We start from the raw sequence: 72,089 nt of genomic DNA on the forward strand, positions 1-72,089 counted from the left end.
ACCACGAGTTTATTTAAAAAGTATTGCTTTTACTAAGATCTCAGCAAGCGCCACTGCCGTGATTCAACAAAACTACGTGAGGGCTGCTTTGACTGTCATTGTTGAAGTGGAGGCAGCTGGCATGACTGCAGTAAAACAGAGGCAGTCGCCATGGCAGCTGGTCTGGCACCCTCTGGCATCCGGTCAGGGACTCCACAGAGTGCAAGCTTGTTTTTAAATAATTAATTTTATTTTCTGTGAGTAACAATTCACAGTAAGCATTCATGATCTATAATAAACCGACTGTTTGTAGAATGTCTTTTCATCATCCTTTCAGGAGGAGACAGGGATTGTCCCCTCTTGTTTTGCCTGTATTGAACATTACTTCATAACTGGTGACACGGGGTCAAAATATGCCCAAATGCGGGCTGTGTTTATGAGAAACTTATACTAAATATTTGGGCTACTTTTCTCCCAGAACCCACGTGAACTTATGCTCTCGGAAGCCGTAGCCGTAGCTGGGCCGGGCTGGCTGCAGTGCAGTGTAAGTGGCTTTCTGTAGCACAACCGCACCGCAGCTGCACCACGTTCAGTGTTAGCCCGGCGTTACTGCTCGTCTGGGACCCTAAGGCACCCTCCGGTGGCGGGAATACCATTTCTAGTTGATACTGCCACAAATTGAGCTTGCTGTCTGTCAGATTCTGAGGACCGACCACATGAAAAACAAAACTGAGTTAATTTAATCATATGTGTGCCACAAAACAGGCAAAACGCCACTCGATTGCTGTCCATCTTGGGTTACCCTGAGCGCTCCCGTTATCACTTCAGGGTCACCCTTTCCGTAAGATTTTGTGATTTCTTAATGTGTTTCATATGTTGTTAAAGTGTTTTCTGAAATGTAAATGTGTTTTCCAAAATTGAAATGTGTTCTCAAATGTAAATTAGTTTTTCTTTTCAATTGAAAATTTGTTTACTCACATGTAAATTTGTCACAGGCTTTGTAAAAATGTTTCAGATAATGTGTGGTTTTCACCTCCCGGCTACCGTAGTAAACTTGACTTTGCATCCACACATGAGAAAACCTGATCACGTAATTTGAACATGATACCACAGTAGGAGAACTCTTTCATAGGAAGGAGGATTCTCTACAAGGATGAAATTAAGCAAATGCAGAGCTGACACAGAAATAACAACGTAGGTTTGCTTCAACAATTGAAGGAAATAGTCATTGATTTCTGGAGGTCACGACCCAAGCACACATTACACCAGAAGATAGTAAGTAGATCTGAGAGGGTCATTGGAGTGTCTGCTACAGGGTGAGAACTGCTACAAGTCTAACTTAACAGAAGGTTTGTGCATTGACCCTCTAATAAGCTAAGACAGTAAAAGTCAGGAGGCAGAGAGCATGCCTTGTAGAAATGTCTGGCAGCATTACCAACACTAGTAGGAATTTGTTAGTGGTGGGAGTGTGGGTCGGTACGAGGCTCTGTGATTGTGTCTTACATTACCCAAAGCATACAAACGTAACAGCTAAACCGTGTTTGAATCAGTTGATATGTGATGGAACCCATATATATTGTATGTTCTTCCCACTCAATGTTGCAAAGAGTATGAAAAACCACAGACTCATTGTGCCCTAAGAGTTAATTTAGACTATGTCAGCTGACTTCAAGATAAAAGACTCCGGCTTTTAGATGTTATGCTGTTGAGGATGATGTCATGCTTGTTTGACAAGATAGGTTTTTGTTTCCTTCTGTTGACACCATGCCTAAGAGTGATAATAAAAGACAGAAGGATCGCATTACCTGCTTTTCCATTGAAACAGGAAACTGATTTAATCTGAAGATCATGGAATGAAGGGCAACTTGTTTTAGAGAGAAAACAGAGACAGATACCTCTCATCATTCCCTCTGAGCTCTGTTAACAGTCAGCTATCCAGGTGGCTGGACCTATTCCAAGACAGCCAACCACACAAGCACGGCAGCTGTTTCTGTTACTATTTTCAAAGTCTTACTGCAGGCTAAGGTTAATGTACAGCACAGGAAAAAGATGAATAATAATTCTAATCATCATAATAACTTTATTGCTCACAGAGAAAATGTGGGTATCAAGTCGCAACAAAAATGTAACTACAGGTAACTACAGATTCAGGCATCCCTACATATAGCTGCCAACTTCAAACTGTGGCATAAGCAATGATCTTATGCAGAGTCAGCATTCATAGGGTGACAGTAAGCAGTGCAAAATTGAAACCCTGAACTTTTATTTGCACAGTTTTTCCATTTCTTGTAACTAGTCTGCTGTTGCCTTTTATTAACTGATTTACATGCATGTTTTGTACATTTGTTTAAAATGATCTTACCTAGTTGCACATTAGTTTTAATCTAAGCATGCTTAGCGCTATATTTTTCTCATGTTGCAAATCTGCCCTTACTGCACTGTCTTTTATTCTTACTTTCTGTCTTTATATTTTTATGCTTGTGTGAATTTGGATGCTTCCATTTGCCTTTCACTTTGCTGCTGGTACACATGAATATTCCCACTGGGGGACAATATCAAATATTTATTTTCTATTCTATCGTATTCTATTGTATTCTATTATATTCTATTCTAATTCCAATTCTAATTCTAGTTCTAATTCTGTTTTTCTAATTCTGACATTTCCATGTCTGCACAGATAAATATCTGTTTTAACCATGTTTCCACCTGAATATTTGTCAGATTGATTTTCTTAATGATGAGTTCTAGCAGATGTGTCTTTGCTACATATAAAGTAGGTAAGGACACACTCCTGTAAACATTTCCTCATAGCAAATACTTGACTAACAACTGTCCAACCAGTTTTCTGAGATTCATTTTATAATGACAGCTGACCAAAGAATCTTGTGCATTTTGTGGCAGAATGTCTTTCAGTTCTGAGGAAGTTGTGACTTTGTTGCCAGCAGGAGCTTTGCTTCCTTTTTGTCTGGACTATAAATGCTGAAGAGTCAAAGTCATGAACTGGAGATGAATCGTTCACCTTCTAAAGGTAAGTTGTGTTATTTTTGACAACTGCATTGTGGAAAAACTAGATTAGTAGACATTGTTAATGCCAAAGTACTTTGACCCTTCAAAAAAACATTGTTTTGATTCACTGGAAAACAAATAATTGAAATTAATGTTCACAGGAATACATTTACAGAAACAACTAATCAGTGATGAAATATTGTTTATGACATGCACAGTGGTGTCTTCAGTAGATGTTTTATAATAAGTATCAGTTTCTGCTTAAATCAATAAAGACCAAGCATAAAGAAATGCAACAATAATTTTTACATTAGGAAAACTAAAATAACAGTACAACAATTTTTATCTTCTTAACAAACCCAACCAATAAAATTAGCCGGGTTAACATTAATTTCAACCTTAAATTATAGATGGTTTGATTTATTGGTTAATTTGACTCTGGTTTCTGTTGCCTTTTATTAAAAGATTGTTTTTTTTCTTTCTTAAAAAATAATATTTTGGAATATCATCTAAAACAGGTTGTTTATAAGCGGATCTGGACTACATCTGATCAAGTTTACTTTTGTTTAACAGTGAGATTTGTTGCGTGTAAACATATCTTCTCTTTTTTATTTATTTGCCGCACTGATTTTCTCATTTATTTATATAGTTTTAAAACATGAATCTACAGAATTTACAGATATCAATATCTTGACAGATTTCAGCTAAATACTTAACCTGCATGTTATTAATACAAAAGGTCTACTAAAGGTCATGTTTCTAACAGAAAAAAAAAAAAAACACAAAAAGTTGCATTTGTTGTTTTATCTTACAATGAACTAATTTCTTAAACCACCTTAAATAAAATAATTTGTTATAAAAATCATACAAGTATTAATGTATTAATAACATTGATAATATTAAATATCCATTTAAATACTTTTTTTTCCTGTGTATTAAATCTCTTTCCCTAAAGAAAAACAAACCAAGAAACATGTAAAATTATGACTTATAGATGTTTGACCTGTAAAGAAATCTGTAGCCATCGTTGTATGTGTAAGAATGATGAAGTCTGAGGTTATACAATTTGTTAGCCCATCATAGTTGAGCTCCATTCTATGAGAAGCATAAAGATGTAACTTGAAAAAACAAAGTCCAATTTTTGGTTGAATAAGAACAGAAATACCCAAATGGAGATCCTTACAGTAATGCTCTGAAATGATTTGATCATTTAAAGCCTAAAGACGTAAAATTGGAATGAAGTTGATAAATATCTTCTCTTTGCCCTATTTACAGATGGATACAAGTCTTAAAGAGTTCTTAGTGTCTATCGTTGAAAGCCTACCCGTCTCCTCAGGTAAATGTCTGCGGGGTTTGACAGTTTTAATGGTTTAGCCCCTCTCTTGTAAGAAACATTTAACTTTAGCCATTACAGGGGTTGGACAATGAAACTGAAACACCAGCCTGGTAGCCAGTCTTCATTGATTGCACATTGCACCAGTAAGAGCAGAGTGTGAAGGTTCAATTAGCAGGGTAAGAGCACAGTTTTGCTCAAAATATTGAAATGCTCACAACATTATGGGTGACATACCAGAGTTCAAAAGAGGACAAATTGTTGGTGCACGTCTTGCTGGCACATCTGTGACCAAGACAGCAAGTCTTTGTGATGTATCAAGAGCCACGGTATCCAGGGTAATGTCAGAATACCACCAAGAAGGACGAACCACATCCAACAGGATTAACTGTGGACGCAAGAGGAAGCTGTCTGAAAGGGATGTTCAGGTGCTAACCCAGATTGTATCCAAAAAACATAAAACCACGGCTGCCCAAATCACGGCAGAATTATAGGTGCACCTCAACTCTCCTGTTTCCACCAGAACTGTCCGTCGGGAGCTCCACAGGGTCAATATACACGGCCGGGCTGCTATAACCAAACCTTTGGTCACTCATGTCAATGCCAAACGTCGGTTTCAATGGTGCAAGGAGCGCAAATCTTGGGCTGTGGACAATGTGAAACATGTATTGTTCTCTGATGAGTCCACCTTTACTCTTGTCCCCACATCCGGGAGAGTTATGGTGTGGAGAAGCCCCAAAGAAGCGTACCACCCAGACTGTTGCATGCCCAGAGTGAAGCATGGGGTGGATCAGTGATGGTTTGGGCTGCTATATCATGGCATTCCCTTGGCCCAATACTTGTGCTAGATGGGCGCGTCACTGCCAAGGACTACTGAACCATTCTTGAGGACCATGTGCATCCAATGGTTCAAACATTGTATCCTGAAGGCGGTGCCGTGTATCAGGATGACAATGCACCAATACACACAACAAGACTGGTGAAAGATTGGTTTGATGAACATGAAAGTGAAGTTGAACATCTCCCATGGCCTGCACAGTCACCAGATCTAAATATTATTGAGTCACTTTGGGGTGTTTTGGAGGAGCGAGTCAGGAAATGTTTTCCTCCACCAGTATCACGTAGTGACCTGGCCACTATCCTGCAAGAAGAATGGCTTAAAATCCCTCTGACCACGGTGCATGACTTGTATATGTCATTCCCAAGATGAATTGACGCTGTATTGGCCACAAAAGGAGGCCCTACACCATACTAATAAATTATTGTGGTCTAAAACCAGGTGTTTCAGTTTCATTGTCCAACCCCTGTATGTGTTCATTTAGAGCCTCCCCTATAACCACATCACAAAATCTTATTTGACTTAAATTCTAAGGACAAGGTTTATTCAAAAGGTCATAGCATTTTGTATGGGAACCAGATAAAATGAGGAGTTCATGTTTTATTACAGCTCAAATGGAAAAACATCAAATTCCAAATGATGTTGCTGGTTTTTCTGCCTTTTTCTGTTTTTAAATATATTAATATGGAGAACATCAACATTTCTTTTGACTAGTAGTTTTAAGGAATGTGGCTAATTGCATCATTTATATTATGTCGGGATGAATACTTGAGGAGTAACATTTAAATGGCAGGCGGTTCTCATTTAACACATGGTGGTGTAATTATTATTTCATTTTGATGGGATTTGGCCATTTTTTTAGGTTTTGAGCATAAAGAAAACACAAAACAGCAGTAGTGTTGGTAACAGAACCTATTTCAGAAGACAACATCTAGAGATATATGAGGTTCTTTCATATGCTCATATGCTATTTTTTTTTTGTACTGTAGTGTTCACTGCATAATTGATATAACTTGTATGTTGAGTAGATGGTGTGACATGCACCTCAATTGAGCAACAATTATTTCCTTTTTGCATTTCAGAAAAGGTTTGGTTTCTCCAACTCCAACACCTGATACTAATAAATGCTAAAACTTAAACAAAAATAAAATTAGCAACACTATCTGCCTCAAGGCTTAACCACCTAATATTTTCTAAAGTGTTTATGTTTATGTCCACTATTTCTGAGAATATTAGGATGATGTCAAGTAGAAATACATTTTTAAGCGGTTTAATTTTGTTAACCCTTCTTAACCACTTCTTGTTTTATCATTTCAGAGAAATCTTTGCCGGAATTCGTCCACGTTCTACTCCAGGATTTGTCTCCTGGTCTTCCTGTGGGATGGGGTGTTACGTTTATATCCATTCTATCAGCCGTCTTTGTGGCGTATAAATGGAACAGAGCCAAAAACAGCAAGTTACAAAGTATTGCAAGAAGTTATATGAAAAAACACTGCCTGGCCAGAAAAAAAAGTTGTGACCTGAATTTAAGAAAGCAAATAGGTACGAGCCTACCATTGGATAATTACTGCATGGGTGATCATGTTTCAGCTGGCAACAAGTTATTTAACCCCAACTGGTGCAATGAGTTGCTTCTCATTTCTTAAATAACCCTGTTGAAAGACACATCCTGTGGTCATGGAAAAGATGTCAGTTTGTTTCAGACGGGTCAAATCATTGGCATGCATTAAGCAGAGAAAAAATCTCAGGAGATTTCAGAAACTACCAAAATTGGGTTAAGAACTGTCCAACGCCTTATTAAAACTGGAAGGATAGTGGGGACTCATCGTTTTTGAGGAAGAAATGTGGCAAACGTGGAAACAAATCCTGAATGATCATAATCGGCGATCACTTAAACGTTTGGTGAAATCAACTCCAGGCTACGTTTAATAGTGAAAGTAAGAGCATTTCAACATGCACAATGCGAAGGGAACTCAAGGGATTGGGACTGAACAGCTGTTAAGAAAACCACTAATCAGTGAGGCTAACTGGAAAAGAAAAATGCTTTAGCTTGCTAGGGAGAATAAAGATTGGACTCTGGAGCGATGGAAGAACGTCATATTGTCTGATGAGTCCAGATTTACCCTGTTCCTGTGATGGACGCATCAGGGTAAGTAGAGAGGCAGGTGAAGTGATGCACCCATCATGCCTAGTGCCTACTGTACAAGCCTGTGGGGGCAGTGCTATGATCTGGGGTTGCTGCAGTTGGTCAGGTCTGGATTCAGCAACAGAGTGTTCAAATAATGAGGTCAGCTGACTACCTGAATATCCTGAGTGACCAGGTTATTCCATCAATGGATTTTTTCTTCCCTGATGGCACGGGCATATTCCAAGATGACAATACCAGGATTCATCAGACTTGAATTGTGAAAGAGTGGTTCAGGGAGCAGGAGACATCATTCTCACACATGGATTGACCACCACAGACTCCAGACTTTAACCCCATTGATAATCTTTGGAATGTGCTGGAGAAGGCTTTGCGCAGCGGTCAGACTCTACCATCAACATTGCAAGATCTTGGTGACAAATTAATGCAACACTGGGTGGACACAAATCTTGTGACATTGCAGAAACTTGTCGAAACAATGTGACAGCGAATGTGTGCCATTGTCAAAGCTAAAGGCGGTCCAACGAAATATTAGCGTGTGTGACCTATTTTATTTTTTTGGTGGCGACTTTTGTTTGGCCAGGCAGTGTATAAAGCACATACCTAAATAAACTATTTGAAAACTTGGAAAACACATTGTTAACTAAATTTATTGACATGAAATTTACGTTTCTGACAGACGTACATAAAGATGATGCAAACTACACCGCAGGAGGCAAAGAAATTGAGAATAACTATGTAAGTGGAAAGAATTTTCATGACCCGTTCTGAAGTCAACATTATAATAAAGGATGTGATTTTGGGACTCTATTGAAATATGAAAAAAAAAGCCAATTTACAACCTCATAGCCTGTTTTTTTATTTATACCTAAACTCTTTGTATTTTTGTATTTTGTTAGGGAGAAAAAAATATACAATTAAAAGCAAAATTAAATGACAGCAAAATTACTACTTCAAAATGGCTCCAATTGACGCTACCTTGCATTAATACAACGTTAAAACCAATATGTTAGACTGTCAGAATTTCAAAGATGATTGTATGTTGCAGATTTTATACAGCGTGTGTGTGTGTGTGTGTGTGTGTGTGTGTGTGTGTGTGTGTGGTTATTATTAGCACCAGGCTAAAGAAAGTGAGCAAGTATCTTAAAGTAGTATCAAGGCTTAGTTTAAAGGGAGGAGCAGATTCTGCACACTGGTTGAAGATATGAAGTCACAGGGGGGTGAGAGGAGGCATTTCGTACCAGCATGTTAGCAACAAAGACTTTGGATTATAGATCATAGATAGGTTATGTAGATTACAGATTATAGTTTGTGATTATTACTTCAGATTCAATTAGATTGGCGTTGACTGGGGTTTGTAATTTTAGGATCCTGGCTCAGCTTGACATTGCATTTATATCGATTTAAAAACCCATTAGAATGTGAAGTTCTGCATAAGAAATTGTTGAAATGTACTTTTATTAAAGTTTTTCTGGTAATAGGTAACCATTAACACCACACAAATTAATTAAAATTATATGACATTTGATTTAAATCTAATTATTTTTTCTAGCATTAAATAAGTTCTTACACGTGCATTTTTAGGACTATAAAGCTTACAATGTGTTGCTGCTTCTGTGTTTTCTTACAGACTAAAGACCAAAGTGTGAATGTCCAGGGGTGCCAGGTTGAAGAGACCATTCAACCTACTGTTACCAAAGACCCAGAAAAAAAACAGGTTTACCTTCGTCATTTATCTTTGTCTATATGTATTCTCTAATAAATATTTATAGATTTTTTTATTTTTTCCAGCTCATCTGCCCATGTAACCTTATGAAAGTTACTTAATTCAGCATTTCACTGGAAACGTTCGCTTTGCACATACAAAGATAGCGCCTGTGAATTAGTGACATTTCTTTTTCATCTCTTTTACTGTATTAAGAATTGTTTGATTTCCCAAACATATTTAAAATATTAAATTAGTTAAGAACAATATATGGTCCCTAAAAAATGTCAAATTTAAGGATGAAACAGCAGAAAATTTAAATGAAAAATTACAGGGTTTTCCCTCAAAAGCTAAAGAAAGATCAATGTGTCCTGTAACAGTGAAATGTACAAATATTTTCATAGCCAAGCAGATTTTGTATTTATTTCTTGATAAAACAGTCAAACTTTAATTGACCCAGAACCTCTTAGCAGCTCTCTCTGCTGATCTCTGAACACTGCTAATATTACTTCATCTGGAAGTATTGCAGTTTATGCATAGGTTATGAACTGATTTATGAGTTATTTTTTTGTTTTCCATTTTTGTCAAAAATTTTAATCACAAAGGGTATATTCATGGAGGAAGCAAAGCTTTAAATCAGGTTTTAAGTTACATTGGAATATAGTGAGACCCAACTAGTGATAATACAGGTTTATTCTCATGAGTAAAATAACACGTTTTATTGTCATTTTGTGTTCTCAGCTGGAAGACCAATTGAAGGAAGGTGATATCTTTCGAGAAAAGATGGAAAATGAACTCAAGGCTGAAATAAGAGATCTGGAGGTAAGAGGAAGGGTTTCATTCGTCATTCATGTCAAAATTAAATGACAATATTACTTCTTAAAAATGGCTCCAATTGACGTTACCTTGCATTAATACAACGTTGAAACCAATATGTTAGACTGTCAGAATTTCAAAGACAATTGTATGTTGCAGATTTTATACAGCGTGTGTGTGTGTGTGTGTGTGTGTTCCTGTCTTGGCATCACAGTGAGAACCATTTTCCCGATTTCACCATCAAATTGAGAACCGTTTGTACCAAAGTGAGGACATTTTGCTGGTCCTCACAACCTATTTTGCTAACGGTTAGGTTTAGGACTAAGGTGTGAATTGAGTTTAGGTTAAGGTTAGGGTTAGGCATGCACTGGTAATGGTAAGGTTTAGAGTTATTGTCAGGGTTAGGGCATAGAAAGGGTTGAAAATGACTGAAAATCAATGGAAGTCAATGGGAGTCAACAGATTGTCCTCACTACATATAGCAAAACAAGAGTGTGTGTGTGTGTGGTTATTATTAGCACCAGGCTAAAGAAAGTGAGCAAGTATCTTTAGGTAGTATCAAGGCTTAATTTAAAGGGAGGAGCAGATTCTGCAGACTGGTTGAAGATATGAAGTCACAGGGGGGTGAGAGGAGGCATTTCGTACCAGCATGTTAGCAACAAAGACTTTGGATTATAGATCATAGATAGTGTGATTATTACTTCATATTCAATTAGATTGGCATCGACTGGGGTTTGTAATTGTAGGATCCTGGCTCAGCTTGACATTGCATTTATATCGATTTAAAAACCCATTACAATGTGAAGTTCTGCATAAGAAATGGTTGAAATTTACTTTTATTAAAGTTTTTCTGGTAATAGTTAAACATTAACACCACACAAATTAATTAAAATTATATGACATTTGATTTAAATCTAATTATTTTTTCTAGCATTAAATAAGTTCTTACACGTGCATTTTTAGGACTATAAAGCTTACAATGTGTTGCTGTTTCTGTGTTTTCTTACAGACTAAAGACCAAAGTATGAATGTCCAGGGGTGCCAGGTTGAAGAGACCATTCAACCTTCTGTTACCAAAGACCCAGAAAAAAAACAGGTTTACATTCGTCATTTATCTTTGTCTATATGTATTCTCTAATAAATATTTATAGATTTTGTTTTATTTTTTCCAGCTCATCTGCCCATGTAACCTTATGAAAGTTACTTAATTCAGCATTTTCACTGGAAATGTTCGCTTTGCACATACAAAGATAGCACCTGTGAATTAGTGACACTTCTTTTTCATCTCTTTTACTGTATTAAGAATTGTTTGATTTCACAAAAATATTTCAAAATATCAAATTAGTTAAGAACAATATTTGGTCCCAAAGTATCTTTAGGTAGTATCTTTAGGTAGTATCAAGGCTTAGTTTAAAGGGAGGAGCAGATTCTGCAGACTGGTTGAAAAATGAAGTCACAGGGGGGTGAGAGGAGGCATTTCGTACCAGCATGTTAGTGTCACCATGACCGGCAGTTTGCTTTTCGTGCGAGGAAAGAGACGAGGCTCAACACAAACAATAAATAATATTAATACACATTACATACATGCAAATCATGAGACTAAATTAATCTACAATCAATCTAGCTAACTTAATCTAACTCTGCAGAGCATTTCCCTTCCTAGTTGATAATGGTATGCTCCACTACACCCAGGAGACACACCTGTCGTGAGACTCAACAATTAACGTGACATTTACCCACATTCCCCCTGTCACAGAAAGATGGCCAGTCCCCCTGCCTGAAAGAATGCATTAACTAAATGTCCCTATAAATGAAATGAACTAAACAAACAGCATTTAGTCTATACACACATATAATATCAATAAATAGTATCAATGAATAACATCAATCATCAATTATAGGGATGGAGCCCCTAATCTCCATCACATTTCCTCCCACTTCACTTAGGACAATAGTTGCTCAATCTTCATACATCCTAGACAACGAATCAGCGACAAGGTTAGACTTTCCTGCCCGGTACTGCACTGTGAAGTCAAAAGGCTGTAATGACAGATACCACCTTGCAATACACATATTAGAGTCTTTCATTTGGTGCAACCATTTCAGCGCCCTATGATCTGTTTCAACGGTAAAATGGCGCCCCAACAAATAGTACCTTAATGACTCCACAGCCCACTTAACTGCAAGGCATTCTTTTTCAACTGTGGAATACCTAGTCTCTCGGTCTTGAAGCTTCCTGCTGAGAAAAGCAATAGGATGCTTCTCCCCATCAATGTCCTGCATCAGCACTGCACCCAGGCCTATTCCAGAGGCATCAGTTTGCAGTAGAAAAGGGCCATCAAAGTCTGGACTGTAAAGAACAGTCACTGGAGATCACAGACTTCAAGTCCTTGAAAGCTTTGTCACATTCCTCAGTCCACTTAACCTTATTTGGCGCAGAGGCCTTTGTTAAATCAGTTAGAACAGCCGCCCTCTCTGCAAAATGGGGAATGAACTTGCTATACCACCCCACTAACCCCACAAAAGCACGGACCTTCCTTTTGGTTGTAGGTATGGGGTATGCCCTAATAGCTTCCACTTTCCCCACTTGAGGTCTAACCTGTCCATCTCCCACCACATAGCCCAAGTACTCTACCTGCCTCTGAGCCAACTTACACTTGTGGGGGTTAATGGTAAGGCCTGCGGATTGGATAAGCTGTAAAACCTGCTGCAAATGATGAACATGCTCCTCCCACGTCTGGCTGAAAATCACCACGTCATCCAAATACGCCGCTGCAAAGTCAGATGCCTCCCTCAGCACCTGGTCCATGAGGCGCTGAAATGTAGCTGGTGCCCCCTGCAGGCCAAAGGGCATCACCTTAAACTGGAACACCCCATTAGGTGTTTTAAACGCAGTCAACTCCTTCGCTTCTGATGCCAGGGCCAGTTGCCAGTAGCACTTACTGAGATCTAGTGTGGTGATAAAGTTACATTTCCCAACTCTCTCCAAAAGTTCATCAATGCAGGGCATTGGATAGGGGTCAAATTTAGAGACACTGTTAAGATATCTAAAATCAATTCAAAATCTTAAAGTGCCATCCTTTTTCGGTACTAGCACTACTGGACTGCACCATTCACTCACTGAGGGCTCAATAATCCCCAGCTCCAACATAAACTGTATCTCATTCTGGAGTTGTGGGACAAGACGCTCTGGAACCCTGTAGAACTTCCTACGAGGTGCAGCGCCATCTCTAAGGTGAACCCGGTGTTGTATCAGGCTGGTAAACCCGGGTTTTTCCTGAAACAACTCTGGATCCAAAAGTGGCATTATGTCCTGCTGCTGAGACGGCTGGAGATGAGAGAGAGAAATTGAGACTGGTACCGAGCTACGGGTTGGAAAGAATAGCTCCTCTTCCTCTTCATCATCCACCACCCGCACAAAAAGTTGGGGCAAAACAGTCTGTGCACGCTCCTCACTCTGCAGTGGATCCTGTTGAGATAACTGTGACGCAGATGACATAAGAAACTGTTGTGGTGATCTGTGATATTGCTTCAGAAGATTAACATGGAAGGTTTGATATTTCTTCTTCCTCTCAGGCATATGCAGTTCATAATTAAGCTTCCCCACACATCGTGTGACCTCATACGGGCCCTGCCATTTCGCAAGAAGCTTATTGTCACAAGTAGGGAGCAACAACAACACCTGCTGTCCAGGACAAAAACCCCTCTCCCTAGCCTTATTATCATACCAGGTTTTTTGTTTAGTTTGAGCAGTCTCAATGTGCTGACGTGCCAACACAGCCATTTGTTCAAGTTTTTCTCTCATTTTGATCACATAGGCCACTACATTCTCACCCGATGGACTTGGGCTCTCCCATTGTTCTTTAAGAAGGTCCAATGGCCCTCTCACCTGTTGTCCGTACAGTAACTCGAATGGAGAAAATCCAGTGGATGCCTGTGGAACTTCTCGATATGCAAAAAGCATATAGGGCAGCCATTTGTCCCAGTCTGTGCCCGTCTCTGACACAAACTTCCTCAGCATGCTCTTCAGTGTTTGATGGAAGCGTTCCACCAGCCCATCTGTCTGGGGATGGTAAGGGGTTGTGTTTATCCCCTTTATTCCTAATAACTGATATACCTGCTTTAACAGTTTTGACCAGAAATTAGTCCCACAATCAGTAAGGATCTCTTTAGGGATGCCTACTCGCGACCACAACTGTAGCAAACAACTAGCTACCTGTTTAGCCTTCACAGATCTCAAAGGAAAAGCGTCAGGGTACCTAGTAGCATAGTCACAGATAACTAGGATGTAGCGGTTACCGGAGGAGCTTTTCTCCAGGGGACCTACCACATCCATTCCTATCCGTTCAAATGGTGTTCCTATGATAGGCAATGGCTGTAAAGGAGCTCTAGAAACACCTTTATTTGTAGTCAACTGACATGTGTGACAAGAAGAGCAGAAGTGTTGTACTTGTGTATACATGCCTGGCCACACAAACCGTCTTGCTATTCTTTGGAGAGATTTCTGAAACCCAAGGTGCCCCACCCAGGGAACTGAATGACCGAGTTCCATCACTTTTCCCCTCCACTGCTGGGGCAAAGCAATGGCTTCCGATTCACCCTTAACCTGATAAAGTACACCATTCCTCACCGCATAAGTTGCATCTTCTAAAGCATTTATTTTCCCCTGCTTCTTCCCCTCAACTTCAGTGACCTTGTCAAACCATGACTTTAGTGTTGGGTCGGATCTCTGATAGGCAGAAACATCTAAGGGAATATCAAAGTCAAACAAAGAGCAGGTTTTCGTCTTTTCACCCACTTCCCTTCTGACCGTACCCCTAAACCTTTCCCATCTCCTCTCAGCTCTGGATTTAAAGGGCTTTCCCCGGCCCACCTCCAGCTCCACATCATAGAATGGTAATTCTTGAAGTGGCTTCCGTGCCTTCTGGGCTCTAGTAGTAACCAAGCTACAGATTGGGGAAAAAGGTTCTGCTTCTGTCCTTGTAGGGACATGTTTCTGCAAAAGTACAGTGTCTTGAGTCCTAACCTGTTGTTCCTCGTGGCTATTAGGGAGATTCAACAATTCAGCTTCTGCGTTTGACACTAAACTAGATAATGTGGGAACATCCAAACCCAAAATGACAGCATGTGGCAGCCTTGGAGCCAATGCTAAAGGTAATAAAAAGGTTTGACCTCCTATAGTTAAATACACCTCAGCTACTGGATACTCCATTTCGTCACCGTGAATACAACTTATTTTTGTTTTAACATCAGTCCAAAGCTCTCGTGGCACCAGGCTAGAAAAAAACCACAGATTTAAAACTTCCTGTATCTAATAAAGCTATTTCACGTTGACCATTTACGAGCACCGGGACCGTGCGAGCAAGTTCCTGAACCAGAGATGGGGAAGATGGTCTTGGAACTGAACACAGAAGAGAGGGCTCACTCCTGGTAGTGGCAGGACATGTATACTGCGTATGACCTATCCTGTTACACTGAAAACACCTTACATCTGGTTTTGAGGGGGAATACTTCTTAGCAGGATTTGGTTTAGCTACAGAAAAAGACTTAGTAGTGGGAAAACTCCTAGTCTGACCCATAGCTCCACCCCTTTCACCCACGTCACACTTATTTCTTTCTATAGGGTAGTGATTACGCCCAAAGTTGGTTCTTCTCACTCCCGTCCTCGCTGACAGGAAAATTTCGGCCAAACTTGCAGCCTGCTCCGCAGACTTTGGAGCTCGTTCGCGGATCCACAAGTCTGGATTCACCATCCTCAGAAACTGCTCCATGATCATTAATTCCGAAATGTCTTTCACTGATGACTTCTCCGGTTTGACCCACTTGTAGAACAAGTCCTTAAGTCGAACATAAAGTTCTTTTGGTGTCTCACCCTGATGCACATCCAGGGATCGAAACCTCCTTCTATAAGTGTCGACCGTGATCTCATATTTGGTCAAGATAGCTTCTTTCACCTTGTCATAAACATGAGAATGTGCAAGATCCATCAGCACATATGCACTACGTGCTTTCCCAGTCAGTAGTGGAACCAAACGAACTGCCCACTCTTCTTTAGGCCACTGACAGACTTTAGCCATCCTTTCAAAAGTTGTTAGAAAAAGCTCCACATCATCATCACAGGTCAGTGGAAGCAGCTTTGGCTCCCTCCGCCCAGCAGGTAGCTGGTAGGTCAGCTCACCTTGTCCGTCGTCATAGCCGTCTCCGTCACGATCATGAGTGTAAGGATCCTCCCCCACTCTATCACCATCATACTGTCGTTCCTCTTTCAATTCCTCCACATGCGCCTGGAGTTGTCGAAATATATGTTGTAAACTCTTCCACCTCATCTCTTGACGCTCTGCTTCCTTCTCACTCTGCTGATCGCGAGCCGTTTGCGACTGCATCAAGGATTTGACAAGACTGGCCAGCTGATCCAGCTTGTCATCAGTGCTAGCCCCGGTAGCAGCCTCCGCCCCACTCGCGGCTGAAGTACTCTCTGGACTTCCCGATTCATTATTTCTTTTTCCTCCTCTTGTCATCATGGCCTTATTCTTCTTCCACGATCCCACTCCTGACACCAACTTGTCACCATGACCGGCAGTTTGCTTTTTGTGCGAGGAAAGAGACGAGGCTCAGGATGCAGTTTGAGATGGCGTTTATTCCAAACTGCCAATCACATGTTCAACACACCTGTAGTGATTACAGAAGCTGGCTTTCTACCTTAAGGTAGTTCCAACTCATACCAGTTGAAGGGGTGACAAAATAAAACAAGAAACAATACACCACAATAATTCACCCCACCGAACACAAACAATAAATAATATTAATACACATTACATACATGCAAATCATGAGACTAAATTAATCTACAATCAATCTAGCTAACTTAATCTAACTCTGCAGAGCATTTCCCTTCCTAGTTTATAATGGTATGCTCCACTACACCCAGGAGACACACCTGTCGTGAGACTCAACAATTAACGTGACATTTACCCACATTCCCCCTGTCACAGAAAAATGGCCAGTCCCCCTGCCTGAAAGAATGCATTAACTAAATGTCCCTATAAATGAAATGAACTAAACAAACAGCATTTAGTCTATACACACATATAATATCAATAAATAGTATCAATGAATAACATCAATAATCAATTATAGGGATGGAGCCCCTAATCTCCATCACAGTTAGCAACAAAGACTTTGGATTATAGATCATAGATAGTGTGATTATTACTTCATATTCAATTAGATTGGCATCGACTGGGGTTTGTAATTGTAGGATCCTGGCTCAGCTTGACATTGCATTTATATCGATTTAAAAACCCATTAGAATGTGAAGTTCTGCATAAGAAATTGTTGAAATTTTTATTAATGTTTTTCTGGTAATAGGTAACCATTAACACCACACAAATTAATTAAAATTATATGACATTTTATTTAAATCTAATTATTTTTTCTAGCATTAAATAAGTTCTTACACGTGCATTTTTAGGACTATAAAGCTTACAATGTGTTGCTGCTTCTGTGTTTTCTTACAGACTAAAGACCAAAGTATGAATGTCCAGGGGTGCCAGGTTGAAGAGACCATTCAACCTTCTGTTACCAAAGACCCAGAAGAAAAACAGGTTTATCTTCGTCATTTATCTTTGTCTATATGTATTCTCTAATAAATATTTATAGATTTTTTTATTTTTTCCAGCTCATCTGCCCATGTAACCTTATGAAAGTTACTTAATTCAGCATTTCACTGGAAACGTTCGCTTTGCACATACAAAGATAGCGCCTGTGAATTAGTGACATTTCTTTTTCATCTCTTTTACTGTATTAAGAATTGTTTGATTTCCCAAACATATTTAAAATATTAAATTAGTTAAGAACAATATTTGGTCCCTAAAAAATGTCAAATTTAAGGATGAAACAGCAGAAAATGTAAATGAAAAATTACAGGGTTTTCCCTCAAAAGCTAAAGAAAGATCAATGTGTCCTGTAACAGTGAAATGTACAAATATTTTCATAGCTAAGCAGATTTTTGCATTTATTTGTGATAAAACAGTCAAACTTTAATTGACCCAGAACCTCTTAGCAGCTCTCTCTGCTGATCTCTGAACACTGCTAATATTACTTCATCTGGAAGTATTGCAGTTTATGCATAGGTTATGAACTGATTTATGAGTTATTTTTTTGTTTTCCATTTTTTTCAAAAATTTAAATCACAAATATTTCAATTCAGTTCATTTATACAGCACCAATTCACAACACATGTCGTCTCAAGGCACTTCACAAAGTCAAGTTCATAAATTTCAGTTAATCCTAACCATTAAACAGTGCAGTCAGATTCAGTTATTTATTCAAATTGGATAAAAAGTTTTTCTATCTAAGGAAACCCACCAGATTGTATCCAGTCAGTGACTTGCAGCATTCCCTCCTCCTGGATGAGCATGTAGAGACAGTGGACAGTCACTGGCGTTGACTTTGCAGCAATCCCTCATACTGAGCATGCATGTAGCGACATTGGAGAGGAAAAACTCCCTTTTAACAGGAAGAAACCTCCAGCAGAAAATAATAAATTAAAATATCCTCAAATTGCCTACCGATCTGCATATTGGTGTATGAATGTTGTTTGCGTTAGTGAGTGCGTCTGCGTGAAGCGCTTTTAGTGGGTAGTATGACTGGAAAAGCACTATATAAGTTCAGTCCATTTACCATTTATCCTAAATTCCTAACAAATTCAGCAAAATAAATGTTCATCACCAGCTAATGTAGCTAGTTACAAGTTTTTCAGTTCTATGAGACACAACGTAAAGGACAAACAAGTTAAACAGTATGAAAATTTCCTCTGTGGGTCACTAGAGGGAGCTATTGATAGTAGCACAGCAACAAAAATCATTGATACAACTCAGTTATGAGGTTTTAATGATCTGTTCTAATAGTTTATTTTCAAATAGGAAAAACTAGACCTGAGATGATTGTTTTGTATTTTTATTGTCATGTTATTTTAGCGGCGAGACAGCGAGCTTTATTGTGCGACTCTGGCAGACAAGAACCAGCAGCTGGAGACTCAGATTGCTGAACTGAAAGAGAGATACAAACAGGAGGTAAGGCACGATAACCAGAAAGCCTCAGTTTCATGCTTTTATATGCTGGGTATTCATGGAATAAGCAAAGCTTTCAATAAGGTTTTAAATCACGTAGGAATATACTGCGACCCAAGTAGTGATAATACAGTATATTGTATGTTTTCACTGAGGCAGTCATTGTCATCTTTTTTTTTTTCCTGTCAAAGAAAATGATTTTGAACAACATTCAAGACTTCCAGAGGATTATTCCTTCACTGAAGCAGACAGTTACCATGGCGAGGATCAACAGAGTAAGTCACACACAAACAGATAAAGCTCATAAGGACTGAAACAATTTATCAGTTTTATTTTATTTATTCTTATATTTATATATGACACAGTGAAAATCACAACAAAATGTTCATTTTGAATTTAAAAGTTAGCAAAAGCAATCTCTCTACAGCTCCAACAGTGATTTGAGCACATTTCTGATACTCTATATAAGGCACATCCACAATAACATTAAATGTTTTTGTTTTTTTTATACAACACAATTTTTTCTCCTGCATTTGGACCTCTCATCCAAATAAACATAATGGTTTGTGTTGAAATTAGATTTTTAATGACTTTCATGCTTTTGTGCATGCTCACCATTTCTTTGAGCGCTGAAGAACAAAAGCTAATTAAAAATAAATATTATGTGATTGAAAAAGTTCCAAAGTACCATTCATGTAAATGCCGAATTCTGACGTTTCTAAGAAAACTTGGTTTTATATCGAACAAGTGCTAAAAATGAACTGGACCATGGCCTGTGAGTATTTTAGCAAAAACTTCACATGGCAAACCTGTTGTTTATCACCACGGGGATCAATAATAATGTATTTCCAGGGGTTACAAACAATTTTCTGCTGTTTTCAAATGTCAAATTGGTCTTAAAATGTGAAACATTATTGGTTTGATTGACAAGACCGAGAGTTTGGATTAAAAAAGGAATTGTTCAATCACAAGATGCAAATAAGAGCTCTAGACAGAAAGATTTGCAGACAGCTTTCTGAAAACTCGCCAAATATGATTTAAATAGTGGTACAATGCTGCAAGAATGTCAGTAAGACTTGTTATGTTGGAATTTTTCCCAATAAGCATTCTTGTGCATTTATATCTGAAATCAGGTTTATTCTCATGAGTAAAATAACATGTTTTATTGTCATTTTGTGTTCTCAGCTGGAAGACCAATTGAAAGAAAGGGACACCCTTCGAGAATCAATGGAAAATGAACTCAAGGCTAAAATAAGAGATCTGGAGGTAAGAGGAAGAGTTTCATTCATCCTTCATGTCTCTTATTAGTTTGAAAACATAAAACCAGCTATAAGTCTTGGTGCAACTGTTTATAGGAAAACGAAGAAGAGTTTTACCTCATTAGCGTGAGGCTTTTTCTTCTTTAAGGCAGTTATCACACAACAAGAACAACTTTTAATTATTCTCCGACCAAAGTGACTACCTGCTCACCTAAATTTGCCACCTCCTGCTCTATTTACTACATGTTATATGCTGTCCACACTGAAACAAGACTGGCTTATAAAAATGTAAACCTGTTACGAGCTTCTGGTTCATGCTTTCGTGCTGATAAAAAGTGATCCCTTGCAATTTTTTTCAGTTTTTTGCTGTCAAACCTATACTGTATCTTTAAGATTTTTCAAAAAATATTTAACACGAGACAAAGACAAAGCAGTTTGCAGATTATGACTACATTTTCCAATGGAAAACTCCTATCCAAACCAGCATGGCTCTATGTAAGAAAGTAACTATCCCCAGTGTTGTCTCACTGGACTCCCAAAGCCTTAGAAAGAGTTTTGTAATATTTTTCACATTGATCAATGTCAGTAACTTTGTATTTAATCTGAATTTCTTTAGATCGGAAAAAGTGTGTTCCTTTTACCTACTTCGTGTAGTAAGGGAGGTTCTTTTAAAATGACTTCTTGATTCTACAGGTCTGGCAGTAATCAGGCCCGGGAGTGGTTAGGGAATTTAACTTGGCTTTCAGATCATGTGGTTTCTAACACTTTACATTTATTCAAGTAATCTATGTTTTTTATTTTAAAATTTGTTTCAGATATGAAGCAGTTAGGTCTGACCAAAAAGACATGATAAAAGAAATTGGCAAACTACTATAAAGCTCAGGTTATTGGGTGTATTTGTTTGGTTTGGATGAAAACATCTTCTGTAAACAAATATTGCAGAAATGTTTATTTGTGTTTTTAGGAAACATTGTTTTGGTCTCCACACAGTCTAAAGGTTGGATATTAATCTTCTTTCTGTTCGCCCCAGGCCAACTATCAAGAGGCTGCCTTAAAAGTGTGGCAGAAAGATGAGGAACTGAAGAAGACCACTGCGAGACTGATGGAAATGACTGAGAAGTACAACAAGCAGCAGAACTTGGTTGGTTCTTTTTCTTCATTTCAACTTGGCGTTAAAAATGTCCCATATAGGAGTATGAGCAGCAGGTACAAATCCTACCATGTTGTCCTGTTTAGATTTACTGAATAGAACGTGATTCTCAAGACTTGGTGCTTGAAACGTAAAGATTGAGAGAAGCTTTCGGATTTGCTGGTCATGTTTTCTTTCTGTGGCTTCAGTCGGATGCTGGAGTCCTGCAGGAGCTGAAGGATGAACAAAAGAAGAGGGAGAATGCAGAAAAAACCCTGCAGGAGCTGGAAACAGAAGTAAAAAGCCAGGAACAAAAGGTTAATAACTTTATATCAGGTTCCTGGCTTATTGCGCAACATTTTTCAGCTTCTTCTTCTCGTTGTCATACAGTGCAAATTCTGTTTATACATATAATTGGTAAAAAAAAATAAAAAGATATCTACATTTCAAGGTCTAATTGATACATCAAATCAATGACTTGGCACCAATCCCTCATACTGAGCATGCTTTCAGTAGACCAGCATAACCCTGTATGAATAGGCTTTGTAGGGTTTAATGGGGTGTGAACTCTATATTAATGGTAGGAATGTTTAAATGTATAAGTCATATGTTAACGGCATTTCTGTTTTTCTATATTATGTCCTCGTAGCTAGCGAGTTTATTAAATAAGGTGGAAAATCTCCATCAGGCGTTGAAAAGGACAGAAAACTCCCAGCAGGTGTTGATGAAGGAGCTGGAGAACCACAAGCAGGTATAGCCTTAATTTCCAGCTTCTGGAAATAAATATGCATAATCTCTAAGTGCCACCTTGACTCAAAATTAAATGTCATCACAATTACACAAAATGCATTATGACCTACAATATTATGAAAAATAATAATACTCATACTGGCTTCTAATTATGTTAAAAGTCGGTCCTCAGTTCTTGTGCTGAAATCGTCCTTCAACATGCATTTCTCTGTCTGTTCGCGGCAGAACAACCAGCAACCTGGAAGATCTCTGGCCATTGAGGAGCTGAAGACCACTCAGCTGAAACAGGATATCCAGATGACACCGATCGGGGATCTCTTCAAAGAGGTAGCACAACATGTTCACACCTGGAAAAACCGGTTTACACCTGTAAACATTTTCCACTCGCTGACCGCCTTTTCTGTAACATACTGAAGAAACAAAGACACACAAACTAAGTGTTTCCTATTTACTCTTACTTCAAAATATTGTACAATATTAGAAAAATATGTGATTTTGTGGAAATATATGTGGCTCATTGACAAGAGTGGTTGTCTTGCAATCCAAGGGTTTTGGGTTCAGTTCCAGCTTCCTCCTGCCATATGTCAATGTGCTCCTGGGCAAGGCTCTTTCATCAAATTGCCTACCAATCTGCACATCTGAGACACAAAATAAAGGACAAATAAGTTTAACAGTATGAACATTTCCTCTGTGGGTCACTAGAGGGAGCTATTGATAGTAGCACAGCAACAAAAATCGTTGATAGAACTCAGTTATGAGGTTTTAATGATCTGTTCTAATAGTTGATTTTCAAATAGGAAAAACTAGACCTGAAATGATTTTTTTGTATTTTTATTGTCATGTTATTTCAGTGGCGAGACTGCAAGCTTTATTGTGCGACTCTGGCAGACAAGAACCAGCAGCTGGAGACTCAGCTTGCTGAACTGAAAGAGAGATACAAACAGGAGGTAAGGCACGATAACCAGAAAGCCTCAGTTTCATGCTTTTATATGCAGGGGTGCTGAATAAAATCTTTTGACGTTGCAGTTTAGAAGAAGAATCAAGGAAGAGCAACAGTGGAGGGAGGAGATTGAGGTAGAGGTGAGGAATCTGAGGATGGAGCTGGAAAAAAAGAATGAGGTTAATTTCTGCTTCACAACATTTCTTCTGGGTTTTTTAGAACATTTACTCAGGATCAAGCACTAATTGCCTCATTTGTAAATGTCCAGTAGTTTTTATTTGACAGACTGCTTCATATCATCTTTCCCTCTTCAGCTATTTATGGTCCAAGCAGAAGCAGAATCTGAAGCCCATGAAGACACAGCTTCAGTGCCAACAGAGAAAGAGGAAATAGCTGAAGCAGAGGTGTCCTAAACCTACATGGTGAAGAGATTTTCTGGACAGATCGAGCTTTTCCAGTTAGCTAATCACAACTCTGCAACTGCCTTTTTGTTTAAAGCTTGGAAAACAGTCAATTGAATCACTTTATTGAATTGATGATGGTGTGATATATTGACTTCTCTTGTGTAAATTCATGTCTAACATGGTTATTAGAGACAGTCTTATATGAGGGGTCAAAGACAAATGAACTTGAAATAAATTGAAGGTGTGAAATACTGAACATGGTAAAATTGAGTGCCCTGAAATCCAACATGTGATTAAGTTCGCCTCTGAGAAAATTCGAATCTGTGAATTTGGACGCCGCCAGGCCGGGACTGCTGCCGTATTCCGATCTACCGGAAGTAACAAAAATTACACTGTGAACGAGATGAATGATAAAACAGTGTTAAAAATGGAGGCGCTGAATGAAAACAGGCCATGTTAAATTTGATAACCTTATTTCTAACATTAATATTTATCATGTTATCCTTTTAATGACCTCCAAATTCACGGATTCTAATTTTCAGAGAGGCGATATTAATTACATGTTGGTTTTTACGGGACTCAATTTGACCATGTTCAGTATTTCACAACTTGAATCCATTTCAAGTTAATTTTTGTTACTTTGACCCTCATAGTCTAAATGATTTTTACACAAATATCTTATATCTAAAACAAGACATGTTTCTCTTTTATAACTTAACTTCAATATAAATAGTTTTCAGTTGTGTTTTATCCCTGACTTATAACTACAAATCTTCCTTTGCACATAAAAATGTAATTCAGATTCTTTGACACTGTGAAAATGTAATACTCCATAACAAGATGTTTGATGTGTTCTTTTAAAACTGTGATTTAGGTTTATTTTTTAAGAAAAGATAGAGGCTTCTTTCTCAGCTGAATTTATGGGGGTGACCTGCAGGTCTGGATCCTGGTCTGTATAGAAACAGAGGAACATGCATATAATCTCTTTCAGTATCTACCGAGGGCTTTGTTGCTTTATTTCTTTTAATATGCTCGAGGCAGGAAGGATCAGACAGTAACAAACGGTAACACATGAAACCTGCAGAAGGTTTTTTACAGATGCTGCTGATGTAAACATGTTTTACCTTTCTGTGGAGATAAATTATTCAAAAAACAAAAATGTCCTTGTGTCATTTTTCATATAATGTGCATTTTGTTCAACTAAATGAGTGTGGATTTTTTAGATAATTATAGAGGTCATTCATAGAGCAACTATTTTCAATTAAAATCTCTAAAAAAACATGATTAATTGATTTAAAGTGACTAAACTGTGACAAGAAAATATATGCCATCCCATTACATGATTTTCATCATTCAAAACTCCACACTGATTTACCCATACTCATCACTCAGGTTTTTTCTTAATAAAATACATTTAATAACTTATATAAGAAAAACATAAAAGTGAAACATAAATGTTCTTTGTTTATTATTAGTTGTTGTTGTTTCCCAGCACTTCTGCTGATCAACCGTCCCGGCAACTCGTTCAACAACTTATACAACACCTTAACCACAAGAATGCTAGGAGTGCGGAAGAAAAATCTTTATTTCATGTTTATCTGTGCAGAACATCTCCAAGCTGTTTTTTTTTCAACCTTGAATGAAAAAAGATTTTTGAATATTTCATAAAACACTTTGCACTTGGTCCAGGGTGTACCCCGCCTCCCGCCCATAGACTGCTGGAGATAGACACCAGCTTCAGAAGAACCTGCTGGTCTGAGCAACCACAGAACTGCAGCTGCATCACATCATGAGTGTGTATGTTGATGTGCAAAAAGAAAGTAACAGATTTAACTTTTCTGCTTAACATTTCAACTTTTCAGTGTGCAGCAAAACTGAATATACATCTTCATTTGCAGCAAAAAAAATAAAAATGTTAGCGTTGCATAAGAAAAAAAATATTTATTTAACTGTTTCAACCAGAGTTTGTATAATAATATAGCAGCAGTGACATTTAGTCGAAGAAATACCTAATTGAGCTGATTAACCACAATTGATGTCATTACCATGACAACAAACTGACCTTTTTGGTTTCTGCTCAGACAGAGCAGCATTACTGAGAAAAGTGGACCATTGATAACGATCACAGGAAGCACAAGGTTTCCAAGAACAGAGCGGTGACTCAGGAAGACCTGCTTCAGATCACATGTACCACTGTTGAGAGACAGCTGCCAGTAAAACAGCTAAGGTTCGTTTAAAGTAGTAACGCCAGACTGCTGCCTGACTTTATTCGGAATTTGTTCTAACATCGGCTCTGATAAAACAAACCATGATCAGAGCGAGGATTTATGAGAAAAACAACAGTTTGATCATATCCATCTCTAAGTCTACACGTTTGATATCGCTGTCAACAACCACAATGTTACAAAATCCAAATACAAAAGACTTTTTGTTTGATGGATGCAAATACATTGAAAAGAGAAGTCATTTTTAAGATTTTATATCATTATTTTAATTATACTAATTAAACTAAATAACTGTCTACACATGGGCTGCACGGTGGGGCAGGGTCTTTCAGCAAGAAGGTCTCGGGTTCAATTCCCAGCCGGGGGTCTTTCTGCATGGAGTTTGCATGTTTTTCCTGAATGCGTACGTTCTCACTGGGTACTCCGGTTTCCTCCCACAGTCCAAAGGCATGCCCGTTAGGTTAATTGGTCTCTCTAAATTGCCTTTAGATGTATGAATGAGTGTGTGCTTGGTTGTTTGTGTGTTGCCCTGTGATGGACTGGCGACCTGTCCAGGGTGGACCCCGCCTCTCGCCCATAGACTGCTGGAGATACGCACCAGCTTCCCCGCGACCCACTATGGAAGAAGCGGTAGAAAATGACTGACTGACTGTTTACACATAGTTTGAATGCTACAAATGCATTCAGTGATAAACTTTTAGGGACACATAAGCAACACATATTGCGAATCCAACTGTCCTACAAGTTATTTATTCAGAGAAACAAGCATGCTATTAGTTGGCTCTATACGAACACACATCCCTTGTTGACAGCAAAATAATGCAGAACTCTAGCTATGCCATCCTGTTCATGCTCTCTCCAAATATATCTTGTAACAAGATTTCCTGCTGATAAAGTTGTTTAAACCTAATGTATTCAGTCCCAGACCTCAATTACTTACACAGGTGAGTCACTTGGTCTTTAGTAAAGATGAAAAGGTTTTTCTGTTTATTAACAAAACAACTAAAATGCTATCAAGAGAAGTACATAGATATGGAATGGTTGAAGTATGTGCATACGATGAGGAAGTAGGAGGGAATAAAACAGCAATGACTGAATGTGAAACAAGTGTACAAACTAATGAAGGGACATATTGATTCCAAGAATAATCACCAATGGAAAAACCTAAACTGTTTAAATGTTCTTTCATTTACAGTTCCTATTCTTTTCTTGTTAAAGTATCTCCACCTCCAAGAACAAGATGAACCATTTTTCCTCTGCATTATAAAATGACTTGTCAATCTGTTACAGTGATGTGGACGGCGGTACAGCTTCTTTCTGTCTCAGATTCAGACCGAGACACTCCAGAATCCATTTCAAAAAGGTGAACGTAGTCACCGTTTTGGGGTTTTACTTCTTACTGTCCACTCAGTCAGGTTTTCCTGCAGCTTGGTAGATTCATTCTGGAAGAACTGGGATCTGCTGGGAAGGACTCTCAGAAAAGCTGATGAAAAACAAAATAAAACACAGAAACATTTAAGTGAAGATTCTATATCTAAATATATTTCCACTGACTAAACTTAATGCCTATTTAAGGCAGAGATTATATCATTTAAAGAAACATCTTTACTGCTTACCAGCAACAGCTCACAGTGTCGTGATCTCCATTGTGCCCCAAAGGCTGAATACTGGCCTGAATGCTGGCTCCACCTCTACCATCACAGCAAGCACAACTTCCTGTTTAAATTGTACAAATTCATGTAGAAATAGAGCTCTACAACTAGGGGTCACAGTCTGAAAACCAAACAACGGAACCTGAAGAGTTTTCCAGTAAAATGATGCGAAAATAGATCTTTTAAAATAATTGTCCATCTGAAGCTGCTAACCTAATCGTTCATTCTTGCAGGTTATTATTTTAAGTCGGGTGTTTGTTGGAAGGGCAAGTCCAAGTCAGGTCTCAAACGTCCACCTGAAATTAGCTTTCTCTCATTGGTCAGATGCTGTCTGCCAGCGACAGTCCATTACTGTTGGTAAGGAAAACAAATCATGTACCATAACGTCATTACGCCTAACCTTATGCAGGAAAATTTAACAGATCAACTTTTTTTCATTAAATGAAATAAAAACTGATATAAACTGGTGTTGATTGTATTAACTTGTAACAATTATTTTGTAACAAGATTTCCTGCTTATAAAGTTGTTTAAACTTAATCTGTCTTTGACCTCAATTACTCTACTTTACAGGTGAGTCACTTTGTTTTTAGTAAAGATGAAAAAGTTTGCTGTTTATTCCTGTCATCTCTGTAGGCTTTATAAGTCTGAACCCTTGCCGAACCCAATCCAGGTCTGAGGACAGGTCTGTATACAACCACAGCAGAGAGTACGGAGGAGCGCCCCCTCTGGAGAAGATCTAAAAAATGCCCGTCATTGGCCAAAAAACAAAAAACACAATAATAAATACAACATCTTAATCAACAATACTAGTTTCCTACATTCTTTGTTGTTTAATTTTATAAAAAGAATTTAGTCTGAGCTTACCTTTCGTTCTGCATGTATGTCTGTTGATTATTCTAGTATACATCAGAACCGAAGAGTCACATTTACCTGCTGAACAGAGCAAGTTTGATTTGGACCAAATTTACAGTTTCAGATTTAAATAAATCGTTGAATTTTCAGTTGATATTTCAAGCTTAACATGGACAGTGTTTATGTTTCACTATATCTACCTCAGAAAAACAGGTAAAAATAAGTCATGTCTGACCTTGGTGGTTTCTGCACAGACAGAGCAGCATCGCTAAGAAAAGGGAAACGCTAGTGACCACCACAGGAAGCACAATGTTTCCATGAAGGGAGCGCAGCAACTCAGGTCCTGTTTCCTGTCCTGTTTTAGAACAGATAAACCACAACTCAGAGTCAACTCAGCACAGTGAGACAGCAAAGACTGGTGGCAGCTTCTCTTTCATTCCCCACTGGAACTAGTCAAGATTCTCAATCAGGCAGGTCATGGCTAATCTAAGTGCTTTAATGTACAGAAAATGTTTCACCCCTTATATAAAAATGGAAAACTGGGGAGAAAACTCTTCATTAAACAAGACAAAAAGTCCGGTTGCCTTTTGTTGAAGCATTTTGGGTTATAAACTGGCTGATTTCGGATGAGCCACGCTTTCCGGTATCAAACAGCCATCAGACATCACCGTGAATAGGTTACCCTTTCCAGATTGTTTACACGATCATCTTACATAATTTCGGTGAAAATTATTACAACAATTACTGTACAGGCAGTCTAAGACATCGTGAATCGGTCTGCTTTAAGCTGCCTGCCGTTTTATATTTGAAGCAGTAGACATGACCATTTATGTGTAGCTCATTATTACTTAAACAAAAATAAAAGGTAAACATCCTCTAAACACACTTCAGCATCATCAAGCAGAATAATCCAGAAAAATAAGCTTTGGATAACAACTGATCTGTTAAAGTGGAGAGGTTTTACATGCACTTCTCTATACTTAAATTATCTAATTCCTTTAGACATTTTAGGTGAAGATGGCATCAGAGGACTTAACCTTGCTGTCCAGATGACATCTGGATACTGGACAGTAACCACTACTTTGTTGACTTAATGGAGTATCATTTGTTCATTTTATTTGTAAGTGAGAAAATGTACAAAATCACTATATATTCAACTAAATATTTCACCCACTACATTGCAGAAGTTGCTTTTATGATTTACTGACCTCTGACACTCAGCCAGCTGTCTGGTGATTCTCCAGCTCCAGATATGTAGCATCTGTAGAGTCCTTCATCGGATTTAGAAACACTGTGTAGAGTTATGTTTCCTGTCCAGCTGCTCCCGATAAAACGCTCATCTTTGTAAAACTTAGTTAGAAGATTTTCAGATACTATTCTCGTTCTACATCGCAGAACCAGATCGTGCCCCTCCATCACAGGAAGTGCAGGACTCTCAAGGATCAACTCACCATCTGAATAATAAAAAATATCTCTATCATCATAGAATAATGATAAGCATAATGCTGTATGCTACATAATAGTTTGTTTATAATCCTCAAAAAATCTGAGGAGTAAGTTCAACAGCGACAAAACCTGCTTTATAAATGCCTGCTATAAGACTTTCTAAATTGAGTATGCTCAAAAAAAAAACATTGCATTATTCTCCTTTAATTTAGGCTGTGCAATATAAGGTTTTATTGTATAATTAATTAAAAGGTAAACAATAATAACCTGTGATTATTGTTGAAAGTACCTACAATAAGTGAGCAAGAGGTTTCCTTCCTAAATGGACAGTTTATCTATGGAAGAAGATGTTAATTTAAATTAAGACACACACTTTTGTTATCATTATTGGTTAACAACATAAATGACAAACCAGAGACGTATAAACTGCCAAATCAACAGGCTTGACCTGATCATGCTCACTGACTTTATAGATTAGTTCAGGACTATTCAATTTTAACATTGATGTATGATTCTGTTATGGTAAAATCAGCCTCAAGGCCAAACTGGAGGCACTCCATTCTTGGTGTACATCACAATTAATACAATGTTTGACATGGTGGGCAGATTCCATGTATCTTACAAGCTCCAATGTCCAGCAATATGTAAATAGCATATACAGGGGTTGGACAATGAAACTGAAACACCTGGTTTTAGACCACAATAATTTATTAGTATGGTGTAGGGCCTCCTTTTGCAGCCAATACAGCATCAATTCGTCTTGGGAATGACATATACAAGTCCTGCACAGTGGTCAGAGGGATTTTAAGCCATTCTTCTTGCAGGATAGTGGCCAGGTCACTACGTGATACTGGTGGAGGAAAACGTTTCCTGACTCGCTCCTCCAAAACACCCCAAAGTGACTCAATAATATTTAGATCTGGTGACTGTGCAGGCCATGGGAGATGTTCAACTTCACTTTCATGTTCATCAAACCAATCTTTCACCAGTCTTGCTGTGTGCATTGGTGCATTGTCATCCTGATACACGGCAAAACCTTCAGGATACAATGTTTGAACCATTGGATGCACATGGTCCTCAAGAATGGTTCGGTAGTCCTTGGCAGTGAGGCGCCCATCTAGCACAAGTATTGGGCCAAGGGACTGCCATGATATGGCAGCCCAAACCATCACTGATCCACCCCCATGCTTCACTGTGGGCATGCAACAGTCTGGATGGTACGCTTCTTTGGGGCTTCTCCACACCGTAACTCTCCCTGATGTGGGGACAACAGTAAAGGTGGATTCATCAGAGAACAATACATGTTTCACATTGTCCACAGCCCAAGATTTGTGCTCCTTGCACCATTGAAACCAACGTTTGGCATTGGCATGAGTGACCAAAGGTTTGGCTATAGCAGCCCAGCCGTGTATATTGACCCTGTGGAGCTCCCGACGGACAGTTCTGGTGGAAACAGGAGAGTTGAGGTGCACATTTAATTCTGCCGTGATTTGGGCAGCTGTGGTTTTATGTTTTTTGGATACAATCTGGGTCAGCACCCGAACATCCCTTTCAGACAGCTTCCTCTTGCGTTCACAGTTAATCCTGTTGGATGTGGTTCGTTCTTCTTGGTGGTATGCTGACATTACCCTGGATACCGTGGCTCTTGATACATCACAAAGACTTGCTGTCTTGGTCACAGATGTGCCAGCAAGACGTGCACCAACAATTTGTCCTCTTTTGAACTCTGGTATGTTACCCATAATGTTGTGTGCATTTCAATATTTTGAGCAAAACTGTGCTCTTACCCTGCTAATTGAACCTTCACACTCTGCTCTTACTGGTGCAATGTGCAATCAATGAAGACTGGCTACCAGGCTGGTCCAATTTAGCCATGAAACCTCCCACAATAAAATGACAGGTGTTTCAGTTTCATTGCCCAGCCCCTGTAGCTATGACTGTACTTCTCTTGTATTTCAATAAATAATACTGACTTTTCAGATTAATTGACAACTAAAAATGCAGATGACCTGAAGACCACTATCAAAGAAACTGGGCTTCCACTACATCTCAGCAGAACCACAGGCGGATCACCTCCATGCCACCTCCATGATGAAGTAATTCATGCAAAAGGAGCCCAACCAAATATTGACTGCATAGAAATGAATTACCTTTTTATTGATATTATGTTTTTCTGGGACATTGAATTTGGAGTTGTCATTATCTGTAAACCAAAATCATCAAAATAACAAGAAATAAAAGCTTGAAATATTTCACTATATGTGTAAAGAATCTGTATAATGAATGGGTTCCACCGTCTTAAATGATTGACAAAATGTTTAACTTTTTCATCGTATTTTAATTGTTTGAGATGTACCTGTAATTACAGCACTGCTGAAGCATACAGTCATGCAGTCTTGCAAAATTCCAAAAAAACGAATAATTGTTTCTGTCACATTGATCTGAATAATTGTGGTGTTGCTGCTCTTCGTGGAAACACAGTGAGAAAATGTAAACTTTCTGGGTTAAGCTGGGTCAGTTGATTATTCAACAATTTTTTGTCCTTTTGTCTTTCTTCCCCAGTGTCTGAGCCAAATGAACAATAGTTGTGTGTCATTATTTAACTTTACCCACCAGCACCCTGTATAGCATTATTTTTAAGTGATTTTTTTAAAGAGAGAAGTCATGAATAATCATATTTCAGATGGACTCACAGTCTTACTGGCGAGACAGATGCCATCCTCAAAACATCATTTTGACAACTACATTAATGTAGTGGAGTTGAACAATCACTAGTAAAATAAATTATTTATGTGTAACAAAGTGAGACTTTCAGTCACTTTCATTAAGTGCCAAACTGTTTTATGAAACCACCTCATGGCTCATTAATGTGAATAACACTGCTCACAGTAGCTTGGTGTATTAGGGATCACTGTTGCATCAGGAAGACAGTGCTGGTAATCACCAGAGCAGAACTTACAAACTTTATCCTGAATGCAAACAGAATTTGAATTTTATGACTTTCTGTCAAATGCAGTCTTTCAATACTGCAGTGAATTACAAGCAGACCAGGGTTGCCAGAATGCCTTTAAATCAATAAGCAGGGGTCTCGTCAGTTAAGTTTTTAAGGTACTGCTCTCAAGCAACATGTCCCCTGATTTTCTCCTTGTTGGTCAAATTACTAAATAAATCCTCATTGTATGAGTTCACATTGAAGTTGGAGACTTTGCTATGGCTACTATCTTTTTGGCTGGCCATTTAACAAATTAGAATCCTTTAAAAAAGCATTCTGAGACAACAGTGTTAAATGAATAGCTTACCAGTGACAGTGATGTTGATGGCGTTGCTGCTCTTTCCAGCCTCAGATTCACACCAGTACACTCCAGTGTCTGCCTCATAAAGATCATTTAGGATGCATTTAGATTCTTTTCTTCCAGTAAAATACGAAGGACAGAGTGCATTTATCTGTTTGGATGTGTTCCTTTTTACTCTCCATGCAGCTGGGTTTGCTTGCTGATCACAGTTCAAACGGAAGGAGACAGATTCGTACTGGAAGAACTGCGATCTGTTCGGAAGGACTTGAAGATAAGCTGCAAAAGGAAACAATTTTGTAATTGAAGAGTTATATTCAAGATGTAGTTTATGAATACTGTCACTGACCAGTTTATATGTACATTTTATCAGAGATTTCATTACTTTTTTACAGCTCAAATAAACTTTTTATTACTTACCAATAACAGCGCACAGTGTTGTGATCTCCATTCTGCATTATGGCTAAATAGTGGTCTGAACACTTCTGCAACACTCTTGTCACTGCGACCACAACTTCCTGTTTAAATGTTAAAACTATATGTACAAATATGCCCCCACAACTCACATGTCACAAGGTGAAATAGACCAAATCTAAAAAAAGCTGATTAAGTCATACAGCCCTGATTGACTTTTTTGCCATTTAGAGATGACAATAAACTATCTAAACACAGTGTAGTCGATATTGTTAAACTGCGTCAAAATTCTGAAGACTGTATGTTGTGATTATGAATATATTATTTTATATTTTATATTAATACTTTAATATTTTATCAAATAATATTTCGGTATGTTAAGGGTTGTCCTGTGAATACCAGCCCAATAAGGCGATGGTATTAGGACAAAATAGAAAGGTGTGAGCCAAGCTCTGACATTATTGAACAGCATAAACTCTGCACACATGGAATGACTTCACACAATTTCTTAAAATTCAAGAATTTATTAACAAAAATAAGTCAACTCAAAGTCAAACATATTTCAATCAACAAACTCTTTACTATGCTAAAACAATCCAACTAAACTACCAAGCAGAATGAAAGAATAATGAAGACTAATGGGCTATGTACAATATAAACAAGTTGATCAAAGATGGTTGAAAATCATGACCAAAAAGAGTGATGCAACATTACCATGCAATGTTTATGTTTGAGAACCAAGGATTAAATTGAAGAATCTGGAAAAGTTAAATTAGTCTTCTAACTACTAATAATAATTTTCTCAATAAAACCAACCTTCTGGATGAACAATACTAAACGGTGTTTAATTAGCTGCCATTATTTATTAAAATAATATAAAATATATATATTATTAAGGAATTAGCTAAATAATATTTAAGGAAATATTATTTTGAATAAGAACCAAATCTTTCTGGATAAATAGGTCTTAATGTTGTTTACTTACAGGTCCTTCTCAAAATATTAGCATATTGTGATAAAGTTCATTATTTTCCATAATGTAATGATGAAAATTTAACATTCATATATTTTAGATTCATTGCACACTAACTGAAATATTTCAGGTCTTTTATTGTCTTAATACGGATGATTTTGGCATACAGCTCATGAAAACCCAAAATTCCTATCTCACAAAATTAGCATATTTTATCCGACCAATAAAAGAAAAGTGTTTTTAATACAAAAAACGTCAACCTTCAAATAATCATGTACAGTTATGCACTCAATACTTGGTCGGGAATCCTTTTGCAGAAATGACTGCTTCAATGCGGCGTGGCATGGAGGCAATCAGCCTGTGGCACTGCTGAGGTCTTATGGAGGCCCAGGATGCTTCGATAGCGGCCTTTAGCTCATCCAGAGTGTCGGGTCTTGAGTCTCTCAACGTTCTCTTCACAATATCCCACAGATTCTCTATGGGGTTCAGGTCAGGAGAGTTGGCAGGGCAATTGAGCACAGTGATACCATGGTCAGTAAACCATTTACCAGTGGTTTTGGCACTGTGAGCAGGTGCCAGGTCGTGCTGAAAAATGAAATCTTCATCTCCATAAAGCTTTTCAGTAGATGGAAGCATGAAGTGCTCCAAAATCTCCTGATAGCTAGCTGCATTGACCGTGCCCTTGATAAAACACAGTGGACCAACACCAGCAGCTGACACGGCACCCCAGACCATCACTGACTGTGGGTACTTGACACTGGACTTCTGGCATTTTGGCATTTCCTTCTCCCCAGTCTTCCTCCAGACTCTGGCACCTTGATTTCCGCATGACATGCAGAATTTGCTTTCATCCGAAAAAAGTACTTTGGACCACTGAGCAACAGTCCAGTGCTGCTTCTCTGTAGCCCAGGTCAGGCGCTACTGCCGCTGTTTCTGGTTCAAAAGTGGCATGACCTGGGGAATGCAGCACCTGTAGCCCATTTCCTGCACACGCCTGTGCACGGTGGCTCTGGATGTTTCTACTCCAGACTCAGTCCACTGCTTCCGCAGGTCCCCCAAGGTCTGGAATCGGCCCTTCTCCACAATCTTCCTCAGGGTCCGGTCACCTCTTCTCGTTGTGCAGCGTTTTCTGCCACACTTTTTCCTTCCCACAGACTTCCCACTGAGGTGCCTTGATACAGCACTCTGGGAACAGCCTATTCGTTCAGAAATTTCTTTCTGTGTCTTACCCTCTTGCTTGAGGGTGTCAATAGTGGCCTTCTGGACAGCAGTCAGGTCGGCAGTCTTACCCATGATTGGGGTTTTGAGTGATGAACCAGGCTGGGAGTTTTAAAGGCCTCAGGAATCTTTTGCAGGTGTTTAGAGTTAACTCGTTGATTCAGATGATTAGGTTCATAGCTCGTTTAGAGACCCTTTTAATGATATGCTAATTTTGTGAGATAGGAATTTTGGGTTTTCATGAGCTGTATGCCAAAATCATCCGTATTAAGACAATAAAGACCTGAAATATTTCAGTTAGTGTGCAATGAATCTAAAATATATGAATGTTAAATTTTCATCATGACATTATGGAAAATAATGAACTTTATCACAATATGCTAATTTTTTGAGAAGGACCTGTATTGTCCATGGGAAAGTCCTGAAATACACACAAGAAAACAGCAGCATTTGTTGTAAATTCAGTTTTATAAAAAAATATTGTTACATGTTGCACTCAAATGTTCAAATAAAATACTATTAGAGTCCAGGGATATTTGGCAGAGAAGGTATTATATTGGTTAGATAGTCTAAGTCTAGTGTCCTCAGAAAGGTTACAAACAAAACCGGTAAAAGATATTGTCATACTTCAATTGCAGTAATTTTAGGTTTTCCTACAAACAAAAGAGACAGACATTTAGAAACATATAATCAAAACTGGACAGAATCCAACTGAAGTTTAGTTGTTAGATGATCACAACAAACAGTTTTTATTGCCAAGTCAATTTTTGTACAAACAAGGAATTTCCTAGTTGATAACCAGGATAAAAAAAAAGGATAAAAAAAGCACTGTTGTGACTTTTAGAGCACATTGAAATAGCAATGGTTAACATGTTTACTGTAAGCTGCAACATAATCATTGTCTCTTCAAAATGTTCAATTGCCAAGTAAATGCAGATACACCAAAAACAGTTTGACACTGGAACATAGGAAATGTTTGTCTTAATCTGTTATCTCAGACTTGTAGTGGGATTATCTTGTACACATTACAATACTTGTACATAGGCTATTTATTAGCATCTAATCGTTACCTTTTGTGGGGGATGTGCTATTATAAGGAGTTACCATGGTGTATGTCTCAGTCTGATTTTCTTGTCCTGTTACAACCACCTGATATTGGTTGGAATATTCTTGAGGTGGTGGAGAAGAGAAATAGATTTCTGAACATACAGGACTGTGGAAATGACCTTTCATTTAGCTTATGGATTAGATTGTATTAGAAGTGAAGAAAAGGAAGCTATACGTATGGAAATGTTTCTTTTGCAACACAAGCTGTTGTGATAACTGATTTGGTAATAACATCAGAATTACAGAAATTATTTGTTAATATGATGACAGGTAGACAGGGGGAACAGAAGCATGTTGGGTGACTGACATCCTTCAGAGTGGAAGGTGCAAACAGGAAGTGTGCCTCTTGCTTAAGCGGTTTGATTGGTTAGATTGTCTGACTTCCTCTATTTGAGATTTGCCCGTTTGTTAAATATGTTATTGACTGATTCTTTTTCCAAAAAATACATATAAAGGTTTTGCAAAATACATTTAACATTTCTTATTACTGTCTTAGAAAATGATGTTTGCTCCCACAACAATCAAATGACAGAGATGTTAGACAAAACCACAACGTCCAGAAACCAGCAGCCAAATGTCCGAGTCAGCTTTAATGTTAAACAGAAGTGCTTCAATGAATATTATGCAAAACAATGATTTCCAGAAGAATGTATAAACTACCTGATACAGAATTTTTCTACATTCAGTGTTTACACACACACCTCAAAATAGAGGATACCTACATAGAACGGGACATTTAAGGTTTTTTTATTTATTTTTATTACCAAAGCTAAGCAGCATAATAACCTGTAAGTCATATTATCTGAGTCTTTTATTATTTATGGAATAATGGGTTTTCACATTCAGGTCAATTATTCTTGATCTGACCTTTTAACATATTAACAGAAATCAAACCTAAACTGTATCATTATACTTAAATGTCTTTTAAAATAATAGAAGACTTACCAGTTGAGGCTGCATGAGCAAGAAGCAAAATACAGATTCCCACTGAAGTTTTCATTGTCTGCAGCCAAATCAGTTGTAGTGAAAAGAATGAAGGATAGCTTCTATTCTGCTGGTGCCGGCTGTGATTCATTGGAATATTATTTAGTCCTTATATAGTATTGTCAGAAGGTGAAATCCAGTTCTTTAACAGAAGCTGCTTTTAAAACTGACACCAAAAGAAGCATTAACTTCTTCTTTCGGTATCTGTCAGAACTTGTAGGATGACATAATCTTAGCTGGTAAAGCTGTTGCTGTGTGGTAGTTCTGTATTAAATGTCTTACTTCATGTTTCAGTTTGATAAATTTTGTCCAGCCTTCTGTTCTCCAAAAACCAGCAGGTCTGCTGTGTCTTGCTCATCAAATTTGACTGATGTCACCATAAATCTCTAACTACACAATATAGAGTCTTTAATAAATCAGAATCTGATCCTTAAATCAGCAAATAAAAGCCTCTCAATTCTAAAGACAGACTGAAAAAAGAGCTTTGGCACATTTTCTTCAATGCTGGATGTTTATCTGACTTGCAGGTGGACATCTTGTGAGCTTCTTAGCAGGTTTTAACCTGCTTTTATTGTTAGCAAAATAATCCACCTGCCTACATTTATTAAGAAGAAACTGGAATCACAACTGAAAAAGTTAATATTTCATAATTTCCTTTTTAAATATGTTTTCAAGTCAGTCAATACAGAAAAATTATACGTATAAAAACCAAATGTACCAGAAAGTGGAAAATCCTTCCCAAAGTCCAAACGTGACAGTAGCAAGGGTCTGACCTTTGATAGCACAGGTATGACCTCCCACCAGCACACAGCTCAAGGAGTCTGGAGGTGGCAACATAGTGTTCACAGCGGGTACATTTTGGGGCAATAGAGGTTATACCCTATTACTCAATAAGGAGTACGGCATTGAAGAAGTTTCTCTGATAGAGACCTTTGTAGGTGTAGTTGGCAGCTAAGAATGAAGGTAGAGATGCGTGATCACAGAGACATGGGTGGATTAGTGATGTTTTACGTCCACATCTAAAGTGGATCCCTGCTTAGGCAATAGACTCAATGGACTCTTTTTAATCGTGTCAATCCTACTTTTAGCTTTTTGGATCTATCATTTTGTAATACAACAACTTCATGAAGATTTTTTAAAAGAGGAGAGATGCATGGTTGAGTCACAGGACGGCCGGGGTTTGGATGCGAGTCTTTCTGTTTGAATTTTCATCAAAACTCCATTAAATAAATTTTTAAAAAGGGGTTACAATCAATTTCATTTAACAAAAACTGCAAACATGATTAACACACATAAATCAAAGGGCTTCCTCTATTTACAAAAAATATTGAACTCATATTGCTGTTTAACAATAAGACTTGGGAAATGTTGCACCTTGCAGCTGTGTCCCAGTTAATGGAAATCAATATCTATGATAGCATAACTGCAGGTGTCAGAAATTCCTTCATAGCCGTCCAAAGAAGAATAGTCACAGTCCCTCCAACAGCAGTGACCTAAGCAAAAAAAATTTATTTTAAACATTAAATTCCCCTGTTTTTACTCAATATGAAGTTAATAGTGAAATTACATTGTGAATACAGACCAGTGATGGCAATGAAAATACCCAAATGATTGGTTCGGGTGATAGCTAAGCCAGATTTAAGTTTAATATAATCTTTAAATTCAGCATCTATCATTAATTTACTCAGGTTGTCGAAATATAACCAAATCAGAAGATGACACAGATTCGATGCACAGAATTAGATTGAAATGAGGTTTTATTGTTCCAACTTAGGTAGACCTTGATTAGAGTTGTTAGAAGCCAGAGGATGAGGAAGCCCCAAGGATCCGAGCAGAGAGAGAGTGTTCTGGCGGTGGAAATATTTACAGTGCAGATTTCCTGAAGAAGAGTTCCATATGGCGACAGGCAGGCAGACAGATGGGCAGATCGACAGGAAGGCAGGACAACAAGCGATCAGGCAGGCTGACAGAAGTCCACATAACAGAGACTATGTTCCAGCAACAGACTGTGTCAGCAGCTGTCTTAAAAAGCCATGAGCTCATTAGCTGGATGAGTTGCAGCTGAGAACAATGAAGTGCCAGAACCAGCCAGCAGAGATCTCACAGTACCCTCCCCTCAACGATTGCCTCCAGGCAATCCCGAACGTTTCTCCGGATGACGTCTGTAAAAAGATGTAATGAGAGCAGGGTCCAGGATAAGAGAACGAGGTACCCAGGTTCTTTCTTCAGGTCCATATCCAGCCCAATCCACAAGGTACTGAAAACCACGCCCCCTACGTCGAACATCCAGGATACGATTGACCGTGTAAGCTGGATGGTCATCAATGAGACGAACAGGGGGAGGGAGCTTGGTGGGTGGATTCAGGGGACTTTCCGAGACTGGCTTGATCTGTGAAACATGAAAGGTAGGATGAATGTGCATAGAAGCTGGCAACTTGAGTCTCACCGCAGAAGGGTTGATGATCCTTTCTATGACAAAAGGACCGATGAAACGGGGGGCCAACTTTCGAGTAGTATCCTTTAATTTAATATTCTTGGTGGAGAGCCAGACCTTCTGATCAATGCAGTAGACCGGTGCGGTGGAACGGTGACGGTCAGCAAACCTTTTATTCTGTTCCAAAGTGCGTAGAAGTGTCCTCCTGGTCTGACGCCAGATCTTACGACACCTGGAGATATAATGCTGAACAGAGGGGACAACAGTGTCAGATTCAATACTGGGGAATAATGGAGGTAGATAGCCCAGAGAAATCTCAAAGGGAGATAAACCAGTAGCAGAGGAAGTATGAATATTATGGGCATATTCTATCCAAGTGAGATGTCTACACCAGGAAGAAGGGTTGTCATTAATCACACATCTCAATGCTACTTCCAGTTCCTGATTGCATCTCTCAGTCTGCCCATTAGACTGAGGGTGGTAACCAGATGAAAGGCTTACGGTAGCACCAATAGCCCTACAGAACTCCTTCCAGACTTGTGAAATGAACTGCGGGCCTCGGTCAGAGACAATATCCAAGGGCATGCCATGAATACGGAAGACATGAAGAACCAGAAGTTGAGCAGTCTCCAATGCAGACGGAAGCTTAGTTAAGGGAATAAAATGAACAGTCTTAGAGAATCTATCAACAACGGTAAAGATGACTGTGTTTCCGTCAGATGGCGGGAGACCAGTGACGAAGTCAATAGAGATGTGGGACCATGGGCGACTGGGGGTAGACAGAGGTTGAAGAAGACCGGCAGGAGGTTGATTTGAGTTCTTGTTACGGGCACATGTGGAACAAGCTGCGACAAACTCTCTAATGTCGGGATTCATAGTGGGCCACCAGAAATACCTCTTGGTAAAAGTGATCATACGATTAATCCCCGGATGACAGGTAAGTTTATTATTATGAACCCAATCCAGAACTTTATTGATGACAGAGTTCGGAACGAACAGTTTGCCTACAGGACCAGTACCTGGGTCTGGTTCAGATTGTTGTGCCTCCCTGATGTCCTTTTCAATGGCCCAGGTGAGGGCGCCCACAATGCAGGATCCCGGTAAGATGGAAGCTTCAGTCTTGGATTGCACAGAATGAGAAAATTGGCGAGAGAGAGCGTCGGGCTTGATGTTCTTGGAGCCGGGTCTGTAAGAGATAGAAAAATTAAAACGAGCAAAAAACAGGGACCAACGGGCTTGTCTGGAGTTAAGTCTCTTGGCATTTTGGATGTAAGAGAGGTTTTTATGGTCAGTCCAAATGAGAAAAGGGACTTCCGCCCCCTCTAACCAATGCCGCCACTCCTCAAGCGCCAACTTGATAGCCAGAAGCTCTCGATTTCCCACATCGTAATTCTGCTCTGCTGACGACAAACGACGAGAAAAATAAGCACAAGGATGCACCTTGTTGTCTATAGGAGAACGTTGAGACAAGATGGCCCCTACTCCAATGTCAGAAGCATCAACCTCCACAACGAATTGCGCACTAGGATCAGGATGAGTCAGAATGGGTGCAGAAGAAAATAAAGTTTTCAATTTGCAAAAAGCTTTCTCTGCCTCAGGGGACCAATGGAATGTCTTCAGAGAGGAGGTAAGTTGAGTGAGAGGCACAGTGACCTGACTGTAGTTCTTTATGAACCTTCTATAAAAATTTGCAAAACCTAAGAACCTTTGGAGTTGCCTGCGATCCGTTGGAGTAGGCCACTCTGCCACTGCCTTGGTCTTCTCAGGATCCGTTCTGTACCTGCCTGCTTCAAAAATAAAACCCAAGAAGGTCACAGAAGAAACACCGAATTCACATTTTTCGGCTTTTACAAAGAGTTGGTTTTCATAAAGCCTCTGGAGTATGGTCCTGACATGCTGGTGATGCTGATCAATGTTCTGAGAGAAAATCAAAATATCATCCAGATAAACAAACACAAAGAGGTTGAGGAAATCACGGAGAATATCATTTATAAGAGCCTGAAAAACAGCGGGTGCGTTAGTCAATCCAAAAGGCATCACCAAATATTCAAAATGTCCCAGGGGAGTCTTGAAAGCTGTCTTCCACTCGTCACCCTCTCGGATCCGAACCAGATGATACGCATTGCGCAGGTCGAGCTTGGTAAAAATCTTGGCAGAGTGTAATTGGTCATGTATAGAATCAATGAGTGGTAAGGGGTACTTATTTTTTATTGTGATTTGATTCAACCCCCTATAATCAATGCAGGGTCTTAACGTGCCATCTTTCTTCCCCACAAAGAAGAAGCCGGCGCCAACGGGGGAGGTAGATGGCCGAATGATCCCGGATGCTAAGGAATCCTCAATGTACTCCTTCATGACTCTTCTCTCCGGTCCAGAGAGATTGTATAGTCTGCTGGATGGTAACGGAGCACCTGGAAGGAGATCAATAGCACAGTCATAGGGGCGATGCATGGGTAAAGAAAGAGCCCCCTGTTTACTAAAAACAGAAGCAAGATTGTGGTATTCAGGAGGAATCTTAGACAGATCAACAGGCTCAGGTGGTTCAATTTGTTTGCTAGAGTGAGAGACAGCAGTCTTTAGACAATTCTGGAGACAGTAATCACTCCACTTCTCTACTCTGCCCTCCACCCAATTAATTGCGGGATTATGTCTCTGCAACCACGGAAATCCTAGAACCAATTGTGGGGAGATAGAGGAGACAACAAAGAACTCACCCCATTCATGGTGGTTACCTGAGGTAATGATGTGAAGGTGGGGCACTTTAAACTTCACCTGAGATATGGTTTGACCAGTGATGCCCGAAACAGAAAGGGGGTGGTTGAGAGACTGAGAAGGTATCTTAAGTTTGTCAACTAGATCCAAGGAAATAAGATTCTGTTCCGCACCAGAATCAATAAAAGCATCCACTGGACACTTTTCTTGGCCAATAATAATAGTGACTGGAAAACACAGACGAGATATAGGGGAAAAATGGGACATGCTCATCAAAGTCCCCTGACCTATTGACGAGCCCCCCTCTTTTCCCTTCTTAGGGCATCTTGCAACATAATGTCCACCTTGTCCACAATACAAACAAAGACCAGCCCCAAAACGACGTTGTCGCTCTTCAGGAGAGAGACGAGTGTGACCAACCTGCATAGGCTCAGGTTCCACAGATCCCTCCGAAGAGGAAGTGGGTGTATCAAGGTAAGCGGTCCGAGGTGCCATAAAGTGCTGCCACTCTGACTTATGATTCCTCTCTGCTTGTCTCTCTCTTAGGCGGTTGTCAATACGGATTGATAGTTTGATTAAATCATCCAGTCTCGCAGGTTGATCTCTTAAAACCAACTGGTCCTTTATCTGATCTGTAAGGGAATTCACAAAAATACCCTTGAGTGCCGCTTCATCCCAACCCACCTCCTGTGCTGCCACCCGGAAGTCGATGGCGAACTCCGCCAATGCCCTCTTTCCCTGTTTGAGGGTAAGTAACTTCTTAGCAGCTGTCTCCTGTTGGAGTGGTTGATCAAAGACTTCCTTGAAGTGACTGAAAAAAACAGCATAACTCAGAGACTCAATAGGGTTAGTTGTGAGAAAAGCGTGCGCCCAGCGTAAAGCAGATCCTTTTAGGGAGGTAACAATAAAAGTGATCTTGGAAGCAGCAGTCGGAAACAGAGAGGGGGAACGACTAAAAGCCAACTCACATTGGAGAGAAAACCCACCAAAATTATTAGGGTTGCCATCAAAAAGTTCAGACGGACGGAAATCAGGTTCTCGGATTCCGGATGAGTGGGTTGTGGGTGGCTGAGGATTCTCAGAACGAACTGGAGGATTGGAAGGAGCGGGTGAGAGTTTGGTTAATATTTCACTTAAGGCATGTACCATACCACCAAGTTCCGTGAGATGGGCATCTGTCGTCCTTTGTTGTTGTAGCAACTGTTGAAGCATGGTCTCAGTGGATTGGAGGCGTTCCCTCCAGGAGGTCTGTTCATCTTCATCTGATTTGTTTTTCGACATGTCTGCTGGCTGGAACATACTATCATTAATTTACTCAGGTTGTCGAAATATAACCAAATCAGAAGATGACACAGATTCGATGCACAGAATTAGATTGAAATGAGGTTTTATTGTTCCAACTTAGGTAGACCTTGATTAGAGTTGTTAGAAGCCAGAGGATGAGGAAGCCCCAAGGATCCGAGCAGAGAGAGAGTGTTCTGGCGGTGGAAATATTTACAGTGCAGATTTCCTGAAGAAGAGTTCCATATGGCGACAGGCAGGCAGACAGATGGGCAGATCGACAGGAAGGCAGGACAACAAGCGATCAGGCAGGCTGACAGAAGTCCACATAACAGAGACTATGTTCCAGCAACAGACTGTGTCAGCAGCTGTCTTAAAAAGCCATGAGCTCATTAGCTGGATGAGTTGCAGCTGAGAACAATGAAGTGCCAGAACCAGCCAGCAGAGATCTCACAGCATCTCTCTTTTCATTGAAGTAATATTACCTTTTTAGAGAGGTGACCCCAACTTGAATCTGACAGAGAATCTAAAAGAGTAGGGTGATTGCAGGAAAGCCTTCCAGCCTCTCAGATTTGAAGCTCATCCCCAACGATAAATTATTAAAATACCCGTTGAAACATGCAAAACATTTGTCAGCAATTAGTGATTATTAAAAGTCGTATGCATTATTCATGACGTGCAATGTTCATTAAAGTGTAAGTTAAAATCCACATTTTTTTCAAAACTGAAAGCTTTACATTTTTTAATTTTTATGTCTGTCTCATTTCCAACCAGAAACACACTTTTTGATTGAATATAAATAATTTTTATATGGCAGGGGTGTAAATAATTGTGATTTTAGCTATATATTAAATCATTTTTGATTTAAAGAGACATTTTTACCCTTGCTACTACAAAATAACATTTTCTCCTTGGCCCTTAGGAAAAGGACTTAGAAAAAAATGGCCCTTTTTACTAATACTGTTGTTACCATCTGGGCTCAATATTGGCAGCAAAAGAAGAAACTCCACTTATGACTATTAGCTTGCTCAAATCAGTTTATTAAACAAAGAAAGTTAAATATAAGATAAGTAATGGTCATATCTGTCACTCCTACCTCTCAGGTGTGGCTAGATATTTTACCATCAAAACCCAAGACGACAAGAAGGGGAAATCAAACCTACCAAAACAGTGCTCCAAAGCCATCACTCTGTAGCGTATATACTGTTATTTGGTTTAATTAGATGGGTTCCTTAGATTTTTATATCAGACTTAAAAAATGAGGTTGTTATGATTTGTTTTTTCTTTAGTTTTTCTCATTTTTGTTCTCACAGTTGAGTTTTGGAATCCCTTTCTGTTTATTGTTTTAGAGGCGGTGCTGTAGTTGTTTAGGTTTGTTCTCTTGTGGATGTTTTCAGTTTGTAGTGCTTTTAGGTTTATGTTCCGTTACTGTTATGGTTTATAGGTTTGATCATGTTCTTGAATTTCTTTTTTGTTCCAGTCATGTTTTGTTTTCACTCCTTGCATCTGTCAGTCATAGCAATCAGCTTCATTCGGCCCACCTGCACCATGTAATCAGTATTTTTGTTTCACCTGCACCACGCTTCATATATACACAATAATTCTGATGATTCCTCGCAGAAATATGACGGATCACTTCACTCTGTTATTATCTCGACTCATGTCAAGGTTATGCCAAGCCTGTCTTACCTGCCTGTCCATGTCTGTTTTTGCCACCACCTGCTGAAGTGAGTTTCAGTTATTAAATCTTTTGTTCTACCTCCCCACTATGCTTCCTGCTGGTCTGCATTCTGGGGTCCTCCGTTACACAGAACTTGACAGAGGTAAAAAAAAAAAACAACAAAGAATGTAACTTGCAATTAAATACCATAACATGTTTTTAGTTTCATCTTCTTCACACAGGTTAAAGCTCAAGTAACAGATTTGGTCAATTGGCTTTACATCACACATTAATATGAAAATCTAAGCATTTTCCACATATTTTGGTGTCTTTCATTTTGACAGAACTTTCGGAGCTTGAGGTGTTCAAATGGTGGTGTGAAAGACTTGACAACTTGACAACTCTTTGTATGTATGCACTAAGTCAGAAAACAACCTTCAAATGCAATTTAGATTCAGGGAAAATTTAGACTTACAAACTACGAAGCAGGTAATGCAGATCAAAGTGACAATAATGATAGTGAAGAAAGTGTAGCAAAACCTAGGCGAAATCCTTCTCCTGTAACTAAAAAAGACAAAACCAATAACAGTTATATGAAATATATGCAATATATGAAAAAGCTGGTATATCTAAATTGAAATAAATTTGAACAAAAGCATATATGCTTAGCATGTACTCTGTCAAACAAACAGAAGCAAGACATTTCAGTAATTCAGATAAAAATATATAATATATAAAACATAGTTTAGCAGAAAACATCTATTTAAGTGACTTCTGTGACTTTACAAACTTTACTTATTTTTACATTTTATTTTAAATGATTTTATTGGATGTTTTCATCTTTTTTATTAAATTCCTTTTATCCACTTTTTGCAGAAACAATCCTAGACTTTAACAGAAAACAAACAAAGATTCCCCTATGCATTTATGTACCATTGTCCAATCATCTCCCTTTAGCATGTAGTCTTCTATAATTCTAATTTCTGATCTTATGCTCTTGTCTCTATAGCACACACCGCTACATTTTATATAAGATTTTGGTCTGAAGACTGAGATGCCCATCAAAAAATAATTATTTTGTGTCTACTTAATCATTTAGAACTAAGTGTGCTTTAATTGCTTTAACTGACTGGCCAGGTTGGAAGAACATTAAAAAATCAGCCCATAGACCCATGATTGGAGCTGCAGAAATGAACAGCTCAGGTGTAACTATTAGTTTTGCAAATGGCCCCTATAGAGAAGTGGACATATTATGGAATTATCAAAAGAAAACAATTTAAAGTTCTGTCTGTATTTAGCAAACATGTGGAAGAAGGCGGTCAGGTCATATGAAACTGAAATTGAACTTTTTTGGTCTAGTGGCAAGCACTATGTGTGGAGTGAAACTAACACTGCATATCACCTTGAACACACCATCAACAATATGAACATGGTGATGGTGGCAACATCATGCTGTGGGGATGCATCTCTTGGGCAGAGACATGGAAGCTGGTCATAGTTGATTGAAAGACTGATGGAGCTAAATACTGGATGGAAACCAGTTTGAAGCTGCAAAGAACTTGAGACTGGAGCAGAGGTTGACCTTTCTGCTGGACAATGGCCCTAAAGATGTAGCCAGAGCTACAATGTAGTGGTTTAGCTCGAGCATATTCATGTGACCCAGACAAAGTCTGGATCTAAATCCCATTAAGATCTGTAGAAAAATCTGAAAATTGCTGTTTTCAGATTCACTTCATCTGATATTCCTTGAGCTGTTGGGATTGGGTTTCGGTGGCGCAGTTGGTAGCACTGTTGCCTTGCAACAAGAAGGTCCTGAATGAATGTTTGGATTTGGTCTTTAGGTTTGCAGTTGTAATGTTAAAAAGCTTAAGGGTTATGAATGCTTTTTGTGCCTATATTTGTGCAGATACGGGCTGAGACTTTTTGGTAAAACGTTTATTTCAAATTATTTCATCTTAATCACGTTTTACCTTTTGTTGGACTGGTGGTGTTATGATGAGTCACCATGGTAACCCTCCCAGTCCAGTTTTCCTGTCCAGCCTCAGCATTTTGGTCAGGTCAGATGAGACCTGCTGAAAGAAAATTACATGTATTCATAGACGGTTCTATGGGAATGTCGGAATACACCTTTTCATAAAATTATATTTTTGCATTTTTATTATCAACACATAATATTTATTGAACGTTTATGTTTAAATGCATTACAGACAGAGAAGAGGAAGCTACAAGTCAAAGGGGAGGGTGAAAACTAAATTTTTTTCTATGTCATCATGGGCATGAATTTCCATTTGTATTTCCTGTATTTGTATGTGTGAAACTAAGGCTGCATAATACTTTGGAAGAAAATCATTATTACTATATTCATGTATGCAATGTTAATGTTGCCCGTGACTCTATGGATGGCAATATTTGTGGAGCAATTTATTCCAGATGTGGAATTTATAGCCTGTTGTATGGAGTCTTAGTAGAGTAGATATCTATATACTGGTCACAGAGAGAGATCACTTACATGAGAGATGCTTTTTGTTCAGAAAAACCTAAAAATCCCTTTTTAAATATAATTGCACATAAGAAATTAAATATCTTTTAGAAGATTTAGGGAACAATAGACCAACCAGTGGCAGTATGCACTCCGTCCAGCAGAGCGGCTCAAGGAGAGAAAGTCACAATTTATGTATCCAGAATACAATAGATTGTATGAATTTTCTGTTTTATACAGATAAAAAGAATCATCAAGGCTTAAGTATTTCCTCATACGCCTAAAGCTAATCAAGGCAAACAACATATTAACTGGCTTCCTTATAATTTCTGAAAACTAAAAGTAAATTTTTTAGAACATAGTTATCACAATCAGTCATATTTTCCTGGTTGGACTTTAGATATATTAACATTAATTCCATTAAAACATAATCTGTTTACTTTAGTTAAAATATCTTTTTGAAGCATAGCAGACCTACCTATTAAGGCTGCATGAGTAAGAAGCAAAGTAACGACTATCATTGATGGGTTCATTGTACGCTGCCAAATTAATTGCGGTGAAGGAAATAAACTCTCATTTCCCCAAGTGTCTTTATCAATTTTGATTCACACAGCAAAATCTGACACCTACTATTTGTTCTTCGTATGGCTGTTCCCAGCAGTCACAAGTTATCTATGGGCAGGAGTTCTTTTTCTACTAAAAGAATAAAGGCAACAACTTCTCCTTTCAGTTTCTGTCAGGGTTTTAGTTTGGGCTTATTGAGGTTTGATTAAGTTCATTTTTAATGTTAGTCCTTATTGCTAATCTTTGTGTTCCATTTGAGTATACTCTCATTAGTCAGCCTGTGTGGCCATCTTCACAATTACCCAGATTTTGCAGTTAGGGAGAAACCCTGTGCTTTTTATATAAAACTGGCTGCTTCCACCTGTCTTCCACCAAAAGCAGGAACAGAAGCCAATAGTCTTGACTCTTGATTGCATAGAATAGGGATTGGACTTGCATTTATTTTGATTCATTAATTACAGAAAAACAGCATGCTGTGAATGTAAACCCATTTGCCATCTGAGTTTAAATGAGTAAATATCACATGTCTGAGTGCAAGTGAATGCAGCACATATGGATTAGCAACGTAGCACCCCTCCTCCTTGGTGTTTGGGCAGTAGCTTGTAGCTGCACCGTTTATTTATGGTGTTATGCAATGAAAAATCACTTGTAGAGAAAATATGTTGCACAGTGCTTCACATAACACCCCAACAGTTCAAATGTAAACCCATTTATGAGACATTATGAGTGTCAGTGACGGTATGCCAGCATGCTTTCCATCCATTCAGTAGTTTGTTTTACTTTATTGTCTTTTGGCCAGTTGTGTGGGGTTGAGCTACAAAGAATATTCTAGATGTACAATAATGCAAGAGCTTTGGCAGATTTCCAGAAACTTGAGCATTTTTATTCCTCACTGCATGCCCACTAAAATTTAAACTTTCCACAGAGAAAACAAAATTCAGATAAGGATGAAAAACAGAAAAAAAGAAATTTTCCTAAAAATAATAGCTAAAATAAGCTAAAACTGGCACATTACAACTGAATGGAGGCAGGCTGCTAAACATTTAAATGTTTCTAAATGTATTTTCTATTTTATTTCTTTTAATTTAACATTAAAAGAAATTAAAGCAATTTACATTGGCACTGCATGTGATGAGAAACAAGATTTAAATTCAGAAAACTCTTCATCCGCAAGGAGCAAGTCAAGGAACACAGAGCACCATCACTTTTATAAACTCATTATTCAATACATAAATACCTGTGAAATAATACAAACCGATAAAATTTCAATCTGAAAAGACTCACAAAGAGAGGGTTGGCAATTAGAAAAGTTTTAATGATGTGCAATTACATTATTATATATTTGGCGCTCGGACCTGGGAGGAAGACATGAATGCTGTGAATGATATGAGCTAAAATGATGATTTGTTAGGCTTAGATTTAGAGATGTCTTCCGCCCTGATCCAACACTGGTGGTGGATTGGTGGTGGATTGGTGGATTGGCGGCCAGAAAGACAGAAAACAATTGTTTTTATTGTGTGGCAATGGACTGGATGCACTTTTTCATTGGATTATTTAATAGAGGAGAAGCATCAACTTCACTTTTCAATTTCTTGTTAAGTATAAGTTCCTTAGTCATGTAACCTACTTTATAATTGGTTCTGTCTCTGCACTGTAATGGCAGTTACATTAAGGAAATGAAAATTGTAGATTAGAATACTGATGAAAGACCTTTATTGTGTCAGTGCAGGCCACTGACAAAATAAGTGGCCTATGAAGTACTAAGTGGCCTTGGTACTTCATAGCAGTGAAGTACCAAGAACGAAATGATAAACTCTGAACATAAGGATCTTCTTTAACGAGGATCCCGGACAAGCCCCCACCTATGTTACAACCCAGGGACTCCGGGATCAGGGGGTGGAAAAACAAAAGGGGGATAGGTGGGTAAAAAATGGGGTTATTACAAAGAGAAAGGCTCCACATACAAAACAGCAAATGCTTTAACCAATTAACAATCAAACTTACTTGGGCTAACATAAACTGGAGGGGGACAAATCCACCCTCAACAGTTAAAAGATTAAATCAAAACAAACAAAAGTAAAAACAAGTAACTTAAACCAAACTCAAGAATGATTCCAGGAGCCTTTTATAGGGTGCAGGTGGGCCTCATCATCCACTGATTGGCTTGGTGAACTCCTGTTGGTCCAATAGAGTTGCCTCTCTCCAGCCACTGGGTAGTCAAGCTGAGTTTGCTCCCACACCTGAATCTGCATACAAACAAACGGACTGGAAAGCCTCTAAAGGTCAGGGGCCATAAAAAAATAAATAAATACAAAAAAAATAAAAATAAAAACATTCTCATAGTAATTTTCATTTGTTTCCTTTTTTGTTGGACTGTTTGAACTGTGGGAATTAATTTATTTTTGACCTGCAAATTTAACTATCTTAAATTTACCTGTAAATTTCCTTCTTTCATCTCCGGAACGTTGCCAAAATTAGAAATATCCTGTCCAGGAGTGATGCTGAAAAACTAGTCCATGCATTTGTTACTTCAAGGCTGGACTATTGTAATTCTTTACTATCAGGATGTCCACAAAATGCAGTTAAAAGCCTTCAGCTGATTCAAAATGCTGCAGCAAGAGTTCTGATGAAAATTAAAAAGAGAGATCATATTTGTCCTATTTTAGCTTCCCTTCATTGGCTCCCTGTTAAATCCAGAATAGAATATAAAATTCTCCTCCTCACATATAAAGTCCTTAATGATCTAGCTCCATCATACATCAGAGATCTGATTGTTCCATTTGTTTCTAACAGAGCACTTTGTTCTCAGACTGCAGGTTTACTGGTGGTTCTAGAGTCTCTAGAAGTAGAATGGGAGGCAGATCGTTTAGTTATCAGGCTCCTCTCCTGTGGAACCAGCTCCCAGTTTTAGTCCGTGAGGCAGACACCCCGTCTACTTTTAAGGCTAGGCTTAAAACTTTCCTTTTTTTACAAAGCTTATAGTGAGAGTGGCTTAGGTTATCCTGAGCTATCTCTGTAGTCATGCTGCTATAGGCTTAGGCTGCTGGAGGACTCTCTCTGTTACATTCTTATACTACTCTCCAATTTTGCATTGTTTGCTGTGATGTTCTCTCTCTGTTTTTTTTTTTCTTCTCTTTCTAGAAGCTGCATCTGCCCTGGCTCTGTGTTAAGCTGTGCCTTCCTGGAGGGGGGCATTAGCTGAGCTGCTGCTGCCAACAACTTCATGCTCACCTTCTAACGATGACACACTTGGCCCTGTCTTTCAGTGTTTAACCCTGTTTCTCTCGTAGACATAGCTAATGACTGAGCTTTCACTATACTAACTGTATGTGCTCTCTTTCATCCTCTAGACTGGAGAGCTGGCTCAGAGTTTATCTGCTTAGCCATCTTTCTCTCCTAGATGAATCCTCAAAAGGAGCTATAACTATTATGTTTCACTTTGCTTTCTTAAAGAAAGTACTCCTGGATCAGTGCTTCTTTATTCTCTTTGTGCCTCTGCTCTGTTCTCTCAAACCGTCGTGGCAGTATTACCACACTGACCCTGGTTCTGCTGGGGATGTCTTTCTGTTAAAAGGGAGTTTTTCCTCTCCTCTGTCGCTACATGCATGCTCAGTATGAGGGATTGCTGCAAAGTGAACGCCAGTGACTGTCCACTGTCGCTACATGCTCATCCAAGAGGAGTGAATGCTACAGGTCTCTGACCCGATGCAATCTGTTGGGTTTGCTTAGATAGAAAACCCTTTAACTGGTTTGAATAATAAACTGAATATGACTGTACTGTTTGATAGTTACGATTAATTGGAACCTGAGTTGAAATTTGCATGATTTGATTGAATTGACATTGTAAAGTCCCTTGAGATGACAGGAGTTGAGAATTGGAAATAAATAAAAACTAAACTGAATTGTAAATTGGTAAATAATGCCCTCCAGTGGTATGAATTAGTTGTGAAACTCAAATAAAACAACACAGGAACAGACATCTCCATTTTATTGCATCTATCAGTCTTAAACTGCTAAAATAACTGGGTGTAATAGAGTTAAATACACTGAATACAATGGGCCTATTTGTCTTGTAGCGTGTCTCTAAATGACAGTTATTGTTCATTGTTTATTTGTGAACAACCTGAAGCAAATGTCTATAATCTGCGCTACATTTATGCAGCCCAGAAGTTACATTTAGAATTTAGCTTAAATGCATCTGGATTATAACTTGCAAAAATTGGTGCTTTCTCACCAAATCTAATCTCAAAATTCAAAATGGCAGCCGTTTTAATAAAAAGTACTGATAGCAGTAAATTTATTGTTCTATCAGTTTGTGTTTAAATCAGTCAGCCAGGACCTCAGGCCGGCTGGGTGACGGTAGGTAGAAAGCATAGTCCTAGATCCCAGCCCACAGGTCACCACCAACCCGTCTGCATTTCTAACAGATTTTCCCCACTCAGCGACACACCCGCTGAGAAGCCAACTCTGGTAATTGGCAACTCCACTCAGAAATGTGGCACTAGAGACACCAGCGACCATAGTCAAATGTCTGCCAGGGGCCAGAACGGACGACATCAAATCATACCTGAAACTGCTGGCTAAGGATAAGCTTAAATACAGTAAGATTGTTATTCACGCTGGCGGTAACGACACCCGGTTACGTCAATCGGAGGTCACCAAAGTTAGTGTTGCTTCGGTGTGTAAGTTTGCCAAAACAATTAAAAAAACAGTTAAAAAAAGGAAACAGAAAGCAGCTCTCATCAAAACTCAACATGCTTCCTTTATCTGATCATTCTACATAACATATTGTTTTACTCTAAACCACTAATTAATTATTTACAATTTAGGTTAGAAACAAATAACACATACCAGCTGAGGCCACATAAGCAAGAAGCACAGTAAAGAATCCCATTGATAACATAATTGTCCACAGTCCAATCAGTTTGCTCAATTTCGAACAGTGTTGATTTCTCAGAGGGCCGGTCAGATTTCGTTTTCTTTGGCTAAATCTGGATGCACCATTTACTCTTCTTTGGATAATGCCAGAAAGACAGAAAACACTTGTTTTTATTGTGTGGCAATGGACTGGAGGCACAGAGAAAAAATGCCCTCCTCCACCGAGAGCAGAAAGAAAAAGCTTTCACGACGTAGCTTTTAATATGTAAGCACTTATTATTGTCGGAAGCAGCCAGGTTTTTTAGTTGACAAAGGCTTGTCTTAATGGTATTTGCCAGAAGAGACCATTGCTAAGAGACCATTGAATATTTCTTCTCTCTTTCTTCCTGTCTGTGGCAGTTGGCACCATGCTCCACCGTAATCTGCGAACAGGTGGATATGACCTCTAACTTCACCCCGTTAAGCAATGTGCCACTCATTGGCTACCGACCCTTATCACTTGATGTTGGAACCCCAAGCAGCCAGTCAGGGATTATTATTACTATTATAATATTTCAATCTTGTTCCCTTATCAACCAGGCGCTAAGAAACTATTTCCCGTTTTGATATTCATCATATCTTTTCCCATGATAATTGTGGAACACACTTTCTCTCTGCACACTGTGTTGGCGCTGCTCTATTCATTGGTTTACAGCACCTCCCCGGACTATGCGTTTCAACATGAGCACTAATTGCTCTACCCGCAGCAGAATAACAAACTCTTATGAAACAATTTATGAACAGTCAATATTAGTAGGTCATTTACATGGACGTAGCTTCTGCCGTAGGTTTTGGGGGGTTTTCTCAGTGCGATTCGTTTCCGATGTAAGGCCTCCATCCTTTCCCAATCTGAATTCCCAGCTTTCCATGAGATCATCTCATCACCATAGCCTGCTGCAACTGGGCATTTCTGGAAGAAGCGCATTGCTGCTTTTATCTAATAATGCAGCAGTGGTCAATCCCGTTAGTCAAAGCTGCTCGTCATCTAAGGCATTATCCCTTACCTCCGGTGCATCCTGGCATGTCAGAACTCATAACTTCATCATTCCCGCTCATCATGTTCCAGGTTATTCTATTTAGTTCCTAGGTCTTCTGTTGTCTCTGCCCATCAGTCTACTCCAATTTCTCCTTTCAAAGTCCTAAGGTTTGATTGAATCCATCTTTTCATCCTTGCTAATATCAACCCACATTCTATTATTTATCAGGTTTAGCCTTTTTCTACTTTCAAATCCATTTCTTTCGCATGCCCCCATTTCTCACGCTAGAAGGAGCTTTCTCGCTCCCTGGTTGCCAATCCACCACCAGTGTCGGATCAGAGGGAAGACATCTCTAAATCTAAGCCTTACAAATGCTCATCTTAACTCATGTCATTCTCAGCATTCATATCTTCCTTCCAGGTCCGAGCGCCAAAGAAATAACCATGTAATTTCTCATCATTAAAACTTTTCTAATTGCCATCCCTTTCTTTGTGAGTCTTTTCAGATTGAAATGGAATTGAGTTCAATTTTACTCTGTACAAATAACTAAATTTTTAATGCTCATGGGCTCCCCTGTGGAATTTGACCCAGCAAATGTTCGTGAGTGCAATTGTTTCTTTGCTTTCTTTGTATGATAAAACACTGATGTCAGGGTATTTACACACACATTTGCAACAATTGCATGACATGATGTAAAAACTTTGTATAAAGCAAAAAAGCAACGATCATTCCTACTGCTGCTAAAAAATAACCATTTGATCATTATAGGTGTAATAATTTTATCTGTAACATTTATTTAGATTATTGCTAAAATAAAATGCAAACACAAATTGTTTTACAGGACAAGGGATCAAACAACACAGAAACAGTAAATATGAGAATACACAGCATGTAAAATCAATTTGAAGATAATTTGAAGAAATAAAATAAAACACATTCAACTTAAACTATATAACAATAAATACATTTTTTTAAAAGGTCGAAGTGTTGTTTTTTTCCAAAATATTTTGATTTTAAAAACAAATAGCTAGTCTTCATTTTGCATATCACTTGGGAACTGCTCCCAAACGGGCCTGAAACTTAAAGAATCTGCTTCTAGTTCTAGAACCAGACATTCTGCAAACACTTACAAGGCCTGCATCTTCAAAAGCTAAGATTTTTTGGGGGGTTTGAGCATTTTATGAGCTCTCTAAGATTACGTTCACACTGCAGATCTTGATGCTCAGTTCCAGTTTTTTGGTGAAATCAGATTTATTTTTGCGTGGTTGTTCAAACTACAAATTAAATGCAACCACCATCAGACTTCAGTCTGATCAGTTCACAACTCCAAGGAGACCCAGATGTGCAGAAGAAGAATGTAGACATCACACAGCAGCGCACTGCTTACGGAAGTAAAAACGGATGTCGGCGCCTCTGGGTTCTTATTAGGTTGTTTAGCAATGACAGCCGACAATATTATGACCACATCATAACAAGACAAAGAAAGGTAAAAAAAAACAAAAAGGAGGCAGCACACATATTAACAATGACCTCTAGTGGAGCACTGGCTGCTGCTTCTGTATGGATGTATAGTTGGAGATTTTGATTTTTTTGGAGGTGAAAAGATCAAAATTGGTCACTGCCATGAAAAAGTTGGATATGGGCCTCATTTGCCAGCTGTGTGAACGTAGCCTAAGATAGGCAGAGGTAGCACCAATATTACCTTTATAAGAGATTCAAATAATTTTATATTTTATTCTTTATTTCACAGGGAGAGATTGCAAAGAGGCTGGCTTAATGGCTTAAAAACATTTCTGGATTTGGACAGAGTGTCAGAGGAACAGCTGATGTAGACCCACGCTGGGCAAATGAATTAAACTTTCATGTCAACAGGTTTAGTTCTGCCCCCAATCCCTCTGCTCCATGTCCTGCTTGCCCCGCCTTCATCTACAGCCAGCCCTTTCACACCCATGCCTCCAGTTCACCCCATACGGAGTGTCTACAGTACCAGCCCCCCTCACTCCCTCACATCAACCATGTGAGAAAAAAGCTGAGGCGGCTAAAGCAGAGGAAAGCTGAAGGACCAGACGGCATCAGTTGCAGGCTGCTGACGACCTGTGCAGACCAGCTGTTTGAGATCCTCAGCCACATGTACAACCTGAGCCTCAGTCTGGAGAAGGTCCCTGTCCTGTTGAAGACCTCCTGTATGGTTCCAGTTTGTAAAATATTGCATGCCAAGGAATTAGCCCACTACAGACCAGTGGCCTTGACCTCCCAGCTGATGAAGACCATGTAGAGACTCATCTTCACCCACCTCTGCACTGTGGTGAGCGCCACCTTGGACCCACTACAGTTTGCCTACAGGCCCAATGTCGGAGTAGGACTTTTTATGACTTTGTGGGGGCCTCTGCCATCCTGTACCCTGTTGTCTGCTGGGCCTGAGGCAGCACAGAGCAGGACAGGAAGAGACTGAACAAGCTGGTTAGGAGGGCCAGCTCTGTCCTGGGCTGCCTACTTGATTCTGTGGAGGTGGTGGGTGAAAAGAGGATGTTAGCCAAGCTCACATCCATCATGGACATAATCTCTCAGCCGCTGCACCGGAATGTAGAGGAGCTGAGCTGCTCCTTCAGTGGCCGACTGAGACACCCTCAGCGCAGGAAGGAGCGCTACCGCAGGTCCTTAATCTCCACGCTTTCGGACAGTTCGATTCTACTGTATAACTAGTGTAATAACCTCTCTATTTTTAAATACGTGCAATCATTGTCACTTTAGCACAAATGACCTCCACTTTTTACTGTACATAAGTTCTTTTATTTTCTCTTATTCTATTCTTACTGTTTGTTAGTAAAAATCTACCTTTTTCTTCTTTGATTGCACATTTTTCAAGTATCTGCACCCTACCTGTGTTACTGAGAGCTGTTGTAACAAGATAATTTCTCTATTGTGAGATCAAAAAAGTTTTATCTTATCTTCAACTTTTGCTGTGCTACTGTAAAATGTTCTGTACCTGTACCTATTTACTTTGTTGCTATTCTGCCACCATTTTATGGTGTTTTTCCTTATTTCCTGTCTCTAAAATAATGCTTTAATGGTTTTAGATGATTTGTGGATGTATTTAACCAGTTGGCTTGTATTTGTGGTCATCAGAAATGTGAGATTTTCTGTGACTGAAGCAGATACATGTTCTGCAAATCACTGTAAAGTTTTGCAGAATATGTAATACTGATTATGTGCCTATAGTTGTGCAAATCTGAGCTAGTGTTTCATTAACTGAATGTGAGGTTTGGCTAATTTGGAAAAAAATATATATATATTTTAGTGTGTTAGTAATTCTAAACAGCTGTATGTTAGTGTAGAGAATGGACAGATGTTTTATTAGATAAACTGAGCACTAGGTAAGTGAAATTATAAATTATACTTTCTCCTAACAGTGTTTATCTTATTCTTTATTGTGTTGTATTTTTTCTTTTTGTTTTTTTGCAATTCAGTTTATTTGAATGCATTTTTACTCAGTTACTTTATGGTACTTTTCTGAATTTTAACCAACTTTACCTTTTCTTAGTCTGATCAATGAGCACAATGTTGAAAGGGAGCGTTTATTAGTGCTGTTGAATATGATGTATTTTCAGCTTTGTTTTTTGTTGTATTTTATCTTACAGAACTTTGTTATGAGTCTATATCACAGATGCCAAAGAGGATTTCACAGCAGACTTCACAGCAGACTTCATTGCAGCACCTGACACCGTTAGAGGGAGAACCCCAGGGAACTAAAGCAAAATGAAAGTACATGATATCATCAAATACCCTTAAAATCCAACTAATCATTAAATCACAACAATTATCTATACAACTTACCCTGTACAAAACTTGTTTCTTAGGCCCCATTCACACTGCAGGCAAATATGGCTCAAATTGGATTTTTCGGGGTCAAGTGATCAGGTCAGACTTTTTAAAACTATCTGCCTTTTTCAAGTCACATTTGAGCCACATTCATATGTGGTCCTGAATCCGACTTGTATCTGTTCTTTTGGAATGTGAACCCAGTGGGAATGACCAAGGCGAATTAGATGTGACTTTGATGTTACTTTCCATCGCATTTGTCACAATTTTGCGCCGCCCAACAGGAAATGGTAGCAGTTAGCAAAACAGACGGGGAGCGAGAATAGTACTGCATAGTGGAGAGACAGCGAGACGTTAGAGCTAGTTAAAAAACAGAGTTAAATCTCTATTCAAGCCTAATTGAAAGGCTCATAGGAACCGTCTGGATGTGGGACATAGTTTTTATTGTATAATTCGTATACAATCCTTCAAACAGAGGACTTTAAAATGCTATCGAGGTTACCGAGCATGTGATGATGTGCCCCTGCTGCAGTCCGATACACTAGACTGCATCAAGTCTTCTGTCTGTGGAGTTGAGAGGAGAGGCACTGACATAAATGATTAAAAGATGCCCTCAACATGCTAAGTTCTGAATAAACTTGGTCTCTGTAAAGTTGTTAACATCCCTGCCCCACCATTGCTGGCTGTGTCCAAACAGTTTGTTGTGCTGAATTGGCAGCCAGATCTCCCTAAAATGGTACAATAAAGAGTTTCAATCTCCTTTATTCACATGTTTCCCACAGAGCACCCGCTGACAATAAATTGCTTCTGTTGTGCACTTAAACCATAACACCTATTTCTCCGGGTTTACTGTTGTGCTGCGCTTGACGATGCGTATATTGTTCTTATGAGCATGCGGGTCAGTTTGGAGCTGCAACATTTTCAAAGTAATGTGAACGACCACACAAAAAAATCAGATTTCTGAAAAAATTGGCTTTGAGCATTAAGACCTGCTGTGTAAACATAGCATAAGTCCTAATTATAAGAAACAAATCAAATGCAGCTTTGACACAGCAGTTCATTCTGCTTATTTTATTAAAATTTTGTTGTCTGTGCTTTGTTTCATACCTCCAAAGGCAATTAAGTTGATAATGATGAAAATCACAAAAACAGCTATGCCGATGATGGTTCCACTATTACGGACAATTACTGCCGAATCTGAAAAAGAAGAAAAGCTCATTAAAAGCCATGGCAGCAGCACAATGGCAAAATAAATAGAAATAAACTAAAAAAAATGCACTTTGGAGACTGCAGGTCGAGGTAAGCAGACTGTATCTAACCCACACAAACATTTTTCGAACATTTTTTTTTTTGGCAGTATCTCAAACACACTTCATCTACCATATAAATACACTGCATGAAACAGTCAGACAAAAACAGACAGTTTGATATTTTCACTCTTTAATAGATTCCTGGACAACAACAGGTGAGTAACTGGTTTGGAGTTTTCAGTGCTGAACATCACTAATTGGCTTACACTGCCAGCATAATCTCTGTGTAATCAGTCTCTGCCATAAATGATATAATTCTGTTAATTCTGGGATTATGGTGAATGTGCCATATACAAAGGCTAGTCCATGACGAAGCCGTCTGCAGTTTGATTCCCAACCCGCGTGCCCCGCCCCTTTCTCTCTCTGATCACAATGAACAAAGACTGCTAGTAACACAGCATTTTTTTAAAAACAGCGCAACATTTTAAATTGTAAACTTGATAGAACAGACACTACGAGTAGTTGTGGTGTAACTCTTAGACTTTGGTGTTTCCATGTGTTTAATTTCTTAGTTTATTTCTGTGTTCTGGTCTTTGAACATTTGGATTTATTTCTTATTTCTTGGTGCTCTCTCTAGGTTTGTAGTTTATTTGTATCTTAGTTCAGCTCTCTTCCTGTGAATTAGCCTCCCTCCCTCAGCTTCCCTGGCTTCATTCTCCCACATTTCCTTTGATTAGCTCTTCTGGTTAATTTGTCATTTTCACCCCTGCCTCTGTATATAAGCTCACAGGTTCCAATTATTCAGTGCTGGATTAATCCATTACTCTGTCTGTTCTTTATGACCAACTCTCTCCCAGCTCTTTTCCCTTAAAGTTCTCCTCATTCGCTTATGAACGAACTCTGTTTCATCTCAGTCAATCTCTGCACGACCTACAAACATGACAGTTACAATATGAACACATGAATTCATCCCTCAGAGCTGTTACAATGTATTGCTCTTACGTCTAGCCTGTTTTAAGTTCTCCCAGCTTTTATGCATTTTTAAATTGTCTGTTTGAATAAACACATTTTTTTGTACGTGTCAGGTGGGTCAATCTGGTTTGCCTCAGTGAGCTGCTTATCTCCCCCCTCTTGTGTCATGCTAGTAGCGTGTTTATGCCAGGACACATTATACATATACAGTGTTTATCAGTTTTTACATTTATTTTTTTAGGAATATGTTTTTAGTTTCTCCTGTCTGCCTTTTATTTTTTCATATTGACTTGTAACAGAGTTGCAATATTTAACCATCTCAGTTAAGTTTTACCTTTTGCAGGATAGACAATAGTACGTGTAATCAGCAGGTTGTTACTGTCAGTGTGGTTTTCTTGTCCCACCACAACATGCAGATGATGGGTGGTGTCATTTTGCACTGATGATGTTGGAGCTGATAAAACTAAAATTATGAAAATACAGACATACAGGGTTATAGTTTTAAAAAAGCCAGAAAGCAACACAAAGTCAGTCTTAAATTTAAGACAATGGAAAACATATAGTATTAACACAGCAAATATCTTACTACAAAGGTTAATACACATAAAACTGTTTCCCTTCTTCCTGCATATACATGTGATTTGCTGTCACAGCTGGAAGCAAAAACATAATAACATCCCTTAAACATATTAATCAATAACAAAATAAAAAGTTACGTTTTTTCTTCAGACTCGTTGTACTAGATGAGCAAAATGTAGTGTTTTATTGTGAGGTGGAAGGAAATTGATACTTTTTTTTAATTACTTTGTTTTTACAATTATGAATCTCCAAAGTGTGGCATGCATTGTTATTCAAGGCCCTTTACTCCAAAACTCCGGTGCAACCAATTGCCTTCAGAAATCAGCTACTTGTTTGTAATTTAGTCTCAGTCTAAATACAGCTGTTCTGTGATTCATTAGAATCATGTATGATAGAAATAAACAAGACATACCAGCTGATGCTGCATGAGCAAAAATCCCAATAAAGATTCCCATTGCGAGTGTCAGCATCCACAGTTGAATCAGTGTGCCTAAAGAAAAACATAAATGGTTTGCTCAGAGGTGCTGTCTGATTGTTACTGATTTGTAGATTAAAACTGAGCATCTTACCTCAGTTTCATTAGGATTGCTCCAGACAGACAGATAATAATCACTCGTGTTGTGTGTCTATGTACTGGAGATGCTTTTCAACTGGACATTCTAATGAAGGAGAAGTAGAAACTTCACTTTTCCTTTTCTGTCAGGGTTGGTTGGGTTAATCTGGGTTTTCGTAAACCTCTTGTTCAGTGTTATGGTTCAAAGTTCCCATTCCAGCTGCCTTCTTCACTATTTATCTTCAATAGAGGAACTGAAAGTTTTGAATTAGAGTAGTAATGAAACACTCAAAATTCTTTCCTATATTAAGTCAGCATTGTCTCCTTTTCAATGTGTTATTATAATAATTTTATAACTACTTATGCTGTATCCCAAATGATGTACTATCCAATATTGATAGAATAACAGGTGATATGGATATGTCCCTTTTACTTCACATAAACAATACATTTGCAATGCTGTCAGGTCCCCTCAGTGGGATGTCAACTAAACAGTTTTTTTTTTAATGAAATGGAACTCATGCATGTTTTTTTCCCACTTTTCTTTCAGCACAAGACAGTCAGAGCTGCTTTTGAACACAGATCAGGTTTGGAAAATATGTTGTCAAGGAAGTTCAGAGGACCTGGCCTTTTTACTTTCCCACAACTTTCCATTAATATTCTTGACCAAAGAACTATGTGAACAGCCGTCTTCTTTAGCAATGACCTTTTGTGACTTACCCTTCTTGTGAATGATGATGAAGAATTGTTAAGGCAGCAGTTGTGTGGACCATAACATAACATGTTGGTAAGAACTGGTCTCATATAACATTGTCAAATGTTGAAAAACAAAATTTAGGGCTTTGTTAGTCGTATGCCATAATCATCAAAGTTGATAAAAAATAAATCTATCTCTCTATGTGTATCATTTAATATAATGTAGGACTTTCTGTTTTTATTTTCATCTTCCTTAGCATATATTGAATTCCATTAATTTGTTAGGCACCTAATAAAAACACCACACGTTGATGTTCCCTTCACAGGTACCAAAACATTTAACACCCTGCAATTTAACAAAATACTACAGAAAACATTTCCTGCATATATATATATATATATATATATATATATATAAAAACATCCAACTCATGTGTTCCAGAATAAAGGAACCAGCATATCTTAAACTGAAATAAAGCAAAATGTTGGTGTGCAAACAAAATACAAAATATTTAAAACCTTCAGACGTAATCTGCCAACAACAAAGTTAACAGACAGGAGCAGTCAACATATCAGCGTAGGTGTCGAGCAGACCTGCTGAAATAAAGATCAGCAATCTGAAACAAAGTTAAATATGAAAAGAAATCTTGACCAGGTACTTAAGGATGGAGGGGACAGAAAAGCAGGAAACCAGCATAATGAAGAAAAATGATCAATAGTAAAATATGTTCTGTTAAATTTATTTTATGTTTTAAGTTGCTCAGCTCGACCTTTGTAAAATGAAGATTCTAGCTCTTCCGATGATGGTGAGTGTCATAATGAGCGTTTTAATTTAAACTCTGAGGGGAACACAACCATTAGAGCACGACAGTGTTTTTAAAAGGTTTATTTAGATAGTGGAATCTGGCAGGACTGGAACTCTGACTTACTGTCGGGTGGTCCAAAGAGTCTGTTGAAGGGGTTAGTCCGTCCACAGTGACGAAGGAAAGCAGAGAGTGTGAGTTGCGGCACTGTTGATGTTTTTTCCCTTTGATTGGGTCCTTGAGCTGGAGCGTCTTTGTTGGGCGTACAACGCCGAAGGGTGGACAGGCAGGTGGAAAAGAGTTAGGTCTCTTCCAAGAGGTGTTCTCAGAGGAGCAGGGCTGGAAGCAGGAATGGTAGGGAGACTCATGGCGGGATCAGTTGATTCAGTTTCTGAATCTCGCTTGGACAGGAAGTGGAACAGGAACCTTGGATCACCAGGGTCGATGACATGTTGGTGAACCAAACGAGCTGACGCCTCCCTCCAGGTTCCAGCTCCTTTTGAAGCCCTGTTGATTGGCTCTTGAACACCTGCCAGTGATGCCCTGAGCAGAGGGAAAAAACAGCACACACACACACACTGAGTGCATGACAGTGGAAGGTAGCGTCATACTGCGCTGCAGAAACAGAGCTGGTTCTTCTGTTTCATTTCATTTTGTTTTTTATTTTAACAAACATAATACACCCATTAGAGCTGATGGGTGGCACTTGATTAACAGTTTACAATTATCAATGTCCAAACATCTGATGAACATTAATTCCTAAAACATTGATTACGGAGCTCCCAGACCTAAAAAACTTCTTGGATATTGTGTGAAAGCAGCCTCTTACCTTCTTATTACTTATGCAGAACCTTTGAAACAAAAATAGTATTTCAACATAAATTGTCAAAAATTATATGTGAAATAGTGATTGCAATAAATATTTTCTAAATGAAATTTAATTTAACTCTCTCTGGGTTCTTGAGTTGTCTGGCTTCCTCCCAAAATCTAAAAACATTACTGTAAGGTCAGTTGCCTTTTGGTACTGAATAAGTGAGCGTGTGAGTTCCTGTTTGTGCTGCTCAGTGAGCACCATTTTTTTGTACTTCACCAGCAAAGTGAGGACCGTTTGTTGTAAAGTGAGCACATTTTCATTGTCCTTTCTTGGTACTTTGTTAGAGATTAGATTTGGGACTAAGGTGTGAATTGATCTTAGGTTAGGGTTATGGTTCAGTATGTACTGGTAATGGTTAGGGTTAGGATAGGGTCAGGGTTAGGCCAAAGAAAGGGTTGGAAATGAATGGAAATCAATGGAGGTCAATGACAGTCAATGCAAGGTTCGCACAACATGGTAAGATAAAAGTGTGTGTGTGTGTGTTCTTGTACTTGCTGCTGAGTGAGAACCATTTTTTTTACTTTACCGGGAAAGTGAGAACGTTTTTTTGAAAGTAAAGACATTTTCCTGGTCTTCACTTATTTAAATGCTGTTCTTGGGTTAGGGGTTAGGTTAAGGACTACGGTGTGAACTACGTTTAGGTTAGGGTTAGGTATGCACTGGTAATGGTTAGGGTTAGGTCTGTGAGAGTTTATATCGGTGGTCCCCCCGCCGCTCGTTAGCTCCGCACAGTTTGGTGTGGGGGCCAGAGGTGTGCACACCCAACTTAAGAGATGAGGGCAAATCTTGGGCACCTGGTTTCCATCTTGTGCGACAAGTATGGTGCAGGTGGTTGTACCAAGAGGCCAGTGGAGACAATCTTTTGATTTGTCATGTGCTGAGTGTGCTGCAGTTGAATAAGGCCAGCCTATTCCGGTGCCAGATTCCGGGGGATGTTGGAGACATAGAGTGTGAGTGGACCATGTTCTCCGCATCTTTTGTCGATGCTGCTGCGGCCGTAAGGTCTGCGGTGCCTGTCGCGGCAGCAATCCCCGAATCCCCCGGCAGTGAGGGACGCTGTCAAGCTGAAGAAGGAGTCCTATCGGCTGTGGTTGGCTTGTGGGACTCCTGAGGCGGCTGATGGGTACCGTGAGGCCAAACTTGCTGCGGCCCAGGCAGTGGCAGAGGCAAAAACTCGGGCCTGGGAGGAGTTCGGGGAGGCCATGGAGAAGGACTACCGGTTGGCCTCAAAGTGATTCTGGCAAACTATGCGGCGCCTCAGGAGAGGGAAGCAATAATTCGCCAACACTGTTTACAGTGGGAGTGGGAAGCTGCTGACCTCGACTGGGGACATTATCGGGTGGTGGAAGGAGGACTTCGAGGATCTCCTCAATCCTGCAATCACACATTCTCTGGTTGGACTCTTTCATCACCCAGGCTGAAGTCACAGAGGTGGTTAAAAAGCTCCGCGGTGGCAAGGCTTCGGGGGTGGATGAGATCCGCCCTGAGTACCTCAAATCTCTGGATGTTGTTGGGCTGTCATGGTTGACACGCCTCTTCAACATTGCGTGGCGGTCAGCTCTGGACTGGCAGACTGGGTGGTGGTCCCCCTTCATAAGAAGGGTGACCGGAGGGTGTGTTCCAACTACAGGGGGATCACACTCCTCAGCCTCCCTGGTAAGGCCTACGCCAGGGTATTGGAGAGGAGAGTCCGGCCGATAGTCGAATCTCGGCTTCAGGAGGAGCAGTGTGGTTTTCGTCCCAGCCGTGGAACAGTGGACCAGCTCTATACCCTCTACAGGGTGCTCAAGGGTTCATGGGAGTTTGCCCAACCGGTCCACATGTGTTTTGTGGACCTGGAGAAAGCATTCGACTGTGTCCTTTGTGATGCCCTGTGGGGGGTGCTCCAGGAGTATGGAGTCGGGGGCCCTTTACCAGGGGCCATCCGGTCTCTGTACAAGCGGAGCAGGAGTTTGGTTCGCATTGCCGGCCCTAAGTCGGACCTGTTCCCGGCGCGGCCAAGGGCCGGAGGGGTTCGGGTTTGGGGACCAGAGGATTTTGTATCTTCTTTTTGCAGATGACGTGGTCCTGCTGGCCCCCTCTAGCCAAGACCTACAGCATTCGCTGGGCCGGTTTCCAGCCGAGTGTGAAGCGGCTGGGATGAGGATCAGCTTCTCCAAGTCCGATGCCATGGTTCTCGACCTGAAAAGGGTGGCTTGACTTCTTCAGGTTGGAGGGGAGTTCCTGCCTCAAGTGGAGGAATTTAAGTATCTCTGTGTCTTGTTCACGAGTGAGGGAAGAATGGAGCTGGAGATCAACAGACGGATTGGTGCGGCTGCCGCAGTATTGGGGGCACAGTGCCGGTCCGTTGTGGTGAAGAGAGCACTGAGCCGAAAAGCGAAGCTCTCGATTTAACGGTCGGTCTACGTTCCTACCCTCACCTATGGCCATGAACTTTGGATCATGACCGAAATAACATGTTGAGATCCCGGATACAAGCGGCTGAAATGAGCTTCCTCTGTAGGGTGGTCTGACACTCCCTTAGAGATAGGGTGAGGAGCTCGGCAATCCAGGAGGGGCTAAGAGTAGAGCCGCTGCTCCTCCACATCGAGAGGAGCCAGTTGAGGTGGCTCGGGCATCTATACCAGATGCCTCCTGGACGCCTTCCTTGGGAGGTGTTCCAGGCACGTCCCACCGGGAGGAGGCCCAGGTGACGGCCCAGGACACGCTGCAGGGACTATGTCTCTCGGCTGGCCTGGGAACATCTTGGGCTCCCCCCGGAGAAGCTGGAGGAGGTGTCTGGGGAGAGGGACGACTGGGTGTCTCTGCTGAGTGTGCTGCCCCCGCAACCCGGTCCCGGATAAAGCGGAAGACGACGAGTACAAGTACGAGTATTCCGGTGCGTGCTTCTTACTGGGTTGTAGCCCAGTTTGTTTGTGTTCGTTATGTGCTGTGCTTAGCAGGGAGGGGAGTCAGGAGAAGGGTAAGAGATGGATGGGTTCAAAGATGGTTGGGGGTTGGGGAGTTGTTTAGGTGTTGTAATGTTTAGAAACTGAAATAAGGTATTTATTTTTGTTAAAAGGGGCACCTCCAGGATTTGGGTTCTGTGGCTCTGGCTCTGTGGCTCTGGCCCTTGGCCAGTGGTTCTCGTTATGACACACTCCCATTATTGCAAATTCAGTACTGGAGGCAATCTGCCATGACGAACTGGGGTCTAAGACACGAACACTAAGCAAGAAAGAATAAATGAAAGAACACACAAATACTGGTATTAATAATTGTAAATAATGCATATATGAAGAGAACGTAAAAGGCAGTAGATATAACACGCAAAACTAAAGTCCTGGGTTTTAAATCACTGTTGTATTTTGAATGTTTAATATAATTAGTTTTACACAGAAACAAATGAAATGGTTAAATATTTGAATTGAAAAACTAATTTGAGTTCATCTTTATTTATTTTTTAATATTTCATAATGAGTACTTTGTTGTTCTTTATCCTTCAAAAATATGCAAACAAAAACAAAGTTACTTCTCCTAAGAAAAAAATGTGTTTATTGTGATGGGATACACAGAGCACATAAGATTCAGGTGTGCTCCAACAACAGGGTACAGGTCAGAAGAAAAAGACAATATAAAAGTACACCTCCATAGACTAAAGAGCATTTTACCACAATGAACAGTCCCCCACCACCTGACCACCCCCAACCCAACTAACTTGCACACACAACCTCTCTTGTTTGGAGGATATTGATGGAATAGATTTTTCTTGCAGATATAGGAGACATCCTTAAGGTTAAATAAATTCATCCAATTTGAACTCAACCCTAATATGTTTATTAAGCAAAAAAACTGAACAGCATGAAAAAATTAGTATTTCTTTCACTTAATTTGGGCTTAGGTTTGTATAAAATGAAAGAACTGAATAAATGCCCCCAAGGTGAAAATATGAATTAAATAAAAGAATCTTCTCCTTATCTGGAGTTAACCTGTTTGAACACCAGTTGACGCTTTTTTATCCCCTGTAGTCACATTTACCAGGGTTTAGATGACCACAGCTGTTATAAAATGCGTGAATTGTGGCCCTTTTGACTTTACATATTTTCACCATGTTCTCCAAACTGTTGCTATAGATGACAAGGAAAATAGGACAACTGATCGACATTTCAGCTTTTATTTCCAGGTATTTACATCTGAATCTGATGCACATATAAGAAGAAACCATTATTGATAACAGAACAGCAAATATATGAGCTTAAATTATGTGAGCTTAAATTCAGAAACGTGACTGGCACGTGTCCTACTGATTATTCAGACAATAAATAACGCTGAATATCTGCTCTTAGTTGGGTTTTAGCTGTGAAGACTGCATTTATAGTTAGAGGTGTGACCAACATGATATCCAGAGAGATGTTTATGGCAGAACAAACAAGCAACGATGAAGCTGAGCGAGACAGAAAATAAATCAGAGCCTGATCACAATCTGCTGTTCACAGGAGACTTCCTGGACAAAACTACAGTCAAACTCAATAAATTAGAAGATGAGTTTAGATGAGGCTAGTTTGTCAGATTAAAAGTATCTTTTGAAAATAACAACCTTTAAGCAGGTGTGTATTAATCACTTGGTGAACTGAGCTGCTGAAATAAACTAACTTTTAAATAATCTGATCGATTGAATATGACTTCACCAAAAGATGTAAACCATTCATGAGCAAGACTATAAAGCAAGACTGGAATTTCATAAAAAGTACAGAGATGAGTCTCTTCTGGTGCACAATTGAAGAGACATAGATTTATCCTGGCTGAAGTCATGGGAAAGCTAAAATAAGGTAAAAAAAAAAAGAAAAAGAAGGATATCTGCTCATAAACCTAAATATACAAGCTCATCTATAAAACATAGTGGAGGTATGTTATTGCTAGGACTTACAGAACATTTCCAGACTTAAACCTGTTGTCATGTTTGGCATTTTAAACACACCTCCAACTGCCAACGGTTAGAATGACGGGGGAATAAAATGACAAGCAGCTCACTTGCAGGAAGTTTTATGAGGAAGACACGTATTGTATATGTGAGAGAGAGACTCATAGCAGTGGTACTGTCAAGTATTGTGACATGTAAACTAAGTACCTGTGCTGTGTCTAAGTATGGACCATCACAAGGAGTTTCAATGAACAGCAGTAGCTGCTTTGCTCTTATAAAAAGCATAAAAAGACATGTGAAGACATTCAACCCCAGAGACAATGTTTTCTAATTCCATAAATAACATACGGTATGTAGTGGAACCTTTCGATGTGCCATAGTTACCGTCACTTTGGTGTCTCTGTCAATTCTACCTTAAGATAAAAATATTAGGGATTCTAGTGTTCTTGTATTGCTGAGCTTAGCTCTATAAAAAGCTAATTTAATGTATTATTTCCTCTTTTAAGGGCAATTAAAGAATAGGTTGACTCCTGCTCTGATGCATGTTGCTCAATGGTAGCTTTGGTAGATTTTGACCCTGATGGAGACAAAAAAAAAACATTCATTAGAAAACCACATTAAGCTGTGTGTGTTTATAACCTGTATTTGTGAAGAAAATGATGCAGACGTTAGATCACTTTCAGGTGCACCAGCAAAAGCTTTTCTGTTTTATTTTAGTGTGAATTCTATTATTGTCTAAAGGAGCAAACTGAGGGGCCTCTTGTTGCAGCCTGTGGTTTTAATGTGTGGTTTTTAACTGATGTCTCTGTTCTCACTGCGTTAGATACACGTCTGTCTAAAAATAATTCTGAGAGCTAGTGTGTAAAATTGAACTAATATCACAGTTTCTGCACCACAGATCTGCTCAGTCAAGGTAAATAAGTCATCATTATAAAAATACCTTTCTTCTTTATTTGAACAGCAGCATACGTGACATCGTCTGGTTCATTTGCAGTTTCTCCACCTGCTAAAGAAAATATGCAGGAACTGAAAATGTCTGGTAATGGTTTAACAATTGAAAGGAAGGCACACAAACACCTACCATTCTTCTTCCTGGGTTTGTTAACAAAAGCATACGTTGTATCCTTTGGATCTGTGATAATTTCAGTTTTCAAGGCTGCAAATACAAAAAAGGAAATAAAAAGACTCAATCAATTTCATGCAAAACAAATCTCTATTAGTTGTGGAAAGTTTAAAATTTGAGGGTCTAATGATTTATTTGAAGCATTTTAGTTTGATGCTTTTTTCAGGATAGAATGATAATGAAACAACGCACAACACAACAAATCTTTTTTTTTAAAGTATGAAGCAAACCAATATTACGCTTCTGTAATGGCTTTGCCAAAACCCCAACCTCAACGCATTCAAGCCCATGAGAAATAAATGTAAAGCTTTCACTTGGTTCAGGTATGTATGGAAACATGAAGGAAAAACAAAAGAAGCTTACTTCGACCGATTATTGTAGCTATGAGTAAGGTCCTGGTATAATTTGTACTGGATATTGGACCACTATTGTCAGAAAAGATGTTTAAGCATTGTTCATAGACCTTGCTAAGAAGCATTCAACCAAGAGGGGGCTGTATGCAAGCATCTGAGTCTGTAAGTATAATTTTGACCCCCTGCTGATTAGAAAAAACAATATACCATAAATTAGCAACTAAGCCACCCTATTCTAATTTTTGTAATCTTTGCTTTTGTTTGTTGTACTATAAGTCCCTCCCAGAAGCAAATGGGTGTACACAAGCCCAGAAATAATACTATGCATGCCAATGAGTGTATGCCAAGTTGTCACCATGGCTATATAATTTAGCAAACTGTATAATATATACTTAACTTTAATGAAGATTAATCACTATACTGAAATCCTCTCCATGTCTTAGATGAACATATACAGTATGTGCTAAAAATCTAGATCCATGAATCTTGAGGCTAGTTGTACCTTTGTGTTTCTTGTAGAGAATCACTCCGATCACCAAGAACATCAGAGTGAAAAAGGTGCACAACAAAATGATGAGTATAAGAGCGAGATTTGTCAAGCGTTGCATCTTTTCATTAGATCCTGAAATGAAGAATTAAAACATCAGACCATCAATAAACAGGATTTAACTCTAAGTCCACTTGTAGCCTCTCTTGGTCTGAAACATATATTTTTTTAATTCAGACGACGTTTGGCTCAGGTAATTTAGTCCGTATGGCTAAATGTTTATAGCACACAAAGATGTATTAGATGCATATGAAGTTTATGCTGACTTTTACCTTTAGTCACAAAAAATGCAATCGCAACCTTAAGATCAACAATAAAACCTGAGACTGGTTCACAGAGGCAACAGTTCGAGTTAGAAACAATGACTCTACAGGCCCTGCTATGAATTGTGATGAGTCTTGAAACCAGAAGTTTAATATGCTTCATCTAGCATGTTCTGAAGGCTTTGAAGGAGCATGCATCAAAAGAAAAAAAACAAGCTACACTTTAAACACTGACTTGTTTCATTGCTGGTGCAGTGACAATTGTTCTAGCTGTTAGCTCCTGGCACATTCTCTAAGACCATACATCTACAACTGGGTTTAGACCTTTGAAACCTTTAACTTTTTGACCAAATCTAATCAATTTTCATACAAATAAGCAATAGATTATTTAGATGCCCAAGATGGCTCGGGCATCTATACCGGATGCCTCCTGGACACCTTCCTTGGGAGGTGTTCCAGGCACGTCCCACCGGGAGGAGGCCCAGGGGACGACCTAGGACACGCTGGAGGGACTATGTCTCTCAGCTGGAATGGGAACACCTCGGGTTCCCCCCAGAGGAGCTGGAGGAGGTGTCTGGGGAGAGGGACGACTGGGTGTCTCTGCTGAGTCTGCTGCCCCCGCAACCCAGTCCCGGATAAAGTGGAAGACGACGAGTACGAGTACGAGTATTTAGTTATCTTTCAAGTAATATTTTTGCCCTAAAATCATAACTGTGTTATGTTTCAAACATACCTTCTTCTTCTATTGGTTTGACAACAACCAGCCAGCTTTCAGGAGATTCCTCTGCACCAGAA

General features: G+C 39.2%; 2 protein-coding genes across 7 annotated transcripts; one reads left to right on the forward strand and one right to left on the reverse strand.

The window, feature by feature from the left end:
• The first annotated feature begins 17,238 nt into the window (after positions 1 to 17,238).
• LOC124881151 (myosin-9-like) lies at positions 17,239 to 24,506 on the forward strand. 2 transcript variants are annotated; one of them, XM_047386683.1, is made up of 11 exons: positions 17,239 to 17,427; positions 18,802 to 18,897; positions 19,086 to 19,169; positions 20,080 to 20,160; positions 21,184 to 21,294; positions 21,492 to 21,599; positions 21,932 to 22,033; positions 22,258 to 22,359; positions 22,884 to 22,979; positions 23,059 to 23,151; positions 23,287 to 24,506. In XM_047386683.1, the coding sequence occupies exons 1-11, from the start codon at positions 17,311 to 17,313 to the stop codon at positions 23,383 to 23,385; spliced, it is 1,089 nt and encodes a 362-aa protein (XP_047242639.1). In that variant the 5' UTR covers positions 17,239 to 17,310; the 3' UTR covers positions 23,386 to 24,506. The 2 variants fall into 2 exon arrangements, with proteins under 2 accessions (XP_047242639.1, XP_047242640.1); XM_047386684.1 differs by having other exon boundaries at positions 23,059 to 23,112.
• Positions 24,507 to 26,554: 2,048 nt separating this feature from the next.
• On the reverse strand, positions 26,555 to 38,302 carry LOC124880923 (low affinity immunoglobulin gamma Fc region receptor II-like). 5 transcript variants are annotated; one of them, XM_047386356.1, is made up of 8 exons: positions 37,500 to 38,301; positions 33,263 to 33,360; positions 32,852 to 33,121; positions 29,315 to 29,560; positions 28,342 to 28,461; positions 28,119 to 28,187; positions 27,218 to 27,990; positions 26,555 to 27,084 (listed from the first exon to the last, which is right to left on the reverse strand). In XM_047386356.1, exons 2-7 carry the CDS (start codon positions 33,291 to 33,293, stop codon positions 27,830 to 27,832), a joined length of 897 nt encoding a protein of 298 aa, XP_047242312.1. In that variant the 5' UTR covers positions 33,294 to 33,360; positions 37,500 to 38,301; the 3' UTR covers positions 26,555 to 27,084; positions 27,218 to 27,829. The 5 variants fall into 5 exon arrangements, with proteins under 5 accessions (XP_047242312.1, XP_047242309.1, XP_047242311.1 ...); XM_047386353.1 differs by lacking the exon at positions 33,263 to 33,360 and having other exon boundaries at positions 27,218 to 27,317; positions 27,467 to 27,990; positions 37,500 to 38,299; XM_047386355.1 differs by having other exon boundaries at positions 32,852 to 33,360; positions 37,500 to 38,302.
• Positions 38,303 to 72,089: the final 33,787 nt, after the last annotated feature.

This window comes from Girardinichthys multiradiatus, chromosome 14 (assembly GCF_021462225.1).
Source record: "Girardinichthys multiradiatus isolate DD_20200921_A chromosome 14, DD_fGirMul_XY1, whole genome shotgun sequence".
NCBI classification, from domain to species: domain Eukaryota; kingdom Metazoa; phylum Chordata; class Actinopteri; order Cyprinodontiformes; family Goodeidae; genus Girardinichthys; species Girardinichthys multiradiatus.

Coding starts and splice junctions, on each gene's coding strand:
- LOC124880923 (XM_047386353.1), bottom strand. CDS start 37,629: ATGAATCACAGCCGGCACCAGCAGAATAGAAGCTATCCTTCATTCTTT. Junction 28,188..28,341: donor TCTGTGCAGAAACCACCAAG/GTCAGACATGAC, acceptor TGCTCTGTTCAG/CAGGTAAATGTGACTCTTCG. Junction 27,991..28,118: donor ACATACATGCAGAACGAAAG/GTAAGCTCAGAC, acceptor GGCATTTTTTAG/ATCTTCTCCAGAGGGGGCGC.
- LOC124881151 (XM_047386683.1), top strand. CDS start 17,311: ATGTGTTGCTGCTTCTGTGTTTTCTTACAGACTAAAGACCAAAGTATG. Junction 17,428..18,801: donor AAGACCCAGAAGAAAAACAG/GTTTATCTTCGT, acceptor ATGTTATTTTAG/CGGCGAGACAGCGAGCTTTA. Junction 22,980..23,058: donor AAGAGAGATACAAACAGGAG/GTAAGGCACGAT, acceptor TTGACGTTGCAG/TTTAGAAGAAGAATCAAGGA.